Here is a 72,089-nt window from a genome sequence, read left to right as displayed (position 1 = left end):
ATATATATATATATATATATATGATACAGCTAATGAAGCCAGTAATAGAATGAGATTCTTTGGTGGTGGTAGCTCCACAGATATTAGTTACGAAGTAGTAGAGAAGCTTATTGATATATTGAATATGAAAAATGAGTTAGTTAAGCTTTTTAGGACAGCTAGGGATAAGATTAATGATCCTGGTGTTCCAGAACTAAAAGTTAGGTTATATAGCGTCATAGGAACAAGGCAATACAAATTACCAACGTCTGATCCCTTAGGAGCCATTGTTTATGACTTTGGCGATAATACTCGAACCGATTATGACTTAGTAATAGAATGTAAAGGAGGTTCTCCCAAGCGAATAAACAAACTACACCCATCGTATATGTCTCTCCAATTCCCTTTGCTTTTTGTTTATGGTTAACCTGGATATCACCCAGGTTTGACATTAAGGGATGTAGGTCGTTCCAGAAGTAATAAGAAGAAGAACAAAATGACCATGAATATGTTCTATAGCTATCAGTTGCACGATAGGTATAACAAATTTGGACTTTTGTCAAGATATGGTCGATTATACCAACAATATATTGTGACTGCCTACTGTAGTTTAGAGTTTGACAGACTTGATTATGTAAGGAATCATCAACAAGGTATACGAAACGAGTACTTATCTGGTTTGTATGATGCGTTACATAGAGGTGATCACTTTGGGTCCGATATAGGTTCAAGAACTATTTTACCAGCATCTTTCACCGGTGGTCCTAGATATATGTACAACCATTATTTAGATGTGTTAGCAATATACCGTGTTCATGGAAACCCTAGATATTTTATAACATTTATTTGCAATTCAAAGTGGCCGGAAATTAGACGATATATCGGTAGATATCAATATTTGACAGCTAATGATCGTGCCGATATAGTCGCTAGAGTTTTCTACATGAAACTGAAGATGATTATAAATGTCTTAAAAGAGGAAGAGCTTTTTGGGTCCTACACAGCAGGTACAGTAGATTTTTGTCCCTTTACACATTCTATATGTTTTTTTTTGTTTTTTTTAATACTGTCAGTTTTATGTTCCATGTGCAGAATGGTTACTCAAGATCGATTGATTAGCAGTCTTTAAATAAAAAACACTTTTGGTTTCACTTTACTATTAATTCTTTAATTTTGTTAGATCAACAAGAACTTTTTACATTTCTAAGTAGGTTGTTATACTTTCTTTCCCGGATCAAATAATTGGCTGTTATTGATATGTGTACAGATAATTTTTGGTTGTGTATTACTACATTTTTGAGGCTTTGACTTTGCTATTGTATATGTAATTGTATATTGTGATTACAAATGGTAGGAACTAAACTATGTCTTTTTCATGACTATTTCTACATGTAGTTCTATGCACAATCGAGTTCCAGAAAAGAGGCCTGCCACACTGTCATACATTGTTATGGATTAAGTCTGCGTCAAAGTTATCTGATCCACGTGATGTTGATCAATATGTGTCCGCTGAGTTACCAGATCCAAAAAGAGATCCAGATGGTTTTAATGTAGTTTCAGAAATGATGATGCACGGTCCGTGCGGTTCAGTTAACAAAGATGTCCTGTGCATGCAAAATATTGAAACGGATTCATCTGCTACCTACATCAAAACTGTCATGTGCACCAAAAAATTCCCAAAGCATTTTAATGAAAGTACCTACTTCGATAAAGATGGTTTTGTACATTATCTTAGACGTGATATGGGGATCTCAGTGGACAAAGGTATTAATTCATTACTTTAACGACACATGCTATATACAGTTCCAACTTCCATTTTAAACCACATGTAACTTGATAATCGTTATTGAAGAATCATATGCTATTATTTTTTTAGGTATATGCAAACTCGATAATGGATGTGTAGTACGATATAATCGTGCTTTATGCCTTCGATTCCACGCGCATATTAACGTTGAATGGTGCGGATGGACGATGCTGATAAAATATTTCTTCAAATACATATCAAAAGGCACGGATCGTATAGCCGCCCCTATACCCAGACCTGTAGGAAGTAATTCATTGACGAGATCCAAAACTTTGTAGATGCTCGCTTTATTTGCGCCCATGAAGCTTCTTGGAGAATTCTCAACTTTCCAATTCACTTCAGAGAACCTACTACCTTTCTGATGGCATAAGAGCATCCTCAGGAAAAAAACCTCATCATATGCAGGATGCATATATGATAGTCTACCGATGGATGGCTTGTTAAGATTGAATCTCCATTTCCACCTTTTTTCATTTAAAACCCAGACAAATTCTAGTGGAAAATCTAGATAAGTTACGTGTCTTCCATCGGTTGAACATCTGTTGTAGTAAAGCCATTCCGTTAGAGTTGTTTTTTGTTGACGGGATCCTTAATAATGGATCGTATTCGTTGACTGGAACGTAACTTCACTAATTGCATATTCTCTAAATGCACTGAAAGAACTTGCATAGCACTTCATTCAAAGACGTACTGACAGTGAAAGGTCATCTATATTGCACATATCGAGAGGCCTATTTAGCAATGGATCTTCTGGGTGACGATACAGAATGGTTATCGGCTATAGAAGAGGCAAGCGCAACATCCGCTGAGATACGTACTCTTTTCTCTCACATACTTATGTTTTGTGACGTTACCGACCCACTAAGACTATGGAGGAAAACCTGGAAGCTAATGTCGGACGACATTCCAATTCGGGCAGCAGCTACTCTACACATGTCCAGAATAATAATAAATTCAAATGATCTAGAGGGTTACGTGCTGTATGAATTACAAATTCTACTAAATGGACATTCAAGAAATGTAACTGATTTCGGATTACCAGCAGTACCACAAAATTTAATGGATGACTTGCACAACGGGCTAATTATGGAAGAAAGAAATTATGATCGTGAGGCTCTAGCAATTGAAAAAAAACAAACTGCTAACACAGCTCAATCAGAAACAACGAATGGTGTATGTGACAGTGATGAACTCCAACGCCAACCAAAAACAAGAGCTGATTTTTGTTTATGGTCACGGTGGAACTGGAAAAACATTTCTTTGGAAGGCACTAACAATAGCATTATGAGCTGAAGGAAAATTCGTTCTAGCTGTCGCTTCATCCAGAATCTCCTCACTATTGTTTCCTTGCTAAGAAAAGAAAATGCATATGGAAACCTTGCTAAGAAAACCAGAGCTTATCATATGGGACAAGGTCCCCATGAATGATCGCAAATGTTTAAAGGTGCTCGATCAAACATTAAGGGACATTTTCGAGAAAGAAGATATTCCATTTGGGGGATTAAGTTTCGTTCTTGGAAGAGATTTCCGCCAAACACTTCCTGTCATAAAAGGATGTAGCAAACTAGAGATACTAGACGCTTCTATAATTCATTCACCCTTATGGAATCACTTCCATATAGTAACACTAGAAGAGAACATGCGACTACAACAACCAAATCTCACAGCAATTAATAGAGATAATATCAAGTTATTTGCAGATTGGTTATTACAAATTTGAAACGGCACCATTGGCGAACCTGACGAATGCGATCCCCATAACACGTCATGGGTCAAAATCCCGGACCAGTACTGTATCAGAGATGATGAAGAAGGTCTAACAAAGCTGATATCCTTCATTTATAGTGACGAGCTACTACGCCAACCCGACCCACTACAGGTACAACAACAGGCAATTGTATTCCCAAAAAACGAGAAAGCAGATACAATCAACGAAGCAATCCTGATAAGAATCGAAAAAGAATCAAAAACTTATACAAGCTGCGACTCTGCAACTCCCTACAGGAACGATGGAGGGCAAACAAAATTACTATATCCAATGGAATATCTAAACTCCCAAAATTTTCCAAGCCTTCCACCCCATCAGCTAACTCTAAAAATTGGAGTTCCTGTGATTCTGCTACGAAATCTAAACATAGCCGGAGGTTTATGCAACGGAACACGGATGATTACAACACAACTACTTTCGCGACACATTGAGGCCTAAATCATCATGGGAACCAGGATCGGCCAAAAAGTTTACTTACCTAGAATTAGCCTTATTTACAAAGATAATGTTTTACCATATGTTTTCAAAAGAGTCTAGTTCCCTATAAAAGTATCTTATGCAATGACCATCAATAAGAGTCAAGGCCAATCCTTAAATAAAATTGGCGTTTACCTTCCTAAACCCGTTTTTGGACACGGTCATCTCTACGTAGCCCTATCTAGAGCTACTACCCCACATGGTCTAAAAATTTTGATTAAGAAAGACGAGAATCGAGATCATAACGTTACAAAAAATATTATGTACAAAGATTTTTTGCAAACTATATTAAACTGACAGGTCAAAACCCTATACCAAAAAAAAAATTATTACATTCTTTTTAGTTACATTCCATATTTATATATATTTACATGCATATTCTGCTCACAAAATAAAAATACTAACAATCAAATCTTAATGACGGATGCAGGATAGAACAAGAAACTGAAGTGGTACCAATCTCTGCTTTACGTCTAGGAGACAGATTAAAAGTAACTGAAGTCATAGTGTACAGGCAATGGATAATGAAACGCCCAAAATGTCGAAAACCCAGTGGATTCTGCACATTGCTACTTGATATACATGTAAGCTTTTCAGACTAACATACATTTTCAATTTCCTTGCTAACATTTTTATACCATTCATTAAATTAATTTTACTATCATCTCCACATTGTAAGGAAATTATGAGAATTGTCACATAAGCTGATTTGTGACTGCAAAAAAATCTTTTAAAATAAAGTTGTCATGATAAAGTGGTCAAATTGATAATATTTTGGATAGGGAAATGCCATACAAGTCATATCAGACTACAGTAAAAGCGCCATTTCACAGAGCTATTGGAAGTCAACAAAGCATTCAGACTGTCAAACTTCATATGTCAACCAATCAACAAATACGACCAGGAAATATCAAATACAACGTGCTTATCAATTGGTGACCAGCTAGCAACACAAACCATACCAGCTGTAGGCTTTCCAATACAACATTTTGAGTTTACCCTCTTCAATCGCCTTCAAATCTCAGCGGTTATAGGTACGTAACAAAAAACAGCTCACTCATAAACATACAAAAAATAACGACATTTTATAACCAAGCAGATTACATTGGGTGTGTACTACGCATTGGAAATGTCGAGAAAAATGAAGCCAAAGTACCAACGAAGGAAATCATATATCACCGAACAATGGACATCATGAACACCAGGTAAACAAAAGTTTTTTTCATCAATACACACTTAACATATCACAGATAAATACAAACTCAACACCTTTTATAACAGCGGGATGCTAATACAAGCAACAATATGGGGTGACATGGCGACAACATTCAACATGGAAACCTACTTATCATTACCACCGCCAGTCATCATAGCAATAACATTGTGCTGGGTAAAACACAACACATGTAAGTTCTCTACGAAATAAAAAAATTTAACCATGTTGTTATAAACCTAACCCTAATTTTAGCGCAAAGTAGTAATATGGCCATTTAAAAGATTTATACAATAATGTATTACTGAGTAAAATAATGATTTAGGGTTGTTAACTAGGGTTAACGTAACTGCAAAACTTTAATTCTTGCTTCAGCTTTTCACGCCTCTCAAACATTCTCCCGAGTAACTATGTATTGCGATTTACACACTTTTGCTGTTTCCATTTTGTGGTTAAAACGCTGATCAACACCTTTATTTTTGTTCCAACAAGGTAATTAGATAACACATTCTGTTATTACAATCTATGTTAGAGACTAGGTATTTGTTATAAAATATGTGCCAATTCAATATTTATTGAGTTAAATATTCCGTGTTCAAAAATCATAACCTGCATACGTAAACACATGTATTATGTATAATTGTATATGTATATATGGATCGTTATATGTATGTTCATCAGCAGTTAGAGGTTAATGTGTTTTAGCATTCTAATAGGGTTTATTATTTTCTAAATTCTGCTTCATATTTAGGATAAATCGAGACTTTGAGGACATTGTTGCAATTTGTTAAAAATTTGTTTAAATTATTAGAATTAAGATGACTAATTTTAGTGGTTCTATGTGATCTATTTATATACTAATAGTATGTATGTTCATCAGTAGTTAGTGGTTAATGTGTTTTAGCATTCTGTAGTATTTTCTAAATTTTGCTTCATATTCAGGATAAAGCGAGATTTTCAAGACATTGTTACAGTTTGTTAAAAAAAAATTTAAATTATTAGAATTAAGACGCCTAAATTTATTGGTTCTATGTGCTATGTTTATATACTTATAGCGAGAATGTTATTAGGAGTTGTGTACCAGAGTATCTATTTTTTAGGGGATCCAGTAACCTATCGGGAAACTTTTTCGGCCCAACTTTCTTTAAGAATTGATAACGAAAGTTATGTATTTACGTGTTACCTTAAGACTTCCTTTTCAACATAGTTTTCGAACACAAATACAAAGACTTATTTGTGCGTAATTGCTAAAGGTGTGAATCTGCTACTGACGATGATACCTAAAGTTGTTAATAAGTTAGTTTGCAATTTTAGAATTATTGAAATACGTGTATTTTGCAAATAAGTCAAAGCTCTTGGCATCATAGTTGTTGTAATTGCCATTGTTAAAGTGCAGTTACAGGAGATACTCAGCTTTCAGCAACTTCAGCAAGTCAATACTTCTTCGACCCAGACATAGAAGAGTTCCACCAATCAATCCAATTGTAATAAAGTCTTAAAAACAATTTAAATTTCCATAATTAATTGTATTAACATTTCCCAAATTATACATTTACAGGTACAAAGAAATAATCGAGAAAAAACCTTTGCTAATCGCAAACACCATTCAGCCAGCAAACCTAGACGAACAACACAGCCAACAGGAATATACACTCGCAGACTTAATGGAATACAACCCAATCACACAATAGGTAAAAACACAACCTACTATCCACCTATACAAACACGAATACATGGCAAAATTAACACACAAAAACGCAGAGACGATTGTACGTACGTGAAGGCACAATAGGATACATCCTCAAAAACAAAGATTGCTTCTACTACGGATGCCTAACCTGCCGAAGAATCCTCAGTGATGACCCACCCTACGGACAGTGCAAAAACCATGACACAAAAGGCGAATACATCGCAAGGTATATTCAAACACTAAAACATATATACATAGCCTACAACATATAACATAATCACGCCAACCACAATTCTAACAATATTTCCCAACACATTCATATGCAGCTACTCATTCAAAACCACATTCTCAGACGATTAAGGAACAAAAATCTTTACGTTCTTCTCAGATGCAGCTGACAAATTAGTAGGTGTAGATTGCAAAACCTTGGTCACGACAATGGGCTATAACATTAAGCGAGAAATACCACCACAAATCAAACAACTAGAAGGCACCAAACACACCTTGGAGTTCAAATATAGTGACAGCACATATGGTGTGACGACCAAGAAAATTTTGACCAAATTTAAACTTAATCTTTATATGTTTCTGACACGATAAGCAAAGTCCGTACCGTTGAGTCTCGAAATTTTTTGGAACTGTGTTCATATATTCAATTACCCTTTGACTGTGCTCGACGATTCACGAACAATTGTGTGCAAATAAATATATAAATATAAATATAAGTGTATATATTAATTTGAAATAATATAATACAATTTAATAAGGTGAAGTGTAAATATAAAGTAATATGCAGAATAATTAAGCTATCGTTAAAATGAATCTATGTAAATAGATATATATGATTTTTTTTACACAATTAATATACTAGGTATATTGTATTCGAATATATTATATGAATATTACATACTTAATAATATGTAATTACAAGATATAATATAGTTATTATATTAATGAATATTACTTTCATTATTAACATTGATACCAGCATTATTAATATTATTAATTTAAATACATAAAATATAAATATGAGATTTGATAAGCATAAATTGTTATATCCACATTATTAGAATTACTCTCATTATTAGTATTAATATTAATATTAATATCAGTATTATTAAAATTATTATATAATGCATAAATATGGAATTTGATACATTTGATATATTATATCATTATTAATATTATTATCATTATTGTTAAAATTAATAGTAAAATTGTAATTTTAGTTATTAAAATTAATATTAATATTATAAGATATTTATTATTATTTTTATTATTAATTATTATTAATATTATATTATATTATTACTTTACTTTGTTAAATCGTCCGTGAATTGCAATTGCAATCAATCTTTGTCTCACCCACAAGGCCACATCTACTTTCTCAATTATATTACATAATTCAACCTAACTTACTGTATCTAATTTAGACAATATTAAATTCTATATATGTTCTTTCATATCACATATCCAGGGACATATACATAACACACATACATAAACCACAATCATGAGCTCGATCACCACATCTCATCTTCCATCACCATTGAAGACCACCGGCGGCCACCATCCCTACAAACAACATCAAACGCCATCGAATTCGCAACCTTCGGCCATCATAACTGCAACAACCCATTTCCATTCCATCGAGCACCTTGAACACCCAACATCATCGGCCACTATCTTCTTCATTATCCCTTTCTCACTTCTATATTGCTGTTTGAATGTTGAACGCAAAACGAAAATCACGAAAACAGCTTACCGCTTGACTACCACCTGCTTTTGACTTTTATCTAGAGAACCAACATGTAAGACCCGGTTATTTATCGTACAGAAGTGTAAACAGGGTACATGAAGTATGGGGAACGTCGTGTAATTAAACTGAAGTCAGAGCCTATTCAAACGCTTGTGCGCGCCGTGCACTATTAACGGTGCGCGTGGCGCACTCTGCCTGCGACAGAAGTCCTGCTTTTTCTATTTTGAGTTAAGTGAAGGGTATTTTGGTCTTTTCACTTGAGGTCGAATGTGTAGCCATATTATCAGATTGGGATCCAATTTTGGATCATTTTCACATCCACACACACACTCATTTCATCTTAGAGTGAGAGGGAGATTCTAGAGAGAGATTTGGAGGTTTGGAGAAGAAGGAGCTTGAGTTGATCCAAAGTTCAAGTGTTAAAGTTGTTCATCTCTTCCTTGGCTACGTTTTGGTAGTGTTGGTAAGTTCTACCTTCGAATTTCAATTGTTAGATTTGATTTCCAAGTTAGGGTTTGACTTGTGTGTTCTTGAGTAAACCCACTAGTTGATAAATGGGTGATTTAGCTAGTAAATGGTGTCGATGACCATTGTTGGTGGGTTTTGGGTTAGATGATGAAATCGATTAGTTGATAATCATGTTCGGGTGTTAATATCACTAGTTAACTTAGGTTATAAGTGATTAATGGTGTAAGCTTGCAAAATGGGTGTATTGACTTGAGATTAGGTCAAAATGGGTTTTGTGTAAATTGATGCAAGTATTGTGTTTTGATGATGAAACCTTGAGTAAAATTAGTTGTTGGAACATAATCACTAGTCGATTGTGATTATGGGGGTTTTCGAGTGATATTTGACTTAGTCATATTGGAAGTAAGTGCTAATGGGTTGAAATTGCACTTATGGTCTTTTGGGTATAAGCAAAAGTGTTTAGCTTATTTGTTTGTGAATTACTTAGGTGATTTGCTTTTAGATGATTAGGAGCTCAAGCGGGATTGCTTTTCAAGTAACCGAGGTGAGTGGAATATTTATACGTTTATGTATATAATTTGGTTGCTTGTGTACGACGTGGCAAGTGTTATTCGGTGGAATACACTTCTCTTAGGCCACATTGGGACGAGATACGGGATGAGGGTTAAAGTTTGATGTGACGATACCTCATATATATGGATTTAAAGTTCGATATTGACGATGCCATACTACGATTGTTGATTGATGAGGGTTTTAAGTTCGATATTGACGATACCTCACATGTATGGATTTAAAGTTCGATTTTGATGATGCCATACTACTATTGTAATGCTTGATGAGGGCTTAAAGTTCGATGTGGGGATACCTCATGTGTGGGCTTAAAGTTCGATGTGACGATACCACATGAAGCATGTAGAGTGGGTTTGAAGTTCGATGAGACGATACCGCTCATGAAATTGGGATTTCGGTACTATCCGGTGTTATGAACATCGGTGGCTTTTTAATGAGGATTATTCCCTCGTGATCGTGATTTAACCGGTGGTTTGTTGTATTTATACTTAGCATTATATTAATGACGTGATCTCTATGCTATTGATGTTGACTTGTTGTACGTACGATTATACGTTCATTGCGGTTTGCTAATGATATTGTGCTGTTTGTGTAGGTGTATGCAAGTAATTGGATTATATATGTATGCGTATAAGTATTGCATTCACTAAGCATTAGCTTACCCTCTCGTTGTTTATATTTTTAGGTTCGGAGGCGGACGTGGTGAAATGTCCCGTTCATATTGATTATAAACGTTCCATATTAATTGATTTCGTCGCGAGGTTTTTGACCTCTATATGAGACGTTTTTCAAAGACTGCATTCATTTTTAAAACAACCATAACCTTTATTTTATCGATAAAGGTTTAAAAAGCATTACGTAGATTATCAAATAATGATAATCTAAAATATACCGTTTACACACGACCATTACATAATGATTTACAATAAGAATATATTACATCAAAAATAAGTTTCTTGAATGCAGTTTTTACATAATATCATACAAGCATGGACTCCAAATCTTGTCCTTATTTTAGTGTGCAACAGCGGAAGCTCTTAATAATCACCTGAGAATAAACATGCTTAAAACGTCAACAAAAGTGTTGGTGAGTTATAGGTTTAACCTATATATTATCAAATCATAATAATAGACCACAAGATTTCATATTTCAATATACATCCCATACATAGAGATAAAATTCATTAATATGGTGAACATCTGGTAACCGACATTAACAAGATGAATATAAGAATATCCCCTATCATTCCGAGAAATCCTTCGGACATGATAAAAACGAATTCGAAGTACTAAAGCATCTGGTACTTTGGATGGGGTTCGTTAGGCCCAATAGATCTATCTTTAGGATTCGCGTCAATTAGTAGATCGGTTTACTAATTCTTAGGCTATCAAGCAAAAGGGGCATATTCGACTTCGATCATTCACCCATATAATGTAGTTTCATTTACTTGTGTCTATTTCGTAAAACATTTATAAAACTGCATGTATTCTCATCCCAAATTATTAGATTTTAAAAGTGGGACTATAACTCACTTTCACAGATTTTACTTCGTCGGAAGTAAGACTTGGCCACTGGTCAATTCACAAACCTATAACAAATATGTACATATATATCAAAGTATGTTCAAAATATTTTTACAACATTTTTAATACGTTTTACTATTTTAAGTTTATTAAGTCAGCTGTCCTTGTTAGTAACCTACAACTAGTTATCCATAATTAGATGTACATAAATAAATCGATATATATTATCTTGAATCAATCCACGACCCAGTGTATACACGTCTCAGGCTAGATCACAACTCAAACTATATATATTTTTGAAATCAACCTCAACCCTGTATAGCTAACTCTAACATTACTGCATATAGAGTGTCTATGGTTGTTCTAAATAATATATATAGATGGATCGATATGATATATCAAAACATTTGCATCCGTGTCTATGGTATCCCAAGATTACATAATATATTAGAATACATTTATAATACAATATAAGTTACCTAGGATATGATTAATATAGATTTGTTACCAATTTTCACGTAGCTACAACAAGCAAAAATAACCAATCTTGTTTTACCCATAACTTCTTCGTTTTAATTCCGTTTTGAGTGAATCCAATTGCTATGGTTTAATATTGAACTTAACTTTATGAATCTATACAGAAAAAGTATAAGTTTATAGTCGGAATTACAGGTTACAAGTCAGTTTTGTAAAGGTAGTCATTTCAGTCGAAAGAACGACGTCTAGATGACCATTTTGGAAAACATACTTCTACTTTGAGTTTAACCATGATTTTTGGATATAGTTTCATGTTCATAAGAAAAATCATTTTCCCAGAAGAAAAACTTTTAAATCAAAGTTTATCATAGTTTCTAATTAACTAACCCAAAACAGCCCGCGGTGTTACTACAACGGCGTATATCCGATTTTACGGTGTTTTTCGTGTTTTTCGGTTTTAAATCATTAAGTTAGCATATCATATAGATATATAAAATGTGTTTAGTTGATTTTAAAAGTCAAGTTAGAAGGATTAACTTTTGTTTGCGAACAAGTTTAGAATTAACTAAACTATGTTCTAGTGATTTCAAGTTTAAACCTTCGAATAAGGTAGTTTTATATATATGAATCGAATGATGTTATGAAAATCATTACTACCTCAGGTTTTGTGGATAAACCTACTGAAAATGAGAAAAATAGATCTAGCTTCAAAGAATCCTTGGATTGCTTGAAAGTTCTTGAAGCAGAATCATGACACGAAAACAAGTTCAAGTAAGATTTCCACTCGAAATAAGATTGTTATAGTTATAGAAATTGAATCAAAGTTTGAATATGAGTATTACCTTGTATTAGAAATATATATTACTGTAAATAAGAAATATTTCTTGAAGTTGGATGATCACTTTACAAGATTTGAAGTAAGCTAGCAAACTTGGAAGTATTCTTGATTTTATGAAACTAGAACTTATAGAATTTATGAAGAACACTTAGAACTTGAAGATAGAACTTGAGAGAGATCACTTAGATGAAGAAAATTGAAGAATGAAAGTGTTTGTAGGTGTTTTTGATCGTTGGTATATGGATTAGATATAAAGGATGTGTAATTTTGTTTTCATGTAAATAAGTCATGAATGATTACTCATATTTTTGTAATTTTATGAGATATTTCATGCTAGTTGCCAAATGATAGTTCCCACATGTGTTAGGTGACTTACATGGGCTGCTAAGAGCTGATCATTGGAGTGTATATACCAATAGTACATACATCTAAAAGCTGTGTATTGTATGAGTACGAATACAGGTGCATACGAGTAGAATGGTTGATGAAACTGAAAGAGGATGTAATTGTAAGCATTTTTGTTAAGTAGAAGTATTTTGATAAGTGTCTTGAAGTCTTTCAAAAGTGTATGAATACATATTAAAACACTACATGTATATAAATTTTAACTGAGTCGTTAAGTCATCGTTAGTCATTACATGTAACTGTTGATTTGAAACCTTTAAGTTAACGATCATGTTAAATGTTGTTAACCCAATGTTTATTATATCTAATGAGATGTTAAATTATTATATTATCATGATATTATGATATATTAATATATCTTAATATGATATATATACATTTAAATGTCGTTACAACGATAATCATTACATATATGTCTCGTTTCGAAATCCTTAAGTTACTAGTCTTGTTTTTACATATGTAGTTCATTGTTAATATACATAATGACATGTTTACTTATCATTTATCATGATTAAACATAGTGTAACAATATCTTAATATGATTCATATGTAATTAATATATATCGTTTCGATTTTCTTAATTCAATAAACACAATTTTATGTATATAACTCATTGTTAAAATACCTAATGAGATACTTACTTATCATAATATCATGTTAACTATATATATAATCATATATATGTCATCATATAGTTTTTACAAGTTTTAACGTTCGTGAATCACCAGTCAACTTGGGTGGTCAATTGTTTATATGAAACCTATTTCAATTAATCAAGTCTTAACAAGTTTGATTGCTTAACATGTTGGAAACACTTAATCATGTAAATATCAATTTCATTTAATATATATAAACATGGAAAAGTTCGGGTTACTACAGTACCTACCCGTTAAATAAATTTCGTCCCAAAATTTTAAGCAGTTGGAGGTGTTGACGTATCTTCTGGAAATAAGTGCGGGTATTTCTTCTTCATCTGATCTTCTCGTTCCCAGGTGAACTCGGGTCCTCTACAAGCATTACATCGAACCTTAACAACTGGTATCTTATTTTGTTTAAGTCTTTTAACCTCACGATCCATTATTTCGACGGGTTCTTCGATGAATTGAAGTTTTTAGTTGATTTGGATTTTGTCTAACGGAATAGTGAGATCTTCTTTAGCAAAACATTTCTTCAAATTCAAGATGTGGAAAGTGTTATGTACAGCCGCGAGTTGTTGAGGTAACTCAAGTCGGTAAGCTACTGGTCCGACACGATCAATAATCTTGAATGGTCCAATATACCTTGGATTTAATTTCCCTCGTTTACCAAATCGAACAACGCCTTTCCAAGGTGCAACCTTAAGCATGGCCATCTCTCCAATTTCAAATTCTATATCTTTTCTTTTAATATCGACGTAGCTCTTTTGTCGACTTTGGGCGGTTTTCAACCGTTGTTGAATTTGGATGATCTTCTCGGTAGTTTCTTGTATTATCTCCGGACCCATAATCTGTCTATCCCCCAATTCACTCCAACAAATAAGAGACCTGCACTTTCTACCATAAAGTGCTTCAAACGGCGCCATCTCAATGCTTGAATGGTAGCTGTTGTTGTAGGAAACTTCTGCTAACGGTAGATGTCGATCCCAACTGTTTCTGAAATCAATAACACATGCTCGTAGCATGTCTTCAAGCGTTTGTATCGTCCTTTTGCTCTGCCCATCAGTTTGTGGATGATAGGCAGTACTCATGTCTAGACGAGTTCCTAATGCTTGCTGTAATGTCTGCCAGAATCTTGAAATAAATCTGCCATCCCTATCAGAGATAATAGAGATTGGTATTCCATGTCTGGAGATGACTTCCTTTAAATACAGTCGTGCTAACTTCTCCATCTTGTCATCTTCTCTTATTGGCAGGAAGTGTGCTGATTTGGTGAGACAATCAACTATTACCCAAATAGTATCAAAACCACTTGCAGTCCTTGGCAATTTAGTGATGAAATCCATGGTAATGTTTTCCCATTTTCATTCCGGGATTTCGGGTTGTTGAAGTAGACCTGATGGTTTCTGATGCTCCGCTTTGACCTTAGAAAAAGTCAAACATTCCCCTACATATTTAGCAACAGCGGCTTTCATACCTGGCCACCAAAAATGTTTCTTGAGATCCTTGTACATCTTTCCTGTTCCAGGATGTATTGAGTATCTGGTTTTATGAGCTTCTCTAAGTACCATTTCTCTCATATCTCCAAATTTTGGAACCCAAATTCTTTCAGCCCTATACCGGGTTCCGTCTTCCCGAATATTAAGATGTTTCTCCGATCCTTTGGGTATTTCATCCTTTAAGTTTCCCTCTTTTAAAACTCCTTGTTGCGCCTCCTTTATTTGAGTAGTAAGGTTAGTGGGAATCATTATATTCATAGATTTTACACGAATGGGTTCTCTGTCCTTTCTGCTCAAGGCGTCGGCTACCACATTTGCCTTCCCTGGGTGGTAACGAATCTCAATGTCTTAATCATTCATCAATTCAATCCACCTGCGCTTCCTCATGTTCAGTTGTTTCTGATTAAATATGTGTTGAAGACTTTTGTGGTCGGTATATATAATACTTTTGACCCCATATAAGTAGTGCCTCCAAGTCTTTAAGGCAAAAACAACCGCGCCTAATTCCAAATCATGCGTCGTATAATTCTGTTCGTGAATCTTCAATTGTCTAGACGCATAAGCAATTACTTTCGTTCGTTGCATTAATACACAACCTAGACCTTTCTTTGAGGTGTCACAATATATCACAAAATCATCATTCCCTTCAGGTAATGACAATATAGGTGCCGTAGTTAACTTTTTCTTTAATAATTGAAACGCTTTCTCTTGTTCATCTTTCCATTCAAATTTCTTCCCTTTATGCGTTAATGCAGTCAAGGGTTTTGCTATTCTGGAAAAGTCTTGGATGAACCTTCTGTAGTAACTAGCTAGTCCTAAAAACTGACGTATGTGTTTCGGAGTTTTTGGGATTTCCCACTTTTCAACGGTTTCAATCTTTGCTGGATCCACCTGAATACCTTCATTGTTCACTATGTGACCGAGGAATTGAACTTCTTCCAACCAAAATGCACACTTTGAAAACTTAGCGTACAGTTTTTCTTTTCTCAGCAACTCTAGCACTTTTCTCAAATGTTCTTCGTGCTATTGATCATTCTTCGAGTAAATAAGTTTGTCATCAATGAAAACAATGACAAACTTGTCAAGATATGGCCCACACACTCGGTTCATGAGGTCCATGAACACAGCTGGTGTGTTAGTCAATCCAAACGGCATAACCATAAACTCGTAATGACCGTAACGCGTCCTAAAAGCAGTTTTTGGAATATCATCCTCCTTCACCCGCATTTTATGATATCCAGAACGTAAATCGATCTTTGAATAAATAGACAAGCCTTGTAGTTGATCAAATAAGTCGTCGATTCTCGGTAGTGGGTAGCGGTTCTTGATAGTAAGTTTGTTCAACTCTCGGTAGTCGATACACAACCTGAATGTACCATCTTTCTTCTTGACAAACAAAACAGGAGCTCCCCATGGTGATGTGCTTGGTCGAATGAAATCACGCTCTAAAAGTTCCTGTAACTGACTTTGTAATTCTTTAATTTCGCTGGGTGCGAGTCTGTATAGAGCACGAGCTATTGGTGCAGCTCCTGGTACAAGGTCTATTTGAAATTCAACGGATCGATGTGGGGGTAATCCCGGTAATTCTTTCGGAAATACATCGGGAAATTCTTTTGCGACGGGAACATCACTGATGTTCTTTTCTTCAGGTTTAACTTCCTCGATGTGTGCTAGAATGATGTAACAACTTTTTCTTATTAGTTTTTGCGCCTTCAAACTACTAATAAGATTTAATTTCGCGTTGTCCTTTTCTCCGTACACCATTAAAGATTTTCCTTTTTCACGCATAATGCGAATCGCATTTTTGTAACAAACGACCTCTGCTCTCACCTTTTTCAACCAGTCCATGCCAATTATTACATCAAAACTCCCTAACTCGACCGGTATTAAATCAAATTTAAATGTTTCATCCCCCAGTTTAATTTCTCTCTCCCGACATATATTATCTTCTGAAATTAATTTATCGTTTGCTAATTTGAGTAAAAATTTACTATCCAAAGGCGTCAATGGGCAACTTAATTTAGCACAAAATTCTCTACTCATATAGCTTCTATTCGCACCCGAATCAAATAAAACATAAGCGGATTTATCATCAATAAGAAACGTACCTGTAACAAGCTCCGGGTCTTCCTGTGCTTCTGCCGCATTAATATTGAAAACTCTTCCACTGCCCTGCCCATTAGTATTCCCCTGATTCGGACAATTTCGAATAATGTGGCCCGTTTTTCCACATTTATAACAAACAGCGTTGGTATTACTTGCTCCGACACTATTCGTTTCGGCATTACTTGTTCCGACATTATTTGTTCCTTTAGTTCTGTTAAACTTTGGTCCGTAGACCTCACACTTTGTCGCGCTATGACCATTTCTTTTACACCTGTTGCAAAATGTCGTGCAAAACCCCTGAAGATTTTCTTCACACCTATGACATGGCTGTTTTTGGTTTTTGTTGCCGTTGTTGTTATTGAGGTTGTTGTTGGGATTGTTATTGTTGTTGAAACGGTTGTTGTAGTTGTTGTTGTTGTTGTTGTTGTTGTTGTTGGGATGTTTATTGTAGTTATTGTTAGGATTGCGGTTATTGTTGCGATTGTTGTTGCGATTGTTGTTGCGATTGTTGTTGCGGTTGTTGGGATAGTTGTTGCGATTGTGGTTGTAATTATTGTTGTTGTACTAGTGACTCTTGTCACTGTTTTCCTCCCACTTCCTCTTGAGTTGTTTCGTGTTGGCTTCTTCGGCCGCCTGCTCTTTAATTCTTCCCTCAATCTGATTTATGAGTTTATGAGCCATCCACTTGCCTTCTGTATAGAAGCGGGCTCGTGTGAACTCACATCTTCTTGAATCCTTACTCGTAACCCTTTTATAAACGCGTCGATCTTCTCTTCTTCATCTTCGAATGCTCCCGGACACAATAGGCACAACTCTGTGAATCGTCGTTCATATGTGGTAACGTCAAACCCTTGTGTTCGTAACTCTCTAAGTTCTGCCTTGAGTTTATTGACTTCGTTTCTAGGACGGTACTGCTCGTTCATCAATTGCTTGAATGCCGACCACGGTAGTGCGTAAGCAGCATTTTGTCCTACCTGTTCAAGATAGGTGTTCCACCACGTTAACGCAGTACCTGTGAAGGTATGCGTAGCTTACTTAACTTTGTCCTCTTCAGTACACTTACTTATGGCAAACACTGATTCGACTTTCTCGGTCCACCGTTTCAATCCAATTGGTCCTTCGGTTCCATCAAATTCCAAAGGTTTGCAGACAGTGAATTCTTTGTAGGAGTATCCTACACGATTTCTTGCACCGTTAGCTGCATTGCTAGATTCGGAGTTATTGTTGGTACCTGTACTACGGCTATGTTTGCAGCAAGAAAGGTACGAAATTCCTCTTCGCTCATATTCATGGTGTGTCGAGTAGTCGGTGCCATTTCCTTCAAAATAGCCAACTGAATCGAGTTAATCATACAGAATATTAAGAGTAGTCAATAGTATTTCATAGCATAATATGAACTCATTTATAAAAGCTTTTTCTTCATATTAGCGTTTTATAAGTTTAAATTCGGGTACTACCTACCCGTTAAGTTCATACTTAGTAGCTAATATACAATTCAACTACTACAATTCCATATGAAAATCTGATTATAATAATATATCACATATAAATATTCTTCGAACTTACAACATCGCTATATTACATATAACATGAAATATAGTACACTTTGATACAGGACAGTTTTGAACATAAATCTAGTTAATACGCAAGTTGTTCAGCAAAGGAAATAAAGACACGTAATTCATAAGTCCATAAACAAGTCATGCATTCTGGTTATACTAAGACGACTTCCCATCCTTGTTCTTGTGGAAAATAACCGTTATGACCATTGGCTAGGCAGCATGTTCTAATGTCGTCAAAAGGAAGAGGGTTTCGTAATGTCCAATAGCCCCGTAATAATCTAAAAACCTTGTTTCTCACCCCAACTACTGAATCCGTCACTTGTGGGAAGGTTTTATTTAAAAGTTGCAATCCGATGTTCTTTTTCTCAGTTTGGTAAGAAGCGAACATCACTAACCCGAAGCATAACATGCTTCTTTATGTTGCATGTTAGAAGCTCTTTCTAATTCACGAAATCCTATGTTGGGATATGTTGAGTCAAAATAGGTTCTTAACCCGTAGCGTAAAATTGCATTTGAGTTCCTCGCATTTAACGCTTTAAAGAAAACACAGCGTAACTTACGGTCTCCCCAATTTGATATACCCCACCTATCAAAGGAAAGCCTTTTATAAACTAAGGAATTTCTGGAAAGTCTTTCAAATTTTTGACAAGTTAATTTCGCCATAACTAAATGTGCTAATGAATTCTGACCGACTTTAGACAAGATTTCCTCAATCATATCCTCTGGTAGGTCTTCTAAAATATTCGGTTGTCTACCCTTAACGTCCATTTTGTTTTTATACTGTAAAATAGACAAGGATTAGATTCGTAAAAGATAATTAACAAACAATACAAGCAATTTTTACATAGAACATAAAAGTACAAGCACACTACAATACATATAATACACAACATGATTACAACCTTCTAATCTGAATCACTGGTTTCTTCTTCTTCGGACTTGGTTCGTTTTCCTAATTTTCTAGGAATATATGGTGTTCCTCTAATATGAGCCGTCATTTTCCATAATGGTTTAGAAAAACCTGGTGGTTTAGAGGTTCTCGGGTCATTGTTACATTTTAGGAAATACGGATGTTGTCGATACATATAAAGCTCATCGGGGTTGGAATCGGGTTTCTCTATTTTTATACCTTTTCCCTTATTATTTTCTTTCGCTTTATTAAATTGGGTCGAGGTAATTTCTATAACATCATCGGAATCCTCATCGGGATCCGATTCATCGGAAAATTGGTAATCTTCCCAATATTTTGCTTCCTTGGCGGAAACACCATTGACCATTATTAACTTTGGTCCGTTGGTTGAGGATTTTATTTTATTTAATCGATTTACTATAGGTATCAATATTTCTTCCTCCGGAATCTCTTCTTCTTCTTGTTCCTCCTCTTCCAATTCATCCTCTTCTGGTTCCTCTTCTTCCGGTTCCTCCTCTTCAGGTTCCTCCTCTTCCGGTTCCTCTTCGGGAATTTGTGAATCTTTCCAAAATATATTCGACTCTTCATTATTATTAGGTGAATCAATGGGATTTGTACAAGAGGTAGACATCTATCACACAATATCAAACACGTTAAGAGATTAATATATCACATAATATTTACATGTTAATAATATATAGTTCCAACAAAAAAAATGTTAAGCAATCATTTTTGAAAAAAAACACGGTCGAAGTCCAGACTCACTAATGCATCCTAACAAACTCGGTAAGACACACTAATGCAATTTTCTGGTTCTCTAAGGCCAACGCTCGGATACCAACTGAAATGTCCCGTTCATATTGATTATAAACGTTCCATATTAATTGATTTCGTCACGAGGTTTTGACCTCTATATGAGACGTTTTTCAAAGACTGCATTCATTTTTAAAACAACCATAACCTTTATTTTATCGATAAAGGTTTAAAAATCATTACGTAGATTATCAAATAATGATAATCTAAAATATACCGTTTACACACGACCATTATAAAATGGTTTACAATAAGAATATATTACATCAAAAATAAGTTTCTTGAATGCAGTTTTTACATAATATCATACAAGCATGGACTCCAAATCTTGTCCTTATTTTAGTGTGCAACAGCTGAAGCTTTTAATAATCACCTGAGAATAAACATGCTTAAAACGTTAACAAAAATGTTGGTGAGTTATAGGTTTAACCTATATATTATCAAATCATAATAATAGACCACAAGATTTCATATTTCAATATACATCCCATACATAGAGATAAAATTCATTCATATGGTGAACACCTGGTAACCGACATTAACAAGATGCATATAAGAATATCCCCTATCATTCCGGGAAACCCTTCGGACATGATAAAAATGAATTCGAAGTACTAAAGCATCCGGTACTTTGGATGGGGTTCGTTAGGCCCAATAGATCTATCTTTAGGATTCGCGTCAATTAGTAGATCGGTTTACTAATTCTTAGGATACCAAGCAAAAGGGGCATATTCGGCTTCGATCATTCACCCATATAATGTAGTTTCATTTACTTGTGTCTATTTCGTAAAACATTTATAAAACTGCATGTATTCTCATCCCAAAATATTAGATTTTAAAAGTGGGACTATAACTCACTTTCACAGATTTTTACTTCGTCGGGAAGTAAGACTTGGCCACTGGTCGATTCACGAACCTATAACAAATATGTACATATATATCAAAGTATGTTCAAAATATATTTACAACATTTTTAATACGTTTTACTGTTTTAAGTTTATTAAGTCAACTGTCCTTGTTAGTAACCTACAACTAGTTGTCCATAATTAGATGTACAGAAATAAATCGATATATATTATCTTGAATCAATCCACGACCCAGTGTATATACGTCTCAGGCTAGATCACAACTCAAACTATATATATTTTTGGAATCAACCTCAACCCTGTATAGCTAACTCCAACATTACTGCATATAGAGTGTCTACGGTTGTTTCAAATAATATATATAGATGGGTCGATATGATATGTCAAAACATTTGCATACATGTCTATGGTATCCCAAGATTACATAATATATTAGAATACATGTATAATACAATATAAGTTAGCTAGGATATGATTAATATAGATTTGTTACCAATTTTCACGTAGCTACAACAAGCAAAAATAACCAATCTTGTTTTACCCATAACTTCTTCGTTTTAAATCCGTTTTGAGTGAATCCAATTGCTATGGTTTCATATTGAAATTAACTTTATGAATCTATACAGAAAATTTATAAGTTTATAGTCAAAATTACAGGTTACAAGTCATTTTTGTAAAGGTAGTCATTTCAGTCTAAAGAACGACGTCTAGATGACCATTTTGGAAAACATACTTCCACTTTGAGTTTAACCATAATTTTTGTATATAGTTTCATGTTCATAAGAAAAATCATTTTCCCAAAAGAACAACTTTTAAATCAAAGTTTATCATAGATTTTAATTAACTAACTCAAAACAGCCCGCGGTGTTACTACAACGGCGTATATCCGGTTTTACGGTATTTTTCGTGTTTTCCGGTTTTAAATCATTAAATTAACATATCATATAGATATAGAAAATGTGTTTAGTTGATTTTAAAAGTCAAGTTAGAAGGATTAACTTTTTTTTGCGAACAAGTTTAGAATTAACTAAACTATGTTCTAGTGATTTCAAGTTTAAACCTTCGAATAAGGTAGTTTTATATATATGAATTTAATGATGTTATGAACATCATTACTACCTCAAGTTTTGTGGATAAACCTACTGGAAATGAGAAAAATAGATCTAGCTTCAAAGGATCCTTGGATGGCTTGAAAGTTCTTGAAGCAGAATCATGACACGAAAACAAGTTCAAGTAAGATTTCCACTCGAAATAAGATTGTTATAGTTATAGAAATTGAATCAAAGTTTGAATATGAGTATTACCTTGTATTAGAAAGATATCTTACTATAAATAAGAAATATTTCTTGAAGTTGGATGATCACTTTACAAGATTGGAAGTAAGCTAGCAAACTTGGAAGTATTCTTGATTTTATGAAACTAGAACTTATAGAATTTATGAATAACACTTAGAACTTGAAGATAGAACTTGAGAGAGATCACTTAGATGAAGAAAATTGAAGAATTAAAGTGTTTGTAGGTGTTTTTGGTCATTGGTATATGGATTAGATATAAAGGATGTGTAATTTTGTTTTCATGTAAATAAGTCATGAATGATTACTCATATTTTTGTAATTTTATGAGATATTTCATGCTAGTTGCCAAATGATGTTTCCCACATGTGTTAGGTGACTCAAATGGGTTGCTAAGAGCTGATCATTGGAGTGTATATACCAATAGTACATACATCTAAAAGCTGTGTACTGTACGAGTACGAATATGGGTGCATACGAGTAGAATTGTTGATGAAACTGAACGAGGATGTAATTGTAAGCATTTTTGTTAAGTAGAAGTATTTTGATAAGTGTATTGAAGTCTTTCAAAAGTGTATGAATACATATTAAAACACTACATGTATATACATTTTAACTGAGTCGTTAAGTCATCGTTAGTCGTTACATGTAAATGTTGATTTGAAACCTTTAAGTTAACGATCTTGTTAAATGTTGTTAACCCAATGTTTATTATATCTAATGAGATGTTAAATTATTATATTATCATGATATTATGATATATTAATATATCTTAATATGATATATATACATTTAAATGTCGTTACAACGATAATCGTTACATATATGTCTCGTTTCGAAATCCTTAAGTTAGTAGTCTTGTTTTTACATATGTAGTTCATTGTTAATATAAATAATGACATGTTTACTTATCATTTATCATGATTAAATATAGTGTAACAATATCTTAATATGATTCATATGTAATTAGTAAGACGTTGTTATAATGATAATCGTTATATATATCGTTTCGAGTTTCTTAATTCAATAAACACAATTTTATGTATATAACTCATTGTTAAAATACCTAATGAGATACTTACTTATCATAATATCATGTTAACTATATATATAATCATATATATATCATCATATAGTTTTTACAAGTTTTAACGTTCGTGAATCACCGGTCAACTTGGGTGGTCAATTGTCTATATGAAAACTATTTCAATTAATCAAGTCTTAACAAGTTTGATTGCTTAACATATTGGAAACACTTAATTATGTAAATACAATTTCATTTAATATATATAAACATAGAAAAGTTCGGGTCACTACAGTACCTACCCGTTAAATAAATTTCGTCCCGAAATTTTAAGCAGTTGGAGGTGTTGACGTATCTTCTGGAAATAAGTGGGGTATTTCTTCTTCATCTGATCTTCTCATTCCCAGGTGAACTCGGGTCCTCTACGAGCATTCCATCGAACCTTAACAATTGGTATCTTGTTTTGTTTAAGTCTTTTAACCTCACGATCCATTATTTCGACGGGTTCTTCGATGAATTGAAGTTTTTCGTTGATTTGGATTTTGTCTAACGGAATAGTGAGATCTTCTTTAGCAAAATATTTCTTCAAATTTGAGACGTGGAAAGTGTTATGTACAGCCGCGAGTTGTTGAGGTAACTCAAGTCGGTAAGCTACTGGTCCGACACGATCAATAATCTTGAATGGTCCAATATACCTTGGATTTAATTTCTCTCGTTTACCAAATCGAACAACGCCTTTCCAAGGTGCAACCTTAAGCATGACCATCTCTCCAATTTCAAATTCTATATCTTTTCTTTTAATATCGGCGTAGCTCTTTTGTCGACTTTGGGCGGTTTTCAACCGTTGTTGAATTTGGATGATCTTCTCGGTAGTTTCTTGTATTATCTCCGGACCCGTAATCTGTCTATCCCCCACTTCACTCCAACAAATCGGAGACCTGCACTTTCTACCATAAAGTGCTTCAAACGGCGCCATCTCAATGCTTGAATGGTAGCTGTTGTAAGCCGAGTCAAGTAAGTGCTGTACAACAAGTATTGAACTAGATGGGGTGTGCGAACGGTGACATATTTATATGATGGTGAATATAGATCTTGGCGGTGTATGTAATTTATTCGTGTTGCATTCCTAACCGAGTTCATTTCTTAGAATGAAGACGAGGAACGGACATGATAACGAAGATCAAAGCGATGACTCCGAGTTCACAGCTAAGGTTGAGGCCATCATTAAACGTCAAAAAGTGGAGTTCCTCGAGGATGTTAGAAGGTTTTTCCAGGAATTGGTTGATGGACAAGTAACCGAATTAATCAATGAATGAATGAATGCCGCGATCGAAGAGGCACTCGAGGCTAGAAACATCCTTCCTCGTGGTGAAGGGGTGATGGTAATGGGGGACATGGAAGGTGGGACTTCCATTACAAGAACTTCAAGGATGCTCAACCTCCTATGTTTAATGGGGTGAGGGATCCGTTGAAGCGTACGTGTTGGATTTTCGACATCGAAGGGGCTTTCCGTACTAGTAAGTGTCCTCTCGAGAAGAAGACAAGATATGGTTCTAGTATGTTACGAGAAGAGGCTAAGATGTGGTGGGATGACAAGATTCAATTGTATGGCAAAGAACAATGTATGAGCTTGTCATGGGAAGAGTTTAAAAAGGAGTTCTTTGATGAATATCGGACTCAATCCGACCTTAATAAAATTCGGGATGAGTTGCGCGATTTGCGACAAGGTTCGATGGACTTGGTTACTCTCAAGTCTACTTTCTTGTCAAAAACTCTTTTTTGTCCGGAGTATGTCGGTGATGACCAAATGTTGATGCTAGATTTCTATCGTACTTTAAGCGATGAATTGAAACGTAAGATTAGTCGGGGGATGGCTAAGTCTTTTGAAGAGTTGTTTGAGTTGGCTCGAGGTTTTGAACCGGAGGTATCCAAGGCAAGTGGTTCCGATGTTAGTAAGCGAAAGTTCAAAACTACGATGCATTCGAACAAGAAGAGTAAAAGTGTGACCGAAGTTGTCGGTAGTGCGAAGAAGGGTGGCTCCGGAAATTTTCTCCATACTTGCTACAACTGTGGATTACGGGGACATTTGTCTCGAGATTGTACAGAGCCATCTTCCAACCAGGTTACGTGTTTTAATTGTCAGAGAAAGGGGCACCGGAAGTCGGAGTGTCCCGAGTTGGTTGGTGATGCACGGAGGAACTAGCCATAGCGTTTGAGGTACTTTTTAATTTCTCTAGTGAAATGTACTTACGGTTTTGATTTGATGCACTTGTTAGTGCGTAGTGTAATGAAGGGTAGGATTCCTTTCGGAATTTGCCCGCGACGATGTTCGGGTCGACGGTCGAAGGGCGTAAGACTTGGTGCTTCCAAGCATTCCTTAGTGTCGGGTAAAATATTTTACCAAGCCATGGGTGAAGGCTCCGGGGTTACTTGTTGGTGTGTGGTCACTTTTGTGTTGTAAGAGTATGAACCCTAAGGTTCGACGAGCACGTATGACTTAAGGCCATTCTAATATTGTTATGGGTGTCCTCGGGCGGAAGGAACCCTAGGTAACAAGTCCTTTGACTTTGATATATGTTTGTAGTGGAGTCTAAATGACGCGGCGTCATGTGCCTTTTCATACCTGCAAGCGTAATGTTCGACTCCGATGAGGTGATGGTTACATTGTACTTAGGGTACCGGAGTGAAACTCTTAAATAATGTGTGACGGTGAAGGTGTGACAAGCGTTAGCAATTGGAAAATTGCAATATAAAGCTTGGATAAATTGTAGTGAGATCTTCGTAGAAGTGATGAAAGATAATTCGAAATCTTTCTTATGCTCGAGATTAGAGCAAATATTGTGACGTATGATTCATGTTGGTTTTAAGTCATTGTTTAAACGACGTCAATGGGTGGCGGTGAGTGCTAATTTCCATCGTTGGAAGCGGAACGGTGAACAAAGAAGTCTATGACTGACAAGAGGTATAGTCATGTATTTCGGAAAATGATAATTATCGCCAAAAATTATTATCTTGAGAATGTGATTATGGGACGAGATCCTAAGTGGGGGAGTGTTACTCCCGCAGAAGGGGATGGTAATGTGAAAATTCCGAACGGTGTTTGTGATAGATTTGAAATTTGTGTCGAGACCTAGAATGGTCGGATGATGGAAAATTACAATTTAGGTTGAAATTGTATTTATTGATTTAGATATAAGTTACTACTCGAGGTAGTAACATTGATAACTCATCGAGAGTTAAGTGAGCAGGTTTGACGAGCAATATGAGGCCTTGTGGACAAGGAATGACGTGTCGAAATCTCTTTTAGAGAATTGTGGCTTTGTACCTATTAGTGATGTATGTGACTTCTTGCAAGGTCATGATGTCGACACACGTAAGTAGTGAGCAGAAATTCTAAGTGAGTGGAATTATACTAAGTATGTGTACATGCTTAGCGTACGTGCAATGAGGGATAAGTTCGATTTGACGATACCTCATTTGCAAAAGCGGTGGAATGAGATGTGGGTTTAAGTTCGATTTGCCGATACCATATCAAGGCGTGAGTTGGCATGAGATATGGGTTTAAGTTCAATTTGACGATACAAAATCGATAGGTGCGTTAGTATGTGATGTGGGTTTAAGTTCGATTTGACGATAACATATCACTTGGTGCGCTTGTTGTCTTGCAAGGAATATGTCGAGCATTATCCAATCGCAAGGATACGCCTTTTGTTGGCTCCTTTGAGTCATTTGTGACCATGTTAGTGGTACAAACTTTATTTTAGCAATGTATGTGATCGAAGTACGCTAAGGAAATTACTAACTCGGTACGAGTTTTGGGTGTTAGCTTGTGTATGCCGGGTGATTGAGGCATGAGTTCGTTCCGGTTGGGGAATGAAGCGATACTTGGTGCTCGAATTTAATAGATTTAATAAATTGAGGGTGACAATTCTGCCGAAAAAGGTAACTTAATAAGAATTCGCCTAGAGAACCCATAGAGTCACGTAGGATTATATGTGTGCTCGTTGTAGTCGTTGTGGACTTTAAAGGGTGAGTGTATGCTAGTGCGTGTTAGCAAATGGGGAAAAGCCTCCGGGTTGATAGATATTGTGCTGAAATCGAATTCGGTTGTATGTCGGGGACCGTAGAGTGTAGGTCTGATTTGGTTAAGCGACCAAGATCACGAGGACTTGATCTAGTTTAAGTGGGGGAGAGTTGTAAGACCCGGTTATTTATCGTACAAAAGTGTAAACAGGGTACATGAAGTATGGGGAACTCGTGTAATTAAACTGAAGTCAGAGCCTGTTTAGACGCTTGTGCGTGCCGCGCAATATTAAGGGTGCGCGTGGCGCACTCTCCCTGCGACAGAAATCCTGCTTTTTCTATTTTGAGTTAAGTGAAGAGTATTTTGGTCTTTTCACTTGAGGCCGGATGTGTAGCCATATTATCAGATTGGGATCCAATTTTGGATCATTTTCACATCCACACACACACTCATTTCATCTTAGAGTGAGAGGGAGATTCTAGAGAGAGATTTGGAGGTTTGGAGAAGAAGGAGCTTGAGTTGATCTAAAGTCCAAGTGTTAAAGTTGTTCATCTCTTCCTTAGCTATGTGGTAGTGTTGGTAAGTTCTACCTTCGAATTTCAATTGTTAGATTTGATTTCCAAGTTAGGGTTTGACTTGTGTGTTCATGAGTAAACCCACTAGTTGACAAATGGGTGATTTAGCTAGTAAATGGTGTCGATGACCATTGTTGTTGGGTTATAGGTTAGATGATGAAATCGATTAGTTGATAATCATGTTCGGGTGTTAATATCACTAGTTAACTTAGGTTATAAGTGATTAATGGTGTAAGCTTGCAAAATGGGTGTTTTGACTTGAGATTAGGTCAAAATGGATTTTGTGTAAATTGATGCAAGTATTGTGTTTTGATGATGAAACCTTGAGTAAAATTAGTTGTTGGAACATAATCACTAGTCGATTGTGATTATGGGGGTTTTCGGGTGATATTTGACTTAGTCATATTGGAAGTAAGTGCTAAGGAGTTGAAATTGCACTTATGGTGTTTTGGGTATAAGCTAGAGTGTTTAGTTTATTTGTTTGTGAATTGTGACGACCCGGAAATTTCCGACCAAATTTAAACTTAAAACTTTATATGATCTCGACACGATAAGCAAAGTTTGTAGAGTTGAGTCTCAAAATTTTGAATTGTTTACATGGATTCATTTAACCTGTGACTATTATCGACGATTCACGAACCTTTAATTGTAAACAGCAATATAAATAATTATATAGATAAATAAATATATATGATAAATTAAATATATTAATGAAACAATATGAGATTCAGTTATTATGAAATATAACTTAAAATAACTAAAACTTGTTATAATGTATTAAATATTATACTCTGAGAATATTTATAATTAATATATTTATTTACTTGATATTTAAAATATAATTAAATATGTAGTAGATGAAATATATATATGATGGATATACATATTTATTAATTGTATGTATGTTATAGTAAATTAAATATTCAATATATGTTGTTATATAATAGATATTATATGATTATATAATGAATAGAAGTAATAATATATTAAATGTAATTACAAGTTGAAAGTATAGATGTATTAGTAATATTATTATTACTTTCAATATTACTACCAATAATAATATCAATATTAGTATTATTAATATTATTATTATTATTATATTTTTTATATTTATAATTAAAAGGTTATGATTATCAAAATAAAGATAGTAAATATAAATATTATTATAAGAATGACTAAGACTATAATTTTAGTTGTTATTATTATTATTATTATTATTATTATTATTATTATTATTATTATTATTATTATTATTATTATTATTATTATTATTGTTATTAATACTAGAAATCATCATTTTTATTAAAAATAATTATTTTCATTATCTTATTTACTTGTATCATTATCCTTAAGTTATTATTATCATTATCAACAATTATTATTATAGTTAATATTACTATGAACATTATTATTAATAATTATTATAATCAGTATTATTATTATTATCTTTAGCAATAATAGTATCATTATTAATATAATTATTATTATCATAATCATTATTATTATTATTAAAATGTAACAATTAATATATAAACATATGATATCATCATATATAAATCCTAATATAAAATTTTATTATTAACATGATATAAAGGATGATAAATATTAGTTATATAAAATATATGAATCATATATATATTAAAATTATTTAAATAACATATAATATAACTAGTATATTATTAATAATAATATATATAAATTTGTTAAATTACGATTATATATTTTAATATATATACGAATGATATAGGTTCGTGAATCCGAGGCCAACCCTGCATTGTTCAGTTTCGTCATATGTATTTTAACTACAAAATACAGTATTGTGAGTTTCATTTGCCTTTTTACCCTTTATATTTTTGGGCTGAGAATACATGCGAAATTTTTATAAATGTTTTACGAAATAGACACAACTAATAGAAACTACATTATATGGTTGAATGATCGAAGCCAAATATGCCCCTTTTTGCTTGGCAGCCTAAGAATTAGGGAACATCACTAATTTTGAGAATTAGTGCACCCCTAATTGACGCGAATCCTAAAGATAGATCTATTGGGCCTAACGAACCTCATCAAAAGTACCGGATGCTTTAGTACTTCGAATTCGTTTATATCATGTCTGAAGGATTTCCTGGAATGATAGGGGATATTCTTATATGCATTTTGTTAATGTCGGTTACCAGGTGTTCAATCCATATGAATGATTTTTGTCTCTATGCATGGGACGTATATTTATGAGAATTGGAAATGAAATTCTTGTGGTCTATTAAAATGATGGAAATGATTATTTATGTTAAACTAATGAACTTACCAACCTTTTGGTTGACACTTTAAAGCATGTTTATTCTCAGGTATGAAAGAAAACTTCCGCTGTGCATTTGCTCATTTTAGAGATATTACTTGAGTCATTCATGACATATTTCGAAAGACGTTGCATTCGAGTCATTGAGTTCATCAAGATTATTATTAAGTCAATTATAGTTGGATATATTATGAAATGGTATGCATGCCGTCAACGTTCGATGTAATGAAAGTTTGTCTTTTAAAAACGAATGCAATGTTTGTAAAATGTATCATATAGAGGTCAAGTACCTCGCGATGTAACCAAATGTTAATGTATTCGTCCAGATGGAATAGGACGGGTCTCTACAGTTGGTATCAGAGCGATGGTCTTAGCGAACCAGGTCTTGCATTAGTGTGTCTAACTGATAGTTGTTTAGATGCATTAGTGAGTCTAGACTTCGACCGTGTCTGCATGTCAAAAGTTTTGCTTATCATTTAGTGTCGAAAATTATTTACTTATCATTCTTAGTCTAGACACATCTTACTGCAATGATTGCATGAATATTGTATAGACAAAAATTCGTATCTTAGCGTATCTGCTAATTCATATCTAAGCATATCTGTTACTGTAGACTTTGCCTGACAGCTTCCGTAGATTTCTCCGTAACTTATGGGATTTTAGTATGATATATGCATATGTAAATTATGTATTGCAGGGTACTAATCTACATCCTATAATCTATTTCTTATCGAAAATCCTTCATCTGATCGTACGAGATGAATCACTCAACCAGTTCGAATTCCTCGGATTCCGATAGCTATTTCGATATGGAGTTTCACCTAAGCTCTGAAAGCAGTGTTGACTTAACCGATGGAGACGATAAGAAGGCGATCCTTTCCACCAACCAACTTCACCTCTTGGTGAAGAACCTAATGCACTTATCGGCGAACCTATCCGAAACACCATTTTCACAATCATTTCCAGAGTATCTCCCCACGATTATATTCTATCTAAAATTCTAAATCTTATTCATTCACTCGTCCGAACCGACAATCATCCCGGTATAATAGAAGAAGTCAACGAGCTTCGCGCCCGAGTTGTAGCCTTGGAAAATATAGTGCAAAACGTATCAGCTTCAGCAACATCACCGGCACCAACCGTACCATCAATAACAGCTACAGTACCATCAACATCAATACCAGTACCACCAACAACCCAACTTCAACATCTCACACCTCAACATCTCATTATGTACCTCGAGCATAATCATCAATCTGCGAATCGTTCTACATCATTTATCTTCGTTCGACATGGCGATTATGTAATCTCTAATGTTTTAGAGATTATATATTCTTGTTCTAACTGTAAATCAAATGATTTTAATATCATATTGACTCATTAAATCCATGATTCCATCTGAAGAAAATATATATGTATATATTTTTTTTCTTCATAAAGACTGTAATTAAAAATTCTTTCGTACAAACTGTTAATGGTGAAAATATTTTAACGGGTAGGTAATACCCGAGGAATATTTAGATTTCACATTAATAAGTACACTGTACAATCCTTCAAATCTAATTCAACAGTCATTTACTATCTTATTTACAACCACCGATATACGTATCTGTTCACCGCAGAATAACCCTTTTCATTCAATTTCATATTTGGATTTTGATCTATCAGAATCGAACAAGTGGCATAATAAAGAAAAACATTGAACAAAAATAAAATTTGTTAGAAACAAACAAATTAACCATGAGAAAATCTTGTTAAGAATCCACGCTAACAAAATCCTAGCTAATTGTTCCTAGCTAACTGATTACATTTTATTTATCGCAATTTATGTATCGCAATTTATTTATCGCAATTTATTTATCGCAATTTTACTTCTCGCAATTTTATTTATCGTCATTTAATTTCTGTTATTTATTTTACGCACTTTAAATATCGGGACACGTATACAAGGTTTTGACATATCATATCGACGCATCTATATATATTATTTGAAATAACCATAGACACTCTATATGTAGTAATGCTGGAGTTAGCTATACAGGGTTGAGGTTGATTCTACAATAATATATATAGTTTGAGTTGTGATCGAGTCTGAGACATGTACACGGGTCACGATATGTATTAATTAATTCGAATATTATATATTAAATTATATATGAATTATTGAACTGTTAACTGTGGACTATAGACTGTGAACTAATGACATTGGATAATTAAAATGAATTAAAATATTGATTATAATATATGAAACTAAACATTTCTTGCCACTTGATTTCATCTTAAACCTCATTTGTATCTCGACGATTACAATCTGCGTTCAAACCTTTCATGATTCTTGAAAACACCTCAATCGAGAGGATGAACCAATCGCACTTCGTCTACGGAGGGAAAGATTTATGCATATAGTTATACACCTGAAAAACACTCGGAACCTGAGTAAACGTTTAACACGTGTATGTGCTAGCTCCTTTGGCATTGTTATTACCAAAAATAACATTGCAACTCTTTTCAAATTAGCCAAATTTGCCACAGCTCCAGCAAGTCAACTTCGACTTTTCAGTCGGACTAACCTTACTATAACCTTGACATATATGCGTGCTCTTTTATTGTTACCGGGGAACCTTTTATATTCTACCATATTACCAGCAGATGTACCAGTAACCTCGTCGTTCCTTGGTTTAAATCCCTCCGACAAATCACTATATTTATCTATTGAAGTCTCATCATGTACTCATCTGCATCTAGTAATAAAAATTGCCATACCAATTACCGGGAATCAGCAAATCTGTATTGTGAGTCTCGCAACGTTTCCACATCAACAGTTATATGTATCCATATAACATTTATCTCTTAGAACTATGATCTTCCATTCTGAAATTCTAAAAAGCACCCAGTCTGCGAATTAATACTCTGAATTTTGAAAAGTTGAATGAAGCAACAAAAACTGTAAACGACCTCAACAGCCAAAAGTTGATGAAAAGCTCAGAAAAAGTTTGAAACTGAAAAACTGATTGAGCAAAATACGAAGGAGTCTCTGAACAAATCACAAGGACTAAACTTGTACATTAAGAATCCTGATGATTCTGTTTCTGATGAAATATTTAGCGAATACCTTGCTTCTGACTCCAAACTCTTGCGGAAAATATTTCATCATCAACCATCGAACTTAGAAATTCCAAAATATCATCATAAATATCTTCGATATTTCTGAAGATATTTCATTAATATTCTCGTCCAAAATTATTTATCTCTTCGTGCTATCTATATTACCTCATAAAGGAAACTACTTTAGTTTCTAAAATTCTTAAAAATTTGAGTTGAATTATGAATGATTTTGAAGTAGTGTTGGAAATTGATGCATGAGTTAGCATAATATAATGACACTTGATCAACGTAATTATATTACAGTAAGTCAAGCTGAGTTTCTAATGGAACGTGATGATTCACAGATCATACCGTCATCATGTGCCATGTTACACGACTCTTACATTCTATCTAATCTATAAACCTATCAATAACATATTTTCTTGATAGTCCTATCATTTCTCTTGAATTGGGGTAACTTGACAAATCAAATCGTGCGATTACGTTCTTTAATGTTTAGAACATTAAGTTCATTCGAAGTTTCATACTTATGAATTCTGGACCGTTACTCGCTTTACTAGAGATCAAGAAGAGAATAAAAAGGCAAAGAGCTCCGAAATATAAGAGAAAATATAAAGCCCAACAACAACATAGGAATTACAAATCGTGGATATTAATGCGAATAGCAATATAAAGACATGGTAGAATTAAGAATAGTATCACCCCAAGGTAATAGTAGAAGTAAATAGATTTTTCTGGTGGAAGATTGAAAAGACGGATGACAGAAATGATAATTATGAAAGTATCAAGGATTAGAACTGGATTAAGCATTTTCACAATCTTTTGGATGTATGAACTAAGAAAGAAATTATAGAAATGGTAAAAATAATGGAACGGAAAAGGTTTAATTTATAATGGAAATATCAGACAGAGTAATCAAGGAAGATCACAGTATTTAAATATAGAGATCTTAATTTCCTTATTCGCCGAAGAATCAAATCTTTTAGATTTCGAAGATTATCTTTAAACCATTTAAATACCGGAAATCAACCGTGACTACGTCACCGGTTAAGACAAAACTGCGTTTACTCATTTCACTCTTTTGTGATAGCTTCATTCGTACTCTTCGAATAATCGAATTATTTTATCTTTATTACTCAGTGGTAATAAAACTTTATTTATCAGCTCATATGAGTCATGAAAACATATTATTTGTCAGCCATGACGATCCTAATCAAATTTCGGGACGAAATTTCTTTAACGGGTAGGTACTGTGACGACCCAGAAATTTCTGACCAAATTTAAAATTAAAACTTTATATGATCTCGACACGATAAGCAAAGTTTGTAGAGTTGAGTCTCAAAATTTTGAACTGTTTACATGGATTCATTTAACCTGTGACTATTATCGACGATTCACGAACCTTTAATTGTAAACAGCAATATAAATAATTATATAGATAAATAAATATATATGATAAATTAAATATATTAATGAAATAATATGAGATTCAGTTATTATGAAATATAACTTAAAATAACTAAAATTTGTTATAATGTATTAAATATTATACTCTGAGAATATTTATAATTAATATATTTATTTACTTGATATTTAAAATATAATTAAATATGTAGTAGATGAAATATATATATATGATGGATATACATATTTATTAATTGTATGTATGTTATAATAAATTAAATATTCAATATATGTTGTTATATAATAGATATTATATGATTATATAATGAATAGAAGTAATAATATATTAAATGTAATTACAAGTTGAAAGTATAGATGTATTATTAATATTATTATTACTTTCAATATTACAACCAATAATAATATCAATATTAGTATTATTAATATTATTATTATTATATTTGTTATATTTATAATTAAAAGGTTATGATTATCAAAATAAAGATAGTAAATATAAATATTATTATAAGAATGACTAAGACTATAATTTTAGTTGTTATTATTATTATTATTATTATTATTATTATTATTATTATTATTATTATTATTATTATTATTATTATTATTATTATTATTACTAGAAATCATCATTTTTATTAAAAATAATTATTTTCATTATCTTATTTACTTGTATCATTATCCTTAAGTTATTATTATCGTTATCAACAATTATTATTATTGTTAATATTACTATGAACATTATTATTAATAATTATTATAATCAGTATTATTATTATTATCTTTAGCAATAATAATATCATTATTAATATAATTATTATTATCATAATCATTATTATTATTAATATACTTATATTTATTAATATTAAAAAATATATATACATAATCGTACAGACAGATTCCAAAAGCTGTTTGCAGTCGTTCTCTTGGTTTGAAATTTGCATTTTTTTCAATGATCTAGTACAAATCAAAATTTATAAACTAACAAAGCAGACAAATTCAGTTGTAGGTCTTTATCTGCTTTTTCTTTTATTTTATTTATTTTTTTCACTAATTAAAAAGAAGAACGACTATATCTGTATATATAACGACCAATTGCTCTAGGATATTAGTCAAGTTATTAGATTTTTCTATCATCTTTGTCATATATCAACTTCAACTAATCCAAGTTGGAAATTCAAAACAGGAAATAAAAATAAAAATAAATTTTTATTGCGATAATTAAATTGCGATAAATAAAATGTAATACGGAATTAACAGTTAGTTAGGAACAGTTAGCTAGGATTTTGTTAGCGTGGATTCTTAACAAAATTTCATATTGTTAATTAGTCTGTTTCTAATCAATTTTTATTGTGTTCATTATTTCTTCATTATGCCACTTGTTGGATTCTGATAGGTCAAATCCAAATATGAAATTGAATTAGAATGAAAATAGTTATTCTTTGGTGAACGGATACGTATCTCGGTGGTTGTAAATAGGATAGTGAATAACTGTTGAATCAGATTCGAAGAATATACAGGGTAACTTATTAGTGTGAAATTTAAATATTCCTCGGGTATTACCTACCCGTTAAAATATTTTCACCATTAACAGTTTGTACAAGAGAATTTTTAATTACAATCTTTATGAAAACATATATACATATATATTTTCTTCAGATGTATTCATGGATTTAATGAGTCAATATGATATTAAACTCATTTGATTTTCAGTTGGAACTAGAATAAATAATCTCTAAAACTTTATAGATTACATATTCGCCATGTCGAACGAAGATAAATGAGGTAGAACGATACGTAGAACGAAGATCATACTAAAAGTACACATGATGATATTGAAGCATGGATTGTTGATGGTACAGGTGCTATTATTGATTGTACTGTTGGTGTCGGTGATGTTGCTGAAGCTGGTACATTTTGCACCATATTCTCCGAATTGATTATTCGAGCGTGAAGTTCGTTGGCTTTTTACTCCAGGATGATTGTCGGTCGGAATGAGCGGATGAATAAGGTTCAGAATTGTGGATAGAATATGATCTTGTCGAGTTATCCTGGAAATGAGAATGAAAATGGTGTCTCGAACAGGTTCACCGGTAAACGCTTCAGGTTCATTGTCAAGAGGTGAATTTGGTTGATGGAAGGGATTACCTTCTGCGCGTTTCCATTAATTAAGACAACTACAAACCCATCAGATGAATTGATAATGGCTGATTGATTGATTCATGTTGATGATGCTGTTTTCGGAGCTTAGGTGAACATCTATGTCGGAATAGCTGTCGAAATAACTATGGGAATAGCTATCGGAATCTGAGGAACTCGAACTGGTTGAGGGATTCATCTCGTACGATCGGATGAAAGATTTTCGATAAGAATTAGATTATAGGATGTAGATTAGTACTCTGTAATACATAATTTACATATGCATATATAATACTAAAACCTCATAAGTTACGGAGGAATCTACGGAATACAACAGGCAAAGTTACAGTAACAGATATGCTAAGATATGAAGTAGCAGATACGCTAAGATATGAATTTTGTCTATACACTATTCATGCAGTCAATGCAGTAAAACGTGTCTAGACTAAGAATGATAAACAAGTGATTCTCTAAGGATGATAATCGGATGATTTCCGACTAGAAATGATAAGCAAAACTTTTGACATGCAGACACGGTCGAAGTCCAGACTCACTAATGCATCCTAACGACTTATCAGTTAGACACACTATTGCAGACCTGGTTCGCTAAGACCATCGCTCTGATACCAACTGAAATGACCCTTTCCTAATCCATCCGGACGAAGTCCATATCAATTATAAACGATTCGCAACAGTTGATTACATCGCGAGGTACTTGACCTCTATATGATACATTTTACAAACATTGCATTCGTTTTTGAAAAGACAAACTTTCATTACATCAAAAGTTGACGGCAGACATACTATTTCATAATATATGTAACTATAATTGACTTTAAATAATCTTGATGAACTCAACGACTCGAATGCAACGTCTTTTGAAATATGTCATGAATGACTTCAAGTAATATCTCTAATATGAGCAAATGCACAGCGGAAGATTTCTTTCGTACCTGAGAATAAACATGCTTTAAAGTGTCAACCAAAAGGTTGGTGAGTTCATTAGTTTAACTTAAATAATCATTTCATAATTTTAATAGACCACAAGATTTCATATTTCCATCTCTCATAAACATACGTCCCATGCATAGAGACAAAAATATCATTCATATGGATTGAACACCTGGTAACCGACATTCACAATATGCATATAAGAATATCCCCATCATTCCGGAATCCTCCTTCGGACATGATATAAATTTCGAAGTACTAAAGCATCCGGTACTTTGGATGGGGCTTGTTGGGCCCGATAGATCTATCTTTAAAGTTCGCGTCAATTAGGGTTTCTGTTCCCTAATTCTTAGATTACCAGACTATATAGGGTGATATTCGATTTGATAATCCAACCATAGAATGTATTTTCGATTACTTGTGTCTATTTCGTAAAACATTTATAAAAGCAGCGCATGTATTCTCAGTCCCAAAAATATAATGAGTAAAAGGGATCAAATGAAACTCACCTAATGTATTTTGTAGTAAAAATACATATGATAACATTAGACAAACTGAACAATGCAGGGTTTGCCTCGGATTCACGAACCTATATCATTTGTGTAAATATATTAAAATGTATAATCGTATTCGAACAAGTTTATATATTATAACTTGAATTATATATTATACTTATTTAGTTTGTATATATATTTTAAATGTTTAATATCAATATCTTTGGTTATATTAATATATCTCTATATGTATATATATGGTTAGTATTATATGAAATTATTCTTAATTCGTTATATATATATAATTATTTATATAAATAATGTTATTATAATTGATAGGTGTTATATAAACTATTTATATGATTATTATATATGTATTAAGTATATTTTAGGTACAAATATTTATTTGTAACGAAAATGATAGTTTTGACAATAATGAATTACTAATAATAACAATATCAATAATACTTGATAATAAAAAAAAATGATAACTTTTATGTATATACCTATATTAGTAATAATAATAATAATGATAATAATAATAATGATAATAGTAATTATAACTATAATACTGTTAATGATAACAATAATTAATATTATCAATAACAATAAACTCAATATCAAATAAATAACACTAATAGTGCTCCTAATCATTTTACAAAATTAATAATACATACGTTAGTAATGGTACAATAATAATAATCATAATTTTTGTAATAACAATAATCAATAATCATAATCATAATAACAATAATGAGAAAAAATAAATTAAGATGACTACCTCATAATGTAAGCCTTTCCTAAAAAGAATGTCTCGAGCAGGGTTCGAACCCGCAACCTATCCTTTCCCACAAACACCCATAAACCACGGCTCCAGTTTGTATTTTTCTGATACTAACCAGATTCTAATTTTATTAAACCGTTTTTCTGTTTCTTCCTACTTTCTTTCTTCTTCACACCGCCAACTGAATCAACCAGGGGATAAATCCCTCTTCCAATTTATATTTAACTTATCTTTAATCCCTATTAGAAACTAAATGTAATTATGATTTTAATTAATGACTACTAAAATGAAAAGGAAGAAAAAAAATGTACAAAAAAAAAAAAAAAGAAACTCCTGATACCGCTGTATCGGTTTTAAAAAAAAATTATGAAATCAAAATCGCGATCCTTTAAACCAAACTTATATCACGAATTATATTTCAAATCTTCTCTATAATCTATCTGAATTATCAATTGAATCTAAAACGTTGAGTTGAACTCGAATTCGATCAATGAACTTTGTTTGACTTTTTATTTTACAAACTTTGACTCGAAAATTTTCAATCAATACTATGAATTGGAACCTCATAATTTGCAGATAGTTTGAGTAATAGACTCCTAACAAAACCTCATTAATAGATTTTGAAATTAAATACGAATTCAAGATTTGGATTAAAAGAATAAAGAACAGAGTTCATTGATAGAAAAAAAATAACTTTGAATGAATTAATACTTTGATTCTGTTTTAAGAAAGTTGTAAGTGATACTCAGAATGAAGTAAACGAAGGACTTATTCAATTTAATGAGGATTGATTGTTTTACAGCAATGGTGTCGACAGAAGTATGCTCAGACAAAAGGAAGAAAACAAAAAAATAAAAATAAATTAAAAGCAGATATGGACTTAATTGATTCGTACATTTATCTGTGTTTGATTATAGAATAATTCATACAAGAAACAAAATTCCAACGATTTGATTGTGACCCAAAACAGATTCGTACAAGATGTGTGATTTTTATAGTTTATAAAAATAATACCAATAATAATAAATCTATTATTAATAATAATAATTATATTAATAATAATAAAGAATAATGGTACAATAATCATTAAAATTATAATAATTTTTATTTTTACAGATTATAATAGATTGTATTAATTTTTGATAATAATAACTATAATAATACTAATATTGATAACAATAATAATAATAATAAATAATTATTAATAATAATTAAAAATTTTAATCTTAATACTATTTATGATATAAGTAATAATGATAATAATAATTTTAGTAATAATACTAACACTATAATAATTCCATTATATAAATTTTCATATTTATGTAGTTTACCTAATGATAATAACACTGATATTAAATATCTATCCTATTATATGATATTGATAATACAAATACTATTACTGATATTAATATTAATACTAATAATGAGAGTAATATTAATAATATGGATATAACAAATTATTCTTATAAAATCTCATATTTATCTACTATGTATTAAATTAATAATGTTTATAATACTGGTATCAATATTAATAATGAAAGTAATTTTCATTAATATAATAATTATATTATAACTTGTACTTTTATTTAATATATTAACATTACTTATTATTAATTATGTAATACTTATTTTATATAATAACATATTTGAATATATATATATATATCATTTATGTATATTTTAATATAATAATTATTAATAGCAATCATATATATACAAATTCATTTTAAATTATACTTATTTATTTTGTATCATACATATTTCTAATGTTTATATTATATTTTATAATTTTTTTTAAATTGTCATACATACATTCATTTATATATACATATTTATTTACAACTATTGTTCGTGAGTCGTCGAAAATAGTCAAAAGGGCAAATGCATTCATGTAAACTGTTTCAAAGTTTTCGAGACTCGACATTACAGACTTTGCTTATCGTATCGAAATCATATAAGGATTAAGTTTAAATTTAGTCGGAAATTCCCGGGTTGTCACAAGCAACTTCTTGATATTCGTGAGGGGTTTTAGGATCGTTAAGCGCCAAAAGATTGGTTATTTAGAATTTTATTCTCGGTCGATTCCCGATCATCTGATGGTTTGGGGTTCGACAGGTTGGGGTTTCTGAGTTGACTGCTTTCAGGGGTTTTCTCGGTGGGCCAATCACCGGGGGTTTGTCTCTGGGTTTCTTGTTGATGCGGTCTCGAGGCGGATGATCTGGATTTACCTGATGAACGATTTGGTACCGATCCTGAGTTCAGGGGCGATGCGGTTTAGTGCGGGACTTGTGGATTGAGGTTCGTAGTTGTTTTCTTCGTTTCAAGATCCGTGGGATGTTTGGATTGTTGGTTGCAGCTGCTGTCCTCAGTTCAGGTGAGGTCTTTTTCAGGGTTCGGTGATCTAGGCAGCAGTTACTTCAATGAAGCAGCAGCTTCGCGTTCTATTTCTTCTTTGTGTAGGGGTTTTCTCGAGTTTGTTAGTGTTTCGTTTTCGTCATGTCAATGTGTATTCAATTCTAGTGTAGGTGGTCAAGCAATTTCAATTAAACCACTTATCAATTCATGTAACGCCCTAGATCATCGGATCTATTTTTTTCTTTATTTATAATATATTGTTTTTTCGCCAAAAAAAGCAACCAGATACATATTACTGATTTTCGTCATATCTCACTAATAGATATTTATTACAAGATTATTACGGCATTTAGAAATGAATCAACTACCTTATGTTATTGATAAAACTAGCATGTGGCTTTGCGCACGTTACGGTTGGCAGAAAAATGTTCGTTATACATAACTATATGTATCCCATTAAAATATTTAAACCTTGATTATCCTAGCGAAACTAAAAAGAGAATACATATCGAACCCTCACAATATAATCTTAAATAATTATATTAATCAAAACTCACATAACTTGGAAACTTTTGTTAATCAAAAATAATATGTGAAAAAGAAAGAAATTTTTTTTAAAGAAACAAAAAATAAAGGGTGGGAAAAAAATTGAAAAAAAGGTTGAGGAAAAAATTATAAGATCAAAAAGTGGGAGGGCTGAAAATGGAAAACATAATGAGTTTGGAGAGTATGAGTACTCGGTAAATCAAATGTGGGGTGTGAGGACTAAAAATGGAAAATAAAAATTAGCGGGCTGAAACACACGAAATAAGGTAAAGGATACCATGCTTGAACACGAGCCTAACCTCAAGTTTATTTCACAACTTTTTTTTTTTTTTTTTTTTTTTTTTTTTTTTTTAGCGTGGGTTTCTCCTCGATATGCGAGTCGACTATATCCCATAAAATTGTTATTTTTTAAAATAAATTTTGAGAAAGCATATAATACGATGAATTAGAATTTTCTTAAACATATGTTAATTTATTCTCGGGTTTGAAGATAAATGCAGAGGTTGAATCAATGGTTGTTTAAATACAACAAGAACTTCAGTGCTATTAATGGTAGTCCTATCAAGAAATTCGAGATCATAAGGGGGCTGTGACATGGGAATTCACTGAGTTCGTTTTTCTTGTTAATTGTAATGGATGATTTACACTTAGTTGTTAAATATGCAGTAGAAGAGAGATTGATTCGTCGTATTGATCTTGGTGAGTCAGGTTTGCGACTATCAAACTTTGTATATCCAGATGATGTTCTTATTTTATCTCAAGGGCATGGGAAAATATTCTACAAAAAATTAACATATTTTACTTGGCTTAAGGATTAAAGATTAATACTTGTAAATATAATGTATTTGACATTGGATTATCCTTTGAAGTCATGGTGGCGATGACATTCAGGGGCGGATCTTACTGTATTCATAGAGTGGCATCCGCCCCACCTACATTTGGAAAAAAAAAAAATTACACTAAAAAAAATTACTAAAATATAAGGTTGATTTTAGTGTTTACTCTCTGTCATTAGTTTTACCCCTCCTGAAGTAGGGTTCAGTTCTGCCACTAATGACATCTACTTTTAGTTGATAAATTCCAATCCAAGCTATTTAGTGTAAAATTAATATACATTTTACGCGGGAAAGATTAATTTTAATCACACTCGTGTTTGGAAGCATTGGTATCTATTTTTTGTTTTTCAAATGTCTGGGGCATGCAATCCAGTCGCTAGAATCTTTAAGAGCTCGATTTGTTTACGGAGTAAGTGGTTTTAAAAAAACATGGTGTGGGTTATAGCATCTTTTTTTTTTGGACAACAGTTAGTTGAGAATTACCTTGGAGACTTAATCACCCACGTGATCATTTCCTGCAGTTGCTATACCCGCCCTCCAACTGCGTGTTCAGGAGGAAACCCGCACCAATCACATACGGGGCATGGACGGTAAAAGCCCTTCCTCCCCTTACCCCCAACGCGATGTGGAAAATGTGCCATGAGTGGTACTTCATGGTAGAGATGAAATTGTGTGGTTAATATGTAGCCAATGATGGTCGAACTCCTGACCTCCACTAAATGAACCATGCCACCAACCGTTGGACCACATCGCAACTTCGGTTATAGCATCTTGTGGACCAAGGTCATTAAAGCCGTTCATGGCAAAGTGTTCGATCAGGTTCTTGGTACCTGTTCATGGTCCAATATAGCTACTGCGTGCAATAAGCCGATTCTAAAAGGCATAATTCCGCTAACAACATTCCCCTGAGGGTCGGAAACGGTACATCTGTTCGGTTTTGGTTACACCTGTGTATAAGGGACACCCCGTTGGCTTCTCGTTACAACTGGCAATTCCAATTAGAGGCTGAAAAAAGGTTTTATTTGCTAATCGCTTGATCAACCGAACATGAGAGGACTAGTGGCGAAATCCCGTTCAAAAGTGTGGAGTCATATGACTTCATTATAAAAAAAAGCCACTAATTATAAGTTATTTAGTTCATATGGTTTGGTTCCAAGTCAAATTAACATAACGTCAGTTCGAGACACGTACGGGTACTTTTTTTTTTTGATAATTTTTTATATTTATGACGTTTACATTAAAAAAAAGGCTATTACGCTCAATTATTTTATCATGTGTCCATTAAAAATTTAGGTTATTACATGTACGTATTAAATTGTAGTTTGGGATCACATTTTTATTCAACAATTCTACTATAGTAACTGAGTGTGACACTCGATTCAATAGTTAATTATTCGGACTTTGTTAATGTTAACATGATGCATTCATGCATGTGAGCGACGGATTAAGTTTACAGTAAAACTGTATTCATTTATAGTTATCGTACTAGACATTTGTATTGGTGAAGAAGTTGTTTTTATATTTGTGCTTAATCATATTTTGTCAGTTAAATTATGTGACTCGATATATTTTAGCATGATTTTGTGACAGTATTCACTTGAAATCTTAGTTCCATCTTGGAGAAGACATTGACTTCCGGAATGAAGACAACACAAAACAGAAAGTTACAAGTAGTAATACATGATTCACAGGTCGATCTCACAAGTGGTGATGCGCCAAGCTCAAAACACAAAGTTACCAGTTACAATCAATTTTATTAAACCAATATTAATGTGGCGTTACGCACGAAGTGATGACTATTTGGCATATTTGACGCCCCTTGACGCTCTTAACACTGCGTTAGGGTTAACGCCAGCAGGGTACAAGTCGGGAATGTGATGGAAAAAAGTGACAGGTCTACTTGGCGCCCTGTGATTGGTTGTTTGCTTTTTGACCTTTTTTTCAAACGGTAACATCACCATTTCAGAGCTTTTTTTTTTTTTTTTTTTTTAAATCGCCTAATATTCATCAATAAATACAATATATCACATTTCTTTTTCATACTCAAATCACAAATTTACATGCATTCACATTTCACTTACACAATTTTAATATCTATGAATTCGTACGATTTGATTTTTCAATCGGACTCGAAAGACGAAGTTATTGTCGAACTCATTCAAGGATATTTACGAGATGAGCTCGAGCCCGAGCATATTCGTGGATCTCGAGGATATATTTTGAGGGAGCTGAGGTTGCCTTCCAACGTTTATGGGATGATTATTTTTGTGAGATACCAAAATATACGCCCACATAATTTAAAAGACGTTTTCGTATGCGATGTCAGTTATTCTGAATTGCGCAAGGTATAAACAATTTCTCTAATCTTGATATTCCCGAGCATTTTCGATATTTTACATAAAGTAATGATGTTATTGGAAGAATTGCCGTGTATTGGAAGAATTGTCGTGTAGCTTTGAAAGGACAATACACAAAAGGTGATCACAAGAAACCGACAATTATGTTTAAAGTAGTTGCTTCATATGGTCTGGGAATTTGGCATGCATTTTTTTAAGATGTCAGGTTCTAACAATGATATAGATAATTTGAATCAAACCCCTATATTTGAGAAGCTTTAGAAATGTACTACTCCACCCACACCATTTGAAGTAAATGAGCATCAATATATCAAAGGTTATTATCTAGCCGATCGTATATATCCAGATTGGGTAACACTAGTGAAAGGGTGGTCGTGTCCCACAGATGAGCTAAGAGTTAAGTTCACTGGAAAGGCAAGTGTCCGAAAGAATATAGAGAGAGCACTTGGAGTTCTACATGGTTGGTTCAAATTTCAAGGACACCTTAATGTACTATGAGTCTCATCAAGATGCGGAGAGTAATAAATTGCCCTGATGATTATCAAGGATGTGGAGAACCTTCCTCAACGTACAAGAAATAGAGGACGAGGTCAAGAAACGATAACAAGAGAAATAAGATATTAGCGGGTTCAAGACCAACTTCAAGATGATCTAGTCGAGCATATTTGAAACATTTCACCGAATTCGCACACTGCAATAGTTTTTTTTTATGTGATATCGAGTTTAAATGTGTTTGGTTAATTTTATATTTTTAATTTTATGTAATCGTTAAATTTTAATGAAATTTTAAATTATGTATTTTTTTATATTTAATATGTATTTTATTAATTTAATATACATATAATTTTGTTATATTCATTAAAAACCAATAAAAAAGATACTTAAAAAAATAATAATAATAATTCATGTTGGTCATACAAAAATTTGACATAGAAATTTACTCTCTAGTGTTATATTTCAGTAGGCTTATAACTACCTTTAGTGGCCTGGTTCAATATATTCTAATTGAAAGAACCAATAAAAGAGAGATGTGTTGTAGAAGATATAGGAGAGAAAGAGGTTGAAGAGAGGTGTGATGTATTTAATGTATATGTGTGTTTTTGTAACTTACATTATGCACATATATATAGTACAAATTTTACTATCCATATTTGACTAATTACCATCCATATTTAACTACTAAATTTACAACACTCCCCCTTGGATGGTAATTTTTTTTTTTTGAAGAGCAATTAATACTGTCTCGTTAAAAACCTTGCTAAAGAAAATCCAGTGGGATAAAACTTTAGCTAAGGGAAAAAGAGTGCAGCATAGAGTTGACTCCCCCTCAAGTAGACAACGCTGAGTCGTCACATCTTTTGAACTTGCCTCATGCCAATATTGTGAACGTATGTTTTGAAAACAACGATTGACAGTGCTTTGGTATAAAGATCAGCAGAGTTGTTGATTGAACGTATCTCATTTTAATCTGGTTATCTTTTACGAGATCTTGAGTATATGAGAAGAATCTGAGGTTTTCATCTGAAACTGTATCATCTAAATCTTTTATGTACAAGTTTGACCCTTGTGATTTGTCTACAGTCTCCTTCACGGTTTGCTCAAACTGTTGTTTCAATTCCTATTCCCTTTCAGTCTTTTTCTGAGCCTTACCAATATACCATTCTTTTCCATCAAACTTATGACCGTTAAGACCGTTTATAGCTTTAGCGCCTCGTCAGCATTTATGTTTTGTTCTGTCATTTTTGATACTCCTCTTTCATTTGTACTATGTAAGCTGTATTATCTTCATAGATAGTTGTTGGGCTTTTATAGCGTTCTAGTCCACAAGAATCAATAATGATTTGTATCATTGATCTTAACTAAAATCATTCCCGAGTAGCTTCATGTAATGCAATCACTTCGGCATGATTTGATGATGTTGCAACAAGTGTTTGTTTTGAGAACGTCATGATATTGCGGTGCCTCCATTTAGGAATACATATCCAGGTTGAGATTTAGCTTTATGTAGATCAGATAAATAATCTGCATCTGTATAACCAAACAAATCTTGTTTCGAGTTGTTAGAATAAAATAATTATAAATCAGTAGTTCCCCGAAGGTATCAAACTATCTGTTTGATCCCATTCCAATGTCTTTTGGTAGGGGCTGAGCTGAACCTTGTCAACAAATTAACTGCAAAAGAAATGTCAGATCTTGTATAATTTGTAAGATACATAAGAGCCCCAATTGCACTAAAATATGGAACTTCTGAACCAAGAAGATCTTCATGATCTTCTAGAGGATGAAATGGATTAGTATCAATATTAAGATCTAATAACCATATGAGTACTTAATAGTTTTTGTCTTGTCCATATTAAAATATTTTAAAATCTTTTCGGTATAAGTTGTTTGATGTATAAGTAAGTCATTAGTTATATGCTCAATATGTAAATCAACGTAATACTTGATTTTTTTTTTATTTTAAAATCTTTCTTTAGAAGTTGAATGGCTTCATAGATTTCTTTATTTAAGATAATTGATATAAACAGCTATGATCACATATCCGAACATTGTTTTTATAAAACACACGTGCAAATAAGTTTATATGTATACCCTTTTCTTATCAAGTAGTAATTTAATCGATTATACCACATACGTCCCGATTGTATAAACCCATTTAGAAATCTTTGTGATTTAATGGAATATATTCCCTTGGGTTTTGCATTAGATGCTTATGATACCTTAACCCTTCAGGTATATTCATATATATATATCACTATTAAGTGATCCATACAGATAAGTAGTAACAACATCCATGAGATGCATTTAAATAACTACCAGGTTGATTAATTATCTAATAAGTAATTATATTCATTATAGGAGGATAAGTTTTTCTCCTAATTCATTTCCGGTCTTTGTGGAAAATCTTGAGTTACAAGTCTAGTTTTGCCTTGTAACTTCATTTGCACATTTCTTTTCGGATAAAAATTCATTTGTATCCCATTGTTTCACATCTTTAAAAGTGATAACGATTTATCCAAAAACTTTTCTTTTATTGAGCGATTCTAATTCAGCTCGTATTGCTCCTTTCCATTGAGTTCAATCACGTCTATTTTGATATTCAATGACAGATTTTGGTTCCAGATCATCATCTTTATTCATGATGTCATTGTAACATTATATGAAAATATCTCATCAAGATTTTTCATTTCATTTCAGTTTCATAATATTGCATAATTTATTGCAATTTATGTATTTACATTTATCAATATCCTCTGCAGAAGGAGTATTGATTTGTGGTTCTTGTTGAACACTTTCTTTTACCTCATTATCAGCTGATTTTCTTTTTCGAGAATTTTTATCTTTTGAACCAATTGGTCTCCCACGTTTCTGCTGTAGCAAAGACTCGTGAGTGACATTATTGCCAGCTTTTGTAATTTCAATTCTAGCTGAAGCATTTACTGCTGGTATATATGATTTAGTCACTTATTTTTTGTATCTTTAAATGCATAAAGTAATTAATTTGCAAGTTCTTGCATATGCATTATATTTGAACTTTCTTTTCGCATTCTTTTGTGCGATGATCAATATTCCTTAATTGATGTTCACACCATGAAACATCATTTTATTTATATTTCATTTCTCCCCCTAATATAGGGAACAATATTTCATTAAAGTGACAATCGACAAAACTTGCTGTAAAAACATCACCCGTCATGGGTTCAATATATCTTATGATTGAAGATGTTTCATATCTAACATATATTTCAATCCTTCTTTGAGGAACCATTTGTTGTGGTTGTTCAATTAAAAATACACTGCACAACCAAATGTTCTAAGATGGAAAATATTTGGTCTCCACCAAAATTAAGTTGGTAATGGAGAATATTTATAACTTGCACTTGATTTAATGCGAATTAATGTCACATCATGTAAATTTACATGTCCCCATATAAATATTGAGAGTTTTGTACTCATTTCTAATTGTCTAGTTATTAGCTGTAAGCGTTTATCTATTGATTCAGCTAAACCAATTTTGTGTATGCACATGAGCAACTGGATGTTCAACAACAATCCTTGTAGACATATAATAATCATTAAAAGCTTGAGATGTTAACTCACCAGCATTATCAAGTCTCATCCTTTTAATGGTGTAATCAGAATAATGTGTTCTTAATTTAATAATTTGTGTAAGAAACTTTGCAAATGCCATATTACGGCTTGATAACACACAAACATGAGACCATGCGTTAGATGCTTCTATTAGAAAAATGGTCCACATGATGGATGAATTGGTCCATATATATACCCTTGAATTCTTTCAAGAAACATTGGTGATTATTTCTCAATGTGCTTTTCATTAATCGCCATATGTGATTTTCATTAATCACCATATGTGTTTTTCGATAATCACTATATGTGCTTTTCATTAATCACTATATGTGCTTTTCATTAATCACCATATGTGATTTTCATTAATCACCATATGTGCTTTTCGTCATATATCATTTTCACCATATGCGCTTTTAATCATATGTGCTGCGCTTTTCGTCATATGCACTTTTCATTATATGCGCTTTTAATTATATGCGATGCGCTTTTCATCATATGCGCTTTTTATCATATGCGCTTTTAATCATATGCGCTGCGCTTTTCATCATATGCGCTTTTTATCATATGCGCTGCGCTTTTCATCATATGCGCTTTTTATCATATGCGCTTTTAATCCTATGCGCTTTTCGGTGCTACATAGATATTTCTCATTTTCGATTATCATTGATTGATAATCATATCCATTATGATATATATCAGAGAAACTTAACAAATTTCTCTTTGATTTGGGAGAAAACAAGACATTGTTTACCAAAAAATTCGTACCATTTGATAATATGAAATTTTGCCTTTTTCGTTTCTTATATCAAGTTTGCAAGAGCTGATATAGTATTTATAATTCCTTCATTTGATTTAAATCAATGAAATATTTCTTAGATTTGATCATAGTGTGTATGTTACTACTATATGCAATACATAGGTCTTTACCATTTAATTGATGTTGTATTTCTGCAGGATTCATACTAAAACTTCAAATAAGATAAGCAAATAATGAGTTATATTTCAGCAAGATAATCAAATTATATTACCTGCAAACAAGTTATAATCTGAAGTACATAAAAGATAACACTTAATAAAACATATGCGTTATGGTCTAAAACCATTTATTTATGAGTGATACATAAAAAAAACTAGGCATCTTAGAAAATTCAAACCATTCAAGTCTCAAGGTAGCTCAGGGTTAATTTAATCAAGATTTGTCAACAGATTCACTCTCGTTTTCTTTTCTTTTGGGACTTATTTGTAGAGCTAAACAAGATGTTCATGTATTCAAGAAATACTAGACTGATGATCCACGTTACCAGATCATTAATAAGAATCTCCGGAATTCTTATAAGAGCGTCTACTAATATCTTTAATTTTATTCTTTCATGGATCACCGTTATTATTATTATTATTTTTTTTTGATAATTAATATCGTATCTATCTTTGAGTATTTTCCATAATACACTTGGATTTTCGATCATATAATATGTAGATTCTAAGGACTCGTCAATATGTTTGCTAAGAAAAATACTTACTATTGCTTTCTCTTGTTCGGAATAATTGTTATTTTCATTCAGGGTTTCTAAAATACCGTTTGATTCGAGATGTTTTTCTACATTCATAACCTATGTTAAGTAGTTGTTCCCACTTGTTTTAAATGAGCAAATTTAAGCATTTTTAAATTCGACATTTTCTATTATCAAAAAGATGAATAACATAAATCATAATCATAATCAACTTCTATTCATAGACAAATAATAAAATGAAATTAGAATCATTTTAAATTCATAAGTAGCAAACAACAGAATAATGGTATGATTACAAATAATAAAATCACAAGGGCAGGATAGAATATAGGTTCACCCGGTGGTATATTAGCAACAATGATGATAGTTAATATGACCAATACAATAGGAAAAATCATCCTTGTGTGAATCATTTTTACAAAAACTTTTTGAGAGTAGTAATCTGAAAAATGAAGATTGATTTGTGAAAATGTGAAAACGGAGATGTTTATTTTATATTTGAAAAATATAGTTGTTGTAACGTCGTCAGTTGACGTTAACAACCGTTATGTATATATGACCGTTGTAACGTCGTTAGTTGACGTTAACTAATAAAGTCACTATATCAAAACGCGTATGAGTAATATAAAGGACAAGATTTTTTTTTCTTCTTATTTTAACTTTTAAGATTTACTTTTAATAAAAATACAAACTACTTTTTCTTATTTTAACTTTTAAGATTTATTTTTAATAAAAATACAAACTACTTTTCTTATTTTAACTTTTAAGATTTACTTTTAATAAAAATACAAACTACTTTTTCTTATTTTAACTTTTAAGATTTACTTTTAATAAAAATACAAACTACTTTTTCTTATTTTAACTTTTAAGATTTACTTTTAATAAAAATACAAACTATTTTTTCTTATTTTAACTTTTAAGATTTACTTTTAATAAAAATACAAACTATTTTTTCTTATTTTAACTTTTAAGATTTACTTTTAAGAATAAACATTAGTATGCATGAAATAAATAATGATTAATTGCATAAGTAATCATAAATGTTAGATAACATATAAAGACCCCATCGTATTCGTATTGATCGGAATTAATCTCGACCCATGGTACCGTGTTGTCAAATGACGTGTTGCGTACATAAAGTACCGTGTTGTCAAATGACGTGTTGCGTACAATCATGAGGTCTTATTAACATAAATATAAATGTTAGTGAAGTTAATAAGAGTTAGATTACAGAAAATATAATTCAGGCGGTATAACCGACCATATATAACTTAAATAACATAAATATAAATGTTAGTGAAGTTAATAAAAGTTAGATTACAGAAATATAATTCAGGCGGTATAACAGACCATATATAACTTAAATAACATAAATATAAATGTTAGTGAAGTTAATAAAAGTTAGATTACAGAAATATAATTCAGGCGGTATAACCGACCATATATAACTTAAATAACATAAATATAAATGTTAGTGAAGTTAATAAAAGTTAGATAATTTCTTACCTTGATTAGTGACGTGTGCTTGCTTAGATAAACCTTGATTATACGGAGCACTTCGTACTGATAACGTGTTATATTTCAGTAGGCTTATAACTACCTTTAGTGGCCTGGTTCAATATATTCAAATTGAAAGAACCAATAAAAGAAAGATGTGTTGTAGAAGATATAGGAGAGAAAGAGGTTGAAGAGAGGTGTGATGTATTTAATGTATATATGTGTTTTTGTAACTTACATTATGCACATATATATAGTACAAATTTTACTATCCATATTTGACTAATTACCATTCATATTTAACTACTAAATTTACAACATCTAGCATTTATTTTAAGATTATTTAGGGTTAAATAATGATTTGTTCAGTCACAGGTAGATTTGCAAAGTGATTTAAAGCATATCTAATGTAACTGTAAGTACTAGGGATTACCTTTTTTTTTTTTACCAAATACTACGTATAAACGTTACTTTATAAACTTGGAACTGTTACTACAAAAGAAAAGCATTTACATTTTATACATTTAGATAAAGATAATAATAATAATAATAGGAGTAGTAATAATAAGATACGGAGTAACATAGCATGAAACATGGAATTTGTTGACTTTTAAGTTTAGTAATGAAGAGATCTAATTAAACTTACACTATACACATTCATCATTATCATCACTAACAACTTCAATCATCATGATCACCAAACATGGTGTCCCAAATCTCAGAAAAAGCTTCAACAATCAACCCATGATGAAACCTTGAATTCAAAGACAAAAAACACTGTAAAAGTTGTTCTAAATCACTCTCTGTAAACATTTGTTTCTCCAAAATCATCTCAATCATCGATACCTTAAAGTCATCGTACGGATTCTCAGACCGTTTCACCACCGCAAAACTCTCTTTCATTTTCCCTTCCTCTAATTTACACGGTATCATTTTCTTAAATACCGACAGCCTCGCCGGCGTTCCCCATTCCGATGACGTCACTCTTCCTTTGCTCTGCTTTTTTTTCTTCTTTTTGATTAATTTGTAACTCACTGGCGCACTTTCACGTATTGTTTCCAATTGAGGATTAAAATCAGTTGACGTGTCAGTTGAGAAGCTTCTAGAAGATGAAATTAGCGTTTCAGTTTCCGTATCATTTTCAACTGCATCTTCACCAGATGACGTACTACTGATGTTATTACGTATTTTTAATTTTCTACAACGACGTCGTTTCTTCTTTTCTAACGGAAGTAACGGTAACGGTAACGGTAACGGTAACGGAACACTGTCGTCGTCGGTGTCAATTTCAGAGACGGAAGAGTTGTAGATTTTGCGACGAGGTGATTCAACGTCGTAGATTTTAGCGACGACGTGCCACTTATCTTCTTCTTGCCATTGGAAGTAAGAATCGGAGTCGGAGTGGTTGCCGGATTTAGAACCGCAACCAAAGGCGGAGGAGACGTGGCTTTTGAAGGAGGAACGGTGCGGTTGTTGGTGGTGGAGGTGTTTGGAGGGTGGTTGTACGGTGGTTGTGGTGGGAGGTGTGTGGCGTTGGAAAACGGGAACAGGGTGGTTCGGAAGGGTAGAATTGTCTTTTGACCGGCAGGAATGAAAAAACCGTAGCTTAAATTTTGCCATATTTTTAGGGAGGGGGAATTGTGACTGGAATTAAAATTAAAAATAGTGTAAATTGAGAAAGTGAAGAATTTATAAGATAAGCGTAAACCTTTACTGTGGTGGGCCAGTCTAATGAAAGGCTTATTCTCTATACTATTACTGGGTCAACAGGTTAATGACCAGATATGAATGGGCTGTATAGATTAGGATCTAGGATTAGCTAACTAAATTATTTTATTATTTCGTAAATAACAATCCATTAAAGATATTTCAGATTCTATCTAAATATTTTTTGGCACAAAATGTGTTTAATGCTCTAAGATAAAACTAATAGTGTCATCACAAGGTTATACTCGTAATCAATTTGTTAATGCATATACAGCTAAAAAAAAATTTGGTTTTGATCGAGTGTCATTATATTATTATATATTCGTAATATAAGGTATACAAAATAATAATCTAGAATTTGAAATAAAAAGGTTGAAAATTGATACACGGTTAACTTTTGTTCACTCATCGTTACACATGATTTACCATGTTGTGGTGTTGTACTAACACTATCAAATATCAAAAACAAAAAAATAAAAAATATTTAGTATTAGATATATAAAAATCATATTCTTCTTTTTTTATAATGATCTAATTAAAAATCATATCATATTCTTCATTTTTATTGATCATGCATGTTTTCACCATAGGGTTTAACATGCCTGCTCAATACGTTAGTGGGGTTTAAGGATCTTAGAACAAGGCTCTCCGATCCGGCTACCGTGAATGACCCTGGCCGACATGATGATGTCGGCGGGGTGGCCAAGTGATTAAGTCCACCTTCGATAGCGGTCGCTGATCAGAAGGCCCCAAATAAGGTTGTAGGTGCTAGCTTAATGAAGAACTAACCTGTTAACCTTGAAGAGACGGAGAAGGATGCTTAATTACGTAAGACGTGTGGCAGATGGTAGTTACGTAATGTGATGATCCCTAGAATGATAGTTAGGGTTTGTATATATAGGCAAATCCTAATTCTAGAACCATCCGAGATATTGACAATCCTTTCCATAACAAACTCCCCGAATCACGGATGTAATTATGGAAAAGATATTTACTTGTTAGCCAAGCAATCGTTGTACCGAGAACAAAGGCATCAGATACAAATCTGCATACCGCATATCGCACACAAGCACACGCATACCCACACTATGAAGCGCCCGCATACATATGAGGTGCGCGTGCGGGTTGCGGTATCATTATGTCCCCCCATTTTGATGTTATATGACGCAAGACACATGACATCAAACTATTAAGCGGAAAAAACAAGAAAACCGCAAGCATTCAATGTTCCGCGTGCGTTTCGAGGTCATTTAAGGCCTGTCACTGTCGCAGAAACCCATTCGGCTGACAAGACATAAAGTGGCAGTTGGCAGGCGCGTGTCGTCTACGCGCTCATAGGTAACTATACCCAACTGACATCCACGCGCGCACTTAAAATGCCACCTGTTGATCGCGTAACACGTGTACAGCCAGGATGAAACCTTGTTACCCCAAGACTTCCAATCCACACTATAAATAGACGCCCTTCACCTTCATTTCTACTCTCCTGCCATTTGCTTCTCCAATACGCTGCCCCTGTCAATTCCGATCAAATCTCGAATACTCCGGCCTACTCTCGAAGGTTAGTAATTCTCCAAACACTCAATAGAAAATGACTAAGGCTAGCGAGACTTATGTAGATAGTGTAGAGTCCATTATAGAGCAGAGGCACATTGATTCGTTAGTGAAACAATACCCGCCGCTAGCACAGTACAATCCGGTGCCACCGTTGCCTAACCAACGTGCTCATTCACCACCAGAAAAGAAGGTAGCCATATACGAGCATTCGTTTAAGCATGGTAATTTTATGGTGCCCTCGTCAGATTTCTTTCAAGGCGTTTTAGATCACTTCGGCGTAGGGTTAGGGCAACTACACCCATATGCGATAGGAAAGATTGTCCTGTTTGAAATGTGGTGCGCTGCACTTAACAAGGTCCCCTTAGTGAAGGTCTTCTACCATTTATACCGTGTAGCCAACCACCACAAATCGTGGTTTACCTTCTTCGCCCGTCAAAATTTCATAAAAACCCCCAAATCGAATGCGGGTCAATGGAAAGAAACTTTCTTTTTCATTGACCAAACTGTTGTTGCGGCCAGTTTTCCGCAAACTCTTATCTGGTGCGAAAATATGGCAAAGGATGTGAACAAAACCCCCACCCTTGATGATGACGAAAGAAAGCTGTTGGCGGAGTGTGCCAACGCACAACTCGTGCACCGTTCGTATGGAAATGTGATGCTGCGGTTAGGAAACATATCTGCGCATTGGCCATGGAAGAACCTGCGTCCGGCCATAGTCGCACCGAATGGCAAGGGTAGGAATAGTACAAATGCATATAAATATAAAACCACTAGCGCATTCGTACAGGTTCTAATATTGCGTACATGTTTGCAGAGATGAAGATGAAGAAAGAGCTCACCGCGAAGGACATTGCGGCCATTTCATTCCGCAAGCAAAATGTCAATGAGCCACTTGAGCAGGAAAAGACTGGTGAGAATGAGGAGCCAACACCTGCCACCTCGGGCAACAAACGCAAAGCTGCCGACACTACCCAAGCCAAGAAGAAAAAGAAGAAACTTACTCCCAAACAGGCGGAGGACATGCGGAACGACAACTTTGTCCCCGTCGACCCGGCATCCGCAGATCTCCTTCCTCCTATCACCGGTAAGCATCTCTTTCCTTGCGCAACATCTTACGATTTACCTCATGTGCCAACTAGTTACTAATTTGCAGAGCATACTGAGGAGACGCATCACACCCCACCGCGAGTCAATCCGCAGCTCGAAGCTACCGCCGAGTCAAAAGACAAGACGATACACCTTGACTCCGAGTCTACACCAACCCCGCCACACGGTAGTTTCCGTTTGGCAAACTTGGCACAGCTCACCCAGTCATCGGCGGAAAACGCCTCAGAGCAATCCGCCTTCCTTCAACAAATATTCCCGGCTGAGTTCCGCAACCAACTAGCCGCACTGCCATTTAATCAAGCACACAACGTGTGATGCCCCGTACAAAACCATCGTGTACGAATCATCAACAACAGGATCATTACAAGGTTAAGTACTATATGCGATTTAAAAAAGAGTTTGCATTCATAAATAAAGTGATGTCTAAACCAACATCGAATGTTTTACAATCCAAAAGCATGCTTCACTAAGTAGAAGCAAATAATAAGTGTATGTGACCACAATGGTCGTTACAAGTCATAGTTCAAAAGTACTAAAGTTTGAATGCAAGGTAAAGTAGTTCATGCGATGACAACTCTAAGCAGCGGGTGTCTACAGCACGACTAGTACACAGCGGAAGCTAACCTCAAGCACCTGAGAAAAACATGCTTAAAAACATCAACACAAAGGTTGGTGAGCTATAGTTTAAGTATAACAGTAAGTAAGGTAGGCCACGAGATTTCAGTGCTACAAAGAGCGTTTCAAAACAGTATGATAAAGTATATGTTATGAAATGTCCCGTTCTTATTGATTAAAAACGTTCCATATTAATTGATTTCGTTGCGAGGTTTTGACCTCTATATGAGACATTTTTCAAAGACTGCATTCATTTTTAAAACAAACCATAACCTTTATTTCATAAATAAAGGTTTAAAAAGCTTTACGTAGATTATCAAATAATGATAATCTAAAATATCCTGTTTACACACGACCATTACATAATGGTTTACAATACAAATATGTTACATCGAAATCAGTTTCTTGAATGCAGTTTTTACACAATATCATACAAACATGGACTCCAAATCTTGTCCTTATTTTAGTATGCAACAGCGGAAGCTCTTAGTATTCACCTGAGAATAAACATGCTTTAAACGTCAACAAAAATGTTGGTGAGTTATAGGTTTAACCTATATATATCAAATCGTAACAATAGACCACAAGATTTCATATTTCAATACACATCCCATACATAGAGATAAAAATCATTCATATGGTGAACACCTGGTAACCGACATTAACAAGATGCATATATAAGAATATCCCCATCATTCCGGGACACCCTTCGGATATGATATAAATTTCGAAGTACTAAAGCATCCAGTACTTTGGATGGGGTTTGTTAGGCCCAATAGATCTATCTTTAAGATTTGCGTCAATTAGGGTGTCTGTTCCCTAATTCTTAGATTACCAGACTTAATAAAAAGGGGCATATTCGATTTCGATAATTCAACCATAGAATGTAGTTTCACGTACTTGTGTCTATTTTGTAAATCATTTATAAAACCTGCATGTATTCTCATCCCAAAAATATTAGATTTTAAAAGTGGGACTATAACTCACTTTCACAGATTTTTACTTCGTCGGGAAGTAAGACTTGGCCACTGGTTGATTCACGAACCTATAACAATATATACATATATATCAAAGTATGTTCAAAATATATTTACAACACTTTTAATATATTTTGATGTTTTAAGTTTATTAAGTCAGCTATCCTCGTTAGTAGCCTACAACTAGTTGTCCACAGTTAGATGTACAGAAATAAATCGATAAATATTATCTTGAATCAATCCACGACCCAGTGTATACGTATCTCAGTATTGATCACAACTCAAACTATATATATTTTGGAATCAACCTCAACCCTGTATAGCTAACTCCAACATTCACATATAGAGTGTCTATGGTTGTTCCGAAATATATATAGATGTGTCGACATGATAGGTCGAAACATTGTATACGTGTCCATGGTATCTCAAGATTACATAATATACAATACAAGTTGATTAAGTTATGGTTGGAATAGATTTGTTACCAATTTTCACGTAGCTAAAATGAGAAAAATTATCCAATCTTGTTTTACCCATAACTCCTTCATTTTAAATCCGTTTTGAGTGAATCAAATTGCTATGGTTTCATATTGAACTCTATTTTATGAATATAAACAGAAAAAGTATAGGTTTATAGTCGGAAAAATAAGTTACAAGTCGTTTTTGTAAATGTAGTCATTTCAGTCGAAAGAACGACGTCTAGATGACCATTTTAGAAAACATACTTCCACTTTGAGTTTAACCATAATTTTTGGATATAGTTTCATGTTCATAATAAAAATCATTTTCCCAGAATAACAACTTTTAAATCAAAGTTTATCATAGTTTTTAATTAACTAACCCAAAACAGCCCGCGGTGTTACTACGACGGCGTAAATCCGATTTTACGGTGTTTTTCGTGTTTCCAGGTTTTAAATCATTAAGTTAGCATATCATATAGATATAGAACATGTGTTTAGTTGATTTTAAAAGTCAAGTTAAAAGGATTAACTTTTATTTGCGAACAAGTTTAGAATTAACTAAACTATGTTCTAGTGATTACAAGTTTAAACCTTCGAATAAGATAGCTTTATATGTATGAATCGAATGATGTTATGAACATCATTACTACCTCAAGTTCCTTGGATAAACCTACTGGAAATGAGAAAAATAGATCTAGCTTTAAAGGATCCTTGGATGGCTTGAAAGTTCTTGAAGCAGAATCATGACACGAAAACAATTTCAATTAAGATTTCCACTCGAAATAAGATTGTTATAGTTATAGAAATTGAATTAAAGTTTGAATATGATTATTACCTTGTATTAGAAAGATAACCTACTATAAGTAACAAAGGTTTCTTGATCTTGGATGATTACTTGGAATGGATTTAGAAAACTTGGAAGTAAACTTGCAATCTTGAAAGTATTCTTGATTTTATGAAACTAGAACTTTTGGAATTTATGAAGAACACTTAGAACTTGAAGATAGAACTTGAGAGAGATCAATTAGATGAAGAAAATTAAAGAATGAAAGTGTTTGTAGGTGTTTTTGGTCATTGGTGTATGGATTAGATATAAAGGATATGTAATTTTGTTTTCATGTAAATAAGTCATGAATGATTACTCATATTTTTGTAATTTTATGAGATATTTCATGCTAGTTGCCAAATGATGGTTCCCACATGTGTTAGGTGACTCACATGGGCTGCTAAGAGCTGATAATTAGAGTGTATATACCAATAGTACATACATCTAAAAGCTGTGTATTGTACGAGTACGAATACGGGTGCATACGAGTAGAATTGTTGATGAAACTGAACGAGGATGTAATTTTAAGAATTTTTGTTAAGTAGAAGTATTTTGATAAGTGTCTTGAAGTCTTTCAAAAGTGTATGAATACATATTAAAACACTACATGTATATACATTTTAACTGAGTCGTTAAGTCATCGTTAGTCGTTACATGTAAATGTTGTTTTGAAACCTTTATGTTAACGATCTTGTTGAATGTTGTTAACCCATTGTTTATTATAACAAATGAGATGTTAAATTGTTATATTATCATGATATTATGATATATAATATATCTTAGTATGATATATATACAGTTAAATGCCGTTACAACGATAATCGTTACATATATGTCTCGTTTCGAAATCATTAAGTTAGTAGTCTTATTTTTACATATGTATTTCATTGTTAATACACTTAATAATATATTTACTTATCATTTAACATAATTAACCAAGTGTATCAATATCTTAATATGATTCATATGTACCTAGTAAGACGTTGTTATAACGATAATCGTTATATATATCGTTTTCGAGTTTCTTAAATTAATAGTCTCATTTTTATGTATATAACTCATTGTTAAAATACCTAATGAGATACATACTTATAATAAAATCATGTTAACTATATATATGTCATCGTATAGTTTTTAAAAGTTTTAACGTTCGTGAATCACCGGTCAACTTGGGTGGTCAATTGTCTATATGAAACCTATTTCAATTAATCAAGTCTTAACAAGTTTGATTGCTTAACATGTTGGAAACACTTAATCATGTAAATAACAATTTCATTTAATATGTATAAAAACATGGAAAAGTTCGGGTCACTACAGTACCTACCCGTTAAATAAATTTCGTCCCGAAATTTTAAGCAGTTGGAGGTGTTGACGTATCTTCTGGAAATAAATGCGGGTATTTCTTCTTCATCTGATCTTCATGCTCCCAGGTGAACTCGGGTCCTCTACGAGCATTCCATCGAACCTTAACAATCGGTATCTTGTTTTGTTTAAGTCTCTTAACCTCACGATCCATTATTTCGACGGGTTCTTCAATGAATTGAAGTTTTTCATTGATTTGGATTTCGTCCAACGGAATAGTGAGATCTTCTTTAGCAAAACATTTCTTCAAATTTGAGACGTGGAAAGTGTTATGTACAGCCACGAGTTGTTGAGGTAGCTCTAGTTGGTAAGCTACTGGTCCGACACGATCTATAATCTTGAATGGTCCAATGTACCTTGGATTTAGTTTCCCCCGTTTACCAAATCGAACAACGCCTTTCCAAGGTGAAACCTTAAGCATGACCATTTCTCCAATTTTAAACTCTATATCTTTTCTTTTACTGTCCGCGTAGCTCTTTTGTCGACTCTGGGCGGTTTTCAATCTTTGTTGAATTTGGATGATTTTCTCGGTAGTTTCTTATATTATCTCCGGACCCGTAATCTGTCTATCCCCCAATTCACTCCAACAAATCGGAGACCTGCACTTTCTACCATAAAGTGCTTCAAACGGCGCCATCTCAATGCTTGAATGGTAGCTGTTGTTGTAGGAAAATTCTGCTAACGGTAGATGTCGATCCCAACTGTTTCCGAAATCAATAACACATGCTCGTAGCATGTCTTCAAGCGTTTGTATCGTCCTTTCGCTCTGTCCATCAGTTTGTGGATGATAGGCAGTACTCATATCTAGACGAGTTCCTAATGCTTGCTGTAATGTCTGCCAGAATCTTGAAATAAATCTGCCATCCCTATCAGAGATAATAGAGATTGGTATTCCATGTCTGGAGACGACTTCCTTCAAATACAGTCGTGCTAACTTCTCCATCTTGTCATCTTCTCTTATTGGCAGGAAGTGTGCTGATTTGGTGAGACGATCAACTATTACCCAAATAGTATCAAAACCACTTGCAGTCCTTGGCAATTTAGTGATGAAATCCATGGTAATATTTTCCCATTTCCATTCCGGGATTTCGGGTTGTTGAAGTAGACCTGATGGTTTCTGATGCTCAGCTTTGACCTTAGAACACGTCAAACATTTTCCTACGTATTTAGCAACATCGGCTTTCATACCCGGCCACCAAAAATGTTTCTTGAGATCTTTGTACATCTTCCCCGTTCCAGGATGTATTGAGTATCTGGTTTTATGAGCTTCTCTAAGTACCATTTCTCTCATATCTCCAAATTTTGGTACCCAAATTCTTTCAGCCCTATACTGGGTTCCGTCTTCCCGAATATTAAGATGCTTCTCCGATCCTTTGGGTATTTCATCCTTTAAATTTCCCTCTTTTAAAACTCCTTGTTGCGCCTCCTTTATTTGAGTAGTAAGGTTAGTGTGAATTATTATATTCATAGATTTTACTCGAATGGGTTCTCGGTCCTTTCTGCTCAAGGCGTCGGCTACCACATTTGCCTTCCCCGGGTGGTAACGAATCTCAAAGTCGTAATCATTCAACAATTCAATCCACCTACGCTGCCTCATATTCAGTTGTTTCTGATTAAATATGTGTTGAAGACTTTTGTGATCGGTATATATAATACTTTTGACCCCATATAAGTAGTGCCTCCAATTAATGCAAAAACAACCGCACCTAATTCCAAATCATACGTCGTATAATTTTGCTCGTGAATCTTCAATTGTCTAGACGCATAAGCAATCACCTTCGTCCGTTGCATTAATACACAACCGATACCTTGCTTTGATGCGTCACAATAAATCACAAAAACATCATTCCCTTCAGGCAATGACAATATATGTGCCGTAGTTAGCTTTTTCTTCAATAATTGAAACGCCTTTTCTTGTTCATCCTTCCATTCAAATTTCTTCCCTTTATGCGTTAATGCAGTCAAGGGTTTTGCTATTTTGGAGAAATCTTGGATGAATCTTCTGTAGTAACCAGCCAATCCTAAAAATTGACGTATATGCTTCGGAGTTTTTGGGGTTTCCCACTTTTCAATTGTTTCGATCTTTGCCGGGTCCACCTGGATACCTTCTTTGTTCACTATGTGACCGAGGAATTGAACTTCTTCCAACCAAAATGCACACTTTGAAAACTTAGCGTACAGTTTTTCTTTCCTCAATACTTCTAGCACTTTTCTCAAATGTTCTTCGTGCTCTTGATCATTCTTTGAGTAAATAAGTATGTCATCGATGAAAACAATGACAAACTTGTCAAGGTATGGCCCACGCACTCGGTTCATAAGGTCCATGAACACAGCTGGTGCGTTAGTCAATCCAAATGGCATAACCATAAACTCGTAATGACCATAACGCGTCCTAAAAGCAGTTTTTGGAATATCATCCACCTTTACTCGCATTTGATGATATCCAGAACGTAAATCGATCTTCGAATAAACTGACGAGCCTTGTAGTTGATCAAATAAGTCGTCAATTCTCGGCAGTGGATAACGATTTTTGATGGTAAGTTTGTTCAACTCTCTGTAGTCAATACACAACCTAAATGTACCATCCTTCTTCTTGACAAACAAAACAGGAGCTCCCCATGGTGATGTGCTTGGTCGAATGAAACCACGTTCTAATAGTTCTTGCAGTTGGCTTTGCAGTTCTTTCATCTCGCTGGGTGCGAGTCTATAAGGAGCACGAGCTATTGGTGCAGCTCCTGGTACAAGATCTATTTGAAATTCAACAGATCGATGTGGAGGTAGTCCCGGTAATTCTTTCGGAAATACATCGGGAAATTCTTTTGCGACGGGAACATCATTGATGCTCTTTTCTTCAGTTTGTACTTTCTCGACGTGTGCTAGAACAGCATAGCAACCTTTTCTTATTAGTTTTTGTGCCTTCAAATTACTAATAAGATGTAACTTCATGTTGCCCTTTTCTCCGTACACCATTAAGGGTTCTCCTTCTTCTCGTACAATGCGAATTGCATTTTTATAACATACGATCTCTGCTTTCACCTTCTTCAGCCAGTCCATGCCAACTATTACATCAAAACTCCCTAACTCTACTGGTATCAAATCAATCTTAAATATTTCGCTACCCAGTTTAATTTCTCGATTCCGGCATATATTATCTGCTGAAATTAATTTACCGTTTGCTAATTCGAGTAAAAATTTACTATCCAACGGCATCAATGGACAACTTAATTTAGCACAAGAATCTCTTCTCATATAGCTTCTATCCGCACCCGAATCAAATAAAACGTAAGCAGATTTATTGTCAATAAGAAACGTACCCGTAACAAGCTCCGGGTCTTCCTGTGCCTCTGCCGCATTAATATTGAAAACTCTTCCGCGGCCTTGTCCATTCGTGTTCTCTTGGTTCGGGCAATTTCTAATAATGTGGCCCGGTTTTCCACATTTATAACAAACTACATTGGCATAACTTGCTCCGACACTACTTGCTCTGCCATTACTTGTTCCGACACCATTTGTTCCTTTCGTTCTGTTAACCCCTGGTCCGTAGACCTCACATTTCACCGCGCTATGACCATTTCTTTTACACTTGTTGCAAAATTTGGTGCAGAACCCCGAGTGATACTTTTCACACCTTTGGCATAGCTGCTATTGATTGTTGTTGTTGTTGTTGTTGCGGTTGTTATTGTTGTTGGGATGATTGTTGTAGTTGCTGCTGCTGTTGTTGTTATTGTTGTTGTTGTTGTTGGGCCATTTGTTGTAGTTGTGATTGATGTTGCGATTGTTGGGATAATTGTTGCGATTATTATTGTAATTGCTGTTGTTGTTGTATTGGTGATTCTTATCACCGTTTTCCTCCCACTTTCTTTTGACTTGCTTCACATTGACCTCTTCAGCCATCTGTTCTTTAATTCTTTCCTCAATCTGGTTCACTAGTTTGTGAGCCATTCTACATGCCTGTTGTATAGAGGCGGGCTCGTGTGAACTTATATCTTCTTGGATTCTTTCCGGTAATCCTTTCACAAACGCGTCGATCTTCTCTTCCTCATCTTCGAACGCTCCCGGACACAATAGGCACAATTCTGTGAATCGTCTTTCGTATGTGGTAATATCAAATCCTTGGGTTCGTAACCCTCTAAGTTCTGTCTTGAGCTTATTGACCTCGGTTCTGGGACGGTACTTCTCGTTCATCAAGTGCTTGAATGCTGACCACGGTAGTGCGTACGCATCATCTTGTCCCACTTGCTCTAGATAGGTATTCCACCATGTTAACGCAGAACCTGTGAAGGTATGCGTAGCGTACTTCAATTTGTCCTCTTCAGTACACTTACTTATGGCAAACACCGATTCGACCTTCTCGGTCCACCGTTTCAATCCGATCGGTCCTTCGGTTCCATCAAATTCCAAAGGTTTGCAGGCAGTGAATTCTTTGTAGGTGCATCCTACACGATTTCCTGTACTGCTAGATCCAAGGTTATTGTTGGTATGTAGCGCAGCCTGTACTGCGGCTATGTTTGAAGCTAGAAAAGTACGGAATTCCTCTTCATTCATATTCACGGTGTGTCAAGTAGTCGGTGCCATTTCTTTCAAAATAGTCAAATGGAACAAGTTAATCATACAGAATATTAAGAGTAGTTAATAGTATTTCGTAGCATAATATGAACTCATTTATAAAAGCTTTTTCTTCATATTAGCGTTTTATAAGTTTAAATTCGGGTAGTACCTACCCGTTAAGTTCATACTTAGTAGCTAATATACAATTCAACTACTACAATTCTATATGAAAAACTGATTATAATAATATTTCGCGTTCAAACTTTTATACAATATTTTACAAACTTACAATACTGCTTATTTTACATAAAGCATGAAATATAGCACACAATAATTTTGATACAAGATAGTTGTGAAGATAATTCTAGCTAGTACACAAGTTGTTCAGCAAAGGCAATAAAGACACGTAATTCATACGTCCAGAAACAAGTCATGCATTCTGGTTTTACTAGGACTACTTCCCATCCTTGGTCTTGTGGAACATAACCGTTATGGCCATTGATAAGACAGCGTGTTGTAACGTCTTCAAAGGGACGAGGGTTACGTAATGACCAACAGTCTCGTAATAACCTAAAAACCTCATTTCTTACCCCAATTACCGACTCCGTCACTTGTGGGAACGTTTTGTTTAATAGTTGTAGCCCGATGTTCTTGTTCTCACTTTAGTGAGAAGCGAACATTACTAACCCGTAAGCATAGCATGCTTCTTTATGTTGCATGTTAGCCACTTTTTCTAAATCATGAAGTCCTATATTCGGATACATTGAGTCAAAATAATTTCTTAACCCGTTGCGTAAAATAGCATTTGGGTTCCCCGCAATATATGCGTCAAAGTAAACACATCGTAACTTATGGGTTTCCCAATGTGATATCCCCCATCTTTCAAACGAAAGTCTCTTATAAACCAAGACATTCTTGGAACGTTCTTCGAATGTCTTACAAACTGATTTCGCCTTAAATAGTTGTGCCGAGGAATTCTGACCGACTCTAGACAAGATTTCATCAATCATGTCTCCGGGTAGGTCTCTTAAAATATTGGGTTTTCTATCCATTTTGTGTTTTTAAACTGCAAAATAGACAAGAGTTAGATTCATAAAAAAAATTACTTATTAATACAAGCAATTTTTACATATATCATAAAGCATAAGCACACTATATTACATATATTACACCACACGAATACAACTATCTTATTCCAACTCGCTCGTTTCTTCTTCTTCGGGTTTGGTTCGTTTTTCCAAGTTTCTAGGGATATATGATGTTCCCCTAATACGAGCCGTCGTTTTCCACATTGGTTTAGAAAAACCTGGTGGTTTAGAGGTTCCCGGGTCATTGTTACAACTTAAGGGCTTCGGGGGTTGACGATACATATAAAGTTCATCGGGGTTGGAATTAGATTTCTCTATTTTTATGCCCTTTCCCTTATTATTTTCTTTTGCCTTTTTAAATTCAGTTGGGGTAATTTCTATAACATCATCGGAATTCTCGTCGGAATCCGATTCATCGGAGAATTGGTAATCCTCCCAATATTTTGCTTCCTTGGCGGAAACACCATTGACCATAATTAACCTTGGTCGGTTGGTTGAGAATTTTCTTTTACTTAACCGTTTTATTATTTCCCCCACCGGTTCTATTTCCTCCTCCGGTTCCTCCTCTTCCGGTTCTGATTCTTCTTCCGGTTCCGACTCTTCTTCCGGTTCCTCTTCGGGAACTTGTGAATCAGTCCACGAATCATTCCAATTTACATTTGACTCTTCATTATTATTAGGTGAGTCAATGGGACTTGTTCTAGAGGTAGACATCTATCACATAATATCAAACGCGTTAAGAGATTAATATATCACATAATATTCACATGTTAAAAATATATAGTTTCCAAAAAAATTTGTTAAGCAATCATTTTTCAAGTAAACACGGTCGAAGTCCAGACTTACTAATGCATCCTAACAAACTCGATAAGACACACTAATGCAAAATTCTGGTTCTCTAAGACCAACGCTCGGATACCAACTGAAATGTCCCGTTCTTATTGATTAAAAACGTTCCATATTAATTGATTTCGTTGCGAGGTTTTGACCTCTATATGAGACGTTTTTCAAAGACTGCATTCATTTTTAAAACAAACCATAACCTTTATTTCATAAATAAAGGTTTAAAAAGCTTTACGTAGATTATCAAATAATGATAATCTAAAATATCCTGTTTACACACGACCATTACATAATGGTTTATAATACAAATATGTTACATCGAAATCAGTTTCTTGAATGCAGTTTTTACACAATATCATACAAACATGGACTCCAAATCTTGTCCTTATTTTAGTATGCAATAGCGGAAGCTCTTAGTATTCACCTGAGAATAAACATGCTTTAAACGTCAACAAAAATGTTGGTGAGTTATAGGTTTAACCTATATATATCAAATCGTAACAATAGACCACAAGATTTCATATTTCAATACACATCCCATACATAGAGATAAAAATCATTCATATGGTGAACACCTGGTAACCGACATTAACAAGATACATATATAAGAATATCCCCATCATTCCGGGACACCCTTCGGATATGATATAAATTTCGAAGTACTAAAGCATCCGGTACTTTGGATGGGGTTTGTTAGGCCCAATAGATCTATCTTTAGGATTCGCGTCAATTAGGGTGTCTGTTCCCTAATTCTTAGATTACCAGACTTAATAAAAAGGGGCATATTCGATTTCGATAATTCAACCATAAAATGTAGTTTCACGTACTTGTGTCTATTTTGTAAATCATTTATAAAACCTGCATGTATTCTCATCCCAAAAATATTAGATTTTAAAAGTGGGACTATAACTCACTTTCACAGATTTTTACTTCGTCGGGAAGTAAGACTTGGCCACTGGTTGATTCACGAACCTATGACAATATATACATATATATCAAAGTATGTTCAAAATATATTTACAACACTTTTAATATATTTTGATGTTTTAAGTTTATTAAGTCAGCAGTCCTCGTTAGTAGCCTACAACTAGTTGTCCACAGTTAGATGTACAGAAATAAATCGATAAATATTATCTTGAATCAATCCACGACCCAGTGTATACGTATCTCAGTATTGATCACAACTCAAACTATATATATTTTGGAATCAACCTCAACCCTGTATAGCTAACTCCAACATTCACATATAGAGTGTCTATGGTTGTTCCGAAATATATATAGATGTGTCGACATGATAGGTCGAAACATTGTATACGTGTCTATGGTATCTCAAGATTACATAATATACAATACAAGTTGATTAAGTTATGGTTGGAATAGATTTGTTACCAATTTTCACGTAGCTAAAATGAGAAAAATTATCCAATCTTGTTTTACCCATAACTCCTTCATTTTAAATCCGTTTTGAGTGAATCAAATTGCTATGGTTTCATATCGAACTCTATTTTATGAATATAAACAGAAAAAGTATAGGTTTATAGTTGGAAAAATAAGTTACAAGTCGTTTTTGTAAATGTAGTCATTTCAGTCGAAAGAACGACGTCTAGATGACCATTTTAGAAAACATACTTCCACTTTGAGTTTAACCATAATTTTTGGATATAGTTTCATGTTCATAATAAAAATCATTTTCCCAGAATAACAACTTTTAAATCAAAGTTTATCATAGTTTTTAATTAACTAACCCAAAACAGCCCGCGGTGTTACTACGACGGCGTAAATCCGGTTTTACGGTGTTTTTCGTGTTTCCAGGTTTTAAATCATTAAGTTAGCATATCATATAGATATAGAACATGTGTTTAGTTGATTTTAAAAGTCAAGTTAGAAGGATTAACTTTTATTTGCGAACAAGTTTAGAATTAACTAAACTATGTTCTAGTGATTACAAGTTTAAACCTTCGAATAAGATAGCTTTATATGTATGAATCGAATGATGTTATGAACATCATTACTACCTCAAGTTCCTTGGATAAACCTACTGGAAATGAGAAAAATAGATCTAGCTTTAAAGGATCCTTGGATGGCTTGAAAGTTCTTGAAGCAGAATCATGACACGAAAACAATTTCAAGTAAGATTTCCACTCGAAATAAGATTGTTATAGTTATAGAAATTGAATTAAAGTTTGAATATGATTATTACCTTGTATTAGAAAGATAACCTACTGTAAGTAACAAATGTTTCTTGATCTTGGATGATTACTTAGAATGGATTTAGAAAACTTGGAAGTAAACTTGCAATCTTGGAAGTATTCTTGATTTTATGAAACTAGAACTTTTAGAATTTATGAAGAACATTTAGAACTTGAAGATAGAACTTGAGAGAGATCAATTAGATGAAGAAAATTAAAGAATGAAAGTGTTTGTAGGTGTTTTTGGTCGTTGGTGTATGGATTAGATATAAAGGATATGTAATTTTGTTTTCATGTAAATAAGTCATGAATGATTACTCATATTTTTGTAATTTTATGAGATATTTCATGCTAGTTGCCAAATGATGGTTCCCACATGTGTTAGGTGACTCACATGGGCTGCTAAGAGCTGATCATTGGAGTGTATATACCAATAGTACATACATCTAAAAGCTGTGTATTGTACGAGTACGAATGCGGGTGCATACGAGTGGAATTGTTGATGAAACTGAACGAGGATGTAATTGTAAGCATTTTTGTTAAGTAGAAGTATTTTGATAAGTGTCTTGAAGTCTTTCAAAAGTGTATGAATACATATTAAAACACTACATGTATATACATTTTAACTGAGTCGTTAAGTCATCGTTAGTCGTTACATGTAAATGTTGTTTTGAAACCTTTAGGTTAACGATCTTGTTGAATGTTGTTAACCCACTATTTATTATAACAAATGAGATGTTAAATTGTTATATTATCATGATATTATGATATATAATATATCTTAGTATGATATATATACAGTTAAATGCCGTTACAACGATAATCGTTACATATATGTCTCGTTTCAAAATCATTAAGTTAGTAGTCTTATTTTTACATATGTATTTCATTGTTAATACACTTAATAATATATTTACTTATCATTTAACATAATTAACCAAGTGTATCAATATCTTAATATGATTCATATGTACCTAGTAAGACGTTGTTATAACGATAATCGTTATATATATCGTTTTCGAGTTTCTTAAATTAATAGTCTCATTTTTATGTATATAACTCATTGTTAAAATACCTAATGAGATACATACTTATAATAAAATCATGTTAACTATATATATAACCATATATATGTCATCGTATAGTTTTTACAAGTTTTAACGTTCGTGAATCACCGGTCAACTTGGGTGGTCAATTGTCTATATGAAACCTATTTCAATTAATTAAGTCTTAACAAGTTTGATTGCTTAACATGTTGGAAACACTTAATCATGTAAATAATAATTTCATTTAATATATATATATAAATATGGAAAAGTTCGGGTCACTACATGTTAACCGTGGGCACTTGGTAACTAACTTAACGTTTATACCCCCTGAAATTACACTTGGCAAGTGCGTATGTCTACGAAGTATAAAACACTCGTTAAATGCTATCGCTACTAGCCCGAGTGGGGATGTCAAACCCTATGGATCCATATCTAAGATTCGCGTTCACGGTTCAAAAACCAATGATTAAACGTTACCGAGCTAAAGGGAATGTTTATGCCGTTGTATAACCCACTGATAAGGCTAAAAAGGAACATATATTTCATAGCATTATCCCCCAAGAAAGACAGGATTTTAGTTGTAATTGTTCCATATTCAAGTAATATTCGTTTATATTTAATAAGTGCGAAGACAAAAGGCGAAAACGAAGAATTGAAGACGGAAAGGTCCAAAATGCTCAAATGTACAAGATACAATTAAAGTGGTTCAAATTATTGATGAAGAACGTCTGAAAATGACAAGAGTACAAGTTGCGGAACGCAAAGTACACGATATAAAATAATACGCGAAGACGTCCGAAAATCCGGAACCGGGACCCGAGCCAAGAAGAAACGCCCGACGCAACGGACCAAAAATATCTAGTCTACTATGCACAAGAATAAAATATAATATATAAATAATTATATTAATTATTTATATATTTATATTTATTTTAAATTATGTCGACGAACAAGAAAACAAAAATGATTGAGCTGGATTCTGATGGCCATGCGACTCGCATGGATTTATGCCTATTTCCCATGCGAGTCGCATGAGGATCAGAATCAGGCCTGGTCTATAAATTTGCCAGTTTTCGTTCGTTTTAAAAACA

The 72,089-nt window shown here is 33.5% G+C and overlaps 2 protein-coding genes across 3 annotated transcripts; one reads left to right on the top strand and one right to left on the bottom strand.

Annotated features, from left to right (window-relative positions):
• The first annotated feature begins 49 nt into the window (after positions 1-49).
• On the top strand, positions 50-3,079 carry LOC139849155 (uncharacterized). The gene is made up of 5 exons (XM_071838824.1): positions 50-329; positions 423-986; positions 1,375-1,743; positions 1,856-1,940; positions 2,458-3,079. The coding sequence occupies exons 1-5, from the start codon at positions 50-52 to the stop codon at positions 3,077-3,079; spliced, it is 1,920 nt and encodes a 639-aa protein (XP_071694925.1).
• A 50,169-nt stretch (positions 3,080-53,248) lies between these two features.
• LOC139850267 (transcription repressor OFP7-like) lies at positions 53,249-54,304 on the bottom strand. 2 transcript variants are annotated; one of them, XM_071839852.1, is made up of 2 exons: positions 53,516-54,304; positions 53,379-53,423 (listed from the first exon to the last, which is right to left on the bottom strand). In XM_071839852.1, exons 1-2 carry the CDS (start codon positions 54,287-54,289, stop codon positions 53,400-53,402), a joined length of 798 nt encoding a protein of 265 aa, XP_071695953.1. In that variant the 5' UTR covers positions 54,290-54,304; the 3' UTR covers positions 53,379-53,399. The 2 variants fall into 2 exon arrangements, with proteins under 2 accessions (XP_071695952.1, XP_071695953.1); XM_071839851.1 differs by having other exon boundaries at positions 53,249-54,304.
• Between the last annotated feature and the right edge of the window lie 17,785 nt (positions 54,305-72,089).

Source organism: Rutidosis leptorrhynchoides, chromosome 5 (genome assembly GCF_046630445.1).
Source record: "Rutidosis leptorrhynchoides isolate AG116_Rl617_1_P2 chromosome 5, CSIRO_AGI_Rlap_v1, whole genome shotgun sequence".
NCBI classification, from domain to species: domain Eukaryota; kingdom Viridiplantae; phylum Streptophyta; class Magnoliopsida; order Asterales; family Asteraceae; genus Rutidosis; species Rutidosis leptorrhynchoides.
Note: the sequence above shows the minus strand (reverse complement) of the source record. Positions and strands in the feature narration are given on the sequence as shown.

Coding starts and splice junctions, on each gene's coding strand:
- LOC139849155 (XM_071838824.1), top strand. CDS start 50: ATGAGATTCTTTGGTGGTGGTAGCTCCACAGATATTAGTTACGAAGTA. Junction 1,744..1,855: donor GGGGATCTCAGTGGACAAAG/GTATTAATTCAT, acceptor TTATTTTTTTAG/GTATATGCAAACTCGATAAT. Junction 1,941..2,457: donor GCGCATATTAACGTTGAATG/GTGCGGATGGAC, acceptor GAACTTGCATAG/CACTTCATTCAAAGACGTAC.
- LOC139850267 (XM_071839851.1), bottom strand. CDS start 54,289: ATGGCAAAATTTAAGCTACGGTTTTTTCATTCCTGCCGGTCAAAAGAC.